The sequence below is a fragment of the Camelina sativa genome, chromosome 17 (genome assembly GCF_030686135.1).
Source record: "Camelina sativa cultivar CO46 ecotype springtype chromosome 17, ASM3068613v1".
NCBI classification, from domain to species: Eukaryota; Viridiplantae; Streptophyta; class Magnoliopsida; order Brassicales; family Brassicaceae; genus Camelina; species Camelina sativa.
This window is the reverse complement of record NC_141896.1, coordinates 34634161-34693629: the sequence shown is the minus strand read 5'-3', so window position 1 is coordinate 34693629 and position 59469 is coordinate 34634161. Positions and strand designations below refer to the sequence as shown.

Below are 59469 nucleotides of genomic sequence, written 5' to 3'. Positions count from 1 at the left end.
TCAACATGAAGGGGTATTTTAAAAAAGGGGTATGGAAAAAGGGGCATTTTTGGGAATGCCCCTTTTTGAAAACAAATAAGTATTTTTTTGGATAATTTCAACTAAATAAATAAAAAGTAAATATTCAACGAGATCTTTTCGGTGAAAGAGATGGTAAAAGTAAGAAAAATTTGCTACTTAAGTTGTTATTAGGGAAATCATTTTATGCAATAGTAAAAGTACAAGAAACATTGCTCTATCTTATACCATCTCTATATTTATAGAACAAAATCTCTACTTTTAATTATCTAAGCTATTTCTAATCAAAAAACAAGATGAGATTATTTAATTTGGATAAATTTAATTTCAACTTTCAAATATAAAAAATAGATACGATACACGAACATGTTGTATGCCGAGATAGTACTTAGAAGACATTAAGAATCTCAGTGGTTAATAGGCCGTCACGTATTATGTTGCTTATACAAAAATATATATTTTAAAAAGGTTGACTATGCGATATGTAATCAGTTACTTTGGAACGGGTACTTTGAAAATTTTTGATATTTTTTTAAACAATTATATAGTTTTTTTAAATAATTTTAACTCTAAATAAAATAAGTATTTAACAAAGACCTCGAATATTCTATCTAAATTTTTTATCCAATCTCTATTAATAAACATTGTCTAACGGATAATCATTTAAAAGACGGAATGGGATGGTATATGGAACAAGATGGAATGGGAGGATACAGATAGAATGGGAAGAGATGTATTTTCCGTTCTAAAGTAGATACGTCCAGATTATATACACAAAATAATCAAAACTAAAACTATACTGAAATCTGATATTTGGATTTAATATAAATATTATACAACTACTTAATTTATGTATTTAAAATAATAAAATTTTAACTTACTTTAATAAATTTAAATTTTATATAAAAAATATTTTATTCATGCTGTAGCACCGATTACTACCTAGTTGTTTGTACGTGTAATTGGCATATATTTTATATAGCGGCAAACATTTTTCCTTATTTCAATACAAAAGCTGAGTCTCTCTCTAGCTAATTATTACAATAGATTAAAATAATATTATAAATTTGTCAAAAAATTTGGCTCTAGGCGAGAGTTTCCTTTTGCCTCACGGAGGCACGGCTATAAGAAGAATAAACAACAAACTATAGTAATAAAACATTACAATATTCGAAGAGAAAGATTATTTTTCTTAATTTGAATAACTTATACAAGTTTTATAATTAGTTTGGTGAATATAATTATATATAATACTTTTTATATATCTCTTAATTATATATATAAGCAAATTGGATCATATCTTTAGATCTTAATATTTATTATTTTTCTCTGATTTTAAGGAAATATTCAAATTTAATAATAAGTATGTTCCATAAATTTAAATTCTAACAACTTTGATCGAATGGAAACGGATTACGAATCAAAGAAAATGAATCGAGCGAATATAATTTTTTCTTTTCAAGTTATATATGTCGGCCGGCCATCACTGTTCCTTGTATCAACTTTTATTATACATCACATGATATTATTAGTTATCATTACAAAGACAAAACATGAGCTTGTGAGTCGTGATTACTCTTTTTCTAGTTACTGTATTAACCATGCAAAAAGTATCATCCCCTGCTTATTCGAATTAAATAAAATTTTGAAAATAAAGATGAGGATACTATGATTTTGGATATATATTTTGTGCAAACCTATTTTTTTGGATATTTCTAAATTCTAATTATTACGACCGAGTTTGACATATTTTTGGCTGTTCTACATACCAACCACGATAGCATATCGATACAAATACTTTTGATTTATCATATTCGTTTAACAAAGAACCGAAATATTATTTTAATAAATTTTTGAGTAATGAGAGCAATAAATTTTTTCCAACAGTATTACAGCAATGATGAAAGCAATATTTTTACCATAAAGCAACATTGTTAAGAAGATCCAACATTATTAAGAAGGAATCATATAATATCAAGTTCTCTATTTCTCTATAATATCCCAAAAATTTGATTATCACATGCTAACCTTATTCGGGTCATGGTTTGTGATGCATACGTGACAGTTTTGGATTATTATTATATACTACTATATTATTAAAATTTAGTGTTCTATATGCATGATATATCTGCCTGCAGGTACGTACATGTGTGTTTTTTTTTTTTTTAATTTGGGCTAAACCAGTTAGTTACGTGTTAAATATGCTAGAGACCATATATATATGCGATAAATATGTATGTATGTAATATATGTTTATATTTAATTATAACAAATTTACTGATTAATAAATAAGTGTTTTGAGTTTTGACATATGAAAACCGTCATGTCATGTGTCATGTGTCATGTGTCATGTGTGTATGTTTTTCTTCTTTCCAAAAAGAAAAAAGTATTACTTTCCAAAACCAAAGTAGTAAGAAAACGAGGCGTATAATATCCACTGCATCTGTACAATAATACGTTATTATATCTTAAAATGGTAGTTTTGAAACGTAGCAAGATTCCGTTGACTTGAATGTATGTGGCGTTATTTATCCAATTTACTATAATCTTGATATGGTAGGTTTTGTAACGTAGCAAGATTACGTTGACTTTGATGCATGTGGCATGGTGATCCATTATTTGCATTGCAGTTTCACAAGCAAACTGGTTGTGCCTTGAAAATAATATCCTAAGAGATATTTTAATCCAAGTATCTAAAAATGGCTTTAAAATATCTTAAAGATATTATAGCATGAATTGAAAGGTTGTTAAAGAAATTAAAAAGTTTTATGAAGACATATCAGGTCATCTAACATGTACACGTGCCCACTTCGTCTATACAACAAAATATATACAATCTACGCGATTAGTTTAATTAAGAAATCTAAGTACGTAAGCGTATCAATAGAGCGTATCTACAAATACTATAAATAAGAGTTAAATAATTCTGTCTCGTGTGGACTGTTACACTTGTATATCACTCGTTTTAGCTTAGTTATTACTATAAACGTAAATTACATACTCTAAAGTTGCTTATTAGCATTGTATTGAGATCACCCAACACATGCATGATCTGGCCTTGTTTGACGGACCGAAACATTTCAAGAATCTGGTTTTATTAATTTTTATAATTTGACGAAGGAATCATGTTTAGTTATTTCGTGCATTGCAACCAAAGAAAAAAAAGAAAAAAAGAGATTATTATATGCTACGTGGAGTGATCTCCTGATAATCCGTTTTTTCTTCTCCGTTTTGTGTCAAGACATTGTGCATTGTGCAATAAGTATGTAAATGCGATTAGATTGCTCATTGCTCTAATCATCTGTTTTTCTTTTGACCATGACTTAATCTTTTGGTTTCATCAAATGATATGGACCCCAAACCTAGACACCTGTCGGTTCGTGAAACATAATTTTGGTTACAAACATCGTTTAGCAGATAACATTGTTTTTGGAAAGAAAATAATTAGATCAAGTAAGTAAGAGAAGTATGTTACTTGTTGTGTTGGCATAAGCTTGAAGATAGCTTGAGCAATAAGCTATACCAAGAGACATTAGGAAAAGTGTTATATTTAGGAGTTATCTAAATATGTAAGATTTCCTTTTGAGATTAGAAAACTCTTCTCTATATAAGAAGATGCTAAGTTGTGGCATAACTTAGGAGTTTTTAGAGAGAGAGAATTAAAGGTTTAGAACTACGTGTGTGGCTTGATCCCTTCTAAAGGGTACGTAGGCAATCTTCTTTAGAAGGTGCAGCCATTCAATAATTGGTATCAGAGCGTAACAAACCTGGAGATCTCGGAGAGGAGAAACAATCGGCGGTCAACACGATTCAATCTCGGCGTTGAGATCCGGATCTCTTGGTGAACACGAAGAATCAAGAGAAGTTGATTCAAAACCCTAAAGAGAATCACGTCTAGGAGGAGCTTGTCGTGACGTAGAAAGAAAAAAATAACTGGTATGAAGCTGATCGTGACCTTGTAGAAGCAGAGGAAGGAGCTGCTCGTGGTAACTTGAAAAACAAGCAACGATGGCTTAAGAAGAAAAAAAAAAAAAAAAAAAACTGATCCTTAAAGATGAAGGAGACCAAGCTGATCGTGATCTAGTGGAGGACTGCTTGGACTGGAAGAAAGCGATCACTTGGGTTAGAAGCCGATCGTGAAGTCCTCTGAAGCTTTTTTTTTTTTTAAAAAAAAAAAAAAAAAAAAAAAAAAAAAAAGATCAAGGAGAAGGATGACAGAGCTGTGGTTAAAAGATCAAGAAGAGTTTGATCATTAAACCTAATCACGACAAGGAGCAAGCTTGGCGTGAGAAAGAAGAAAAGGTGTTCTTCTTAGAACGAAGAGGAAACGATCACAAGTGAGTTGTGATCACAAATATAATAAATTAAAAAAAAAATTAAAAAGGTGCACGATTCTTTGAAGGCAAAGGAAACTTGGCAAAGGAAAGGCTCAAGCTTATCAGATTCTTTGAAGGTTTTACGGTAAAGGAGCAAACTTTACAGAGAAAGTTTCAAGCTTTGTGAAGAAAGTCAACGATCATGTATAACCCAGATCTGATGAAAGCACAAAAGAGAAGAAGTATGCTCAGGTAATGGGTTCTAAGTTTCTGAATCTAGTGAGCAAAGTAAAGCGAGAGGATGAGTTAAGGTTTGAGACAGACGTGGTTTTTTAACGAAGGAAGCTCGTTGGAACTTTAAGGTTCGAGACGCAGAGATCCAGAGGAATAAGGATTCGATAGAGACCTTGTTCTTCTCAAAAAAAAAAGTTTGAGAGCTTGGTCTTCTCAGAAACGGAGATGACAAGAGATTAGAAGTTGAGAGCTTTATTCAAAGTAGAAGCATGTGTGGGTTCTCGAGAACAAGGGAAAAGCAAGAAACGGAGAAAGTGATAAGTACTGAAGTATCTTACCAAGGAGATAACGGAATTGAGATGAGAAGTAGAAGAAAGAGTTGAGGAATCAGAAGAAATAGAGATTGGGGTGAAGAAATCAGAGAGTAGAAGGAAGAAGAAAGAGAGAGACGACGAAGGAAGAAGATGACATTGTTTTGATTAATTTCGATAATCGTTCACAAAGATCAGGTGTTACTCTAAATACATAAACGTAAAAGGCCTCACTAGCCAAAGCCCACTAAAGCCTAGTATTTATCTTGAGATCGTATCAGAAAGCTTCTGCAGGGGCTTTGGTGTTTCTCTGTGCTTGTAACTTCGGTGATTAAGTAGATTCCGGGAGACGTCGTGGAAACGGAGACGGCGCCGGAAGAAGATCTTCTCGGTGACAGAAGAGACTTTAGAAACAACGACAGCAGAGTCACCGGAAATCTGCACAGATGGTGATTTGAGTTTGCAATCGGGAAGAGTCGTGGTGGGAGAAGCTCACCGGTCAGGGTCGTGATGGTTTGAGCGTGAGTTCCAGCAATTAACAGCGAAATCGCCGGAAATGGAGTCACCACAGTAAGTGTCACCGAAAATCGCAGATGATGTTGAAATCAATGTCAAAGTGTGGAGGAAGAAGCTCCAAGGCCGACGACGGAAGCTTCACCGACGGCAGTAGAGACTCGCCGGCACCGGAGGTTGCTCTAGTAAAAATCGTTTGGTCGATTTCGAAGTCGGAGGAGTCGTATCTTGGTGTCACCGTCGTGAAGATAAAGGAGAAAGAAAAGCTCGTGATGTATCTTCTTTGTCTAATGGGCCTATATAGGCCTGGTTTTCTTAAAAGAAATTTTGCAGCCCATCTGGAGAAGGTCTTGGTTGAGATTGTAAAATCTTAATCAAAGAAACTGAACAGAGGAAATTCGCGACAAAGCTATGTCAGAACCTGTATAAGTTAGTCGGCAGGAGTAATTGGAGACAGGCGAAGCTCTCTTAAAGAAACCGACGGTACTTAGCCGCAATCTTCCATGGTAGAACACCAAGATTCTTTGGAGGAGAAACTCCAGAACTTGAAGTCTCTCAACGCGATTCTTCTAAAGCAGACTATAGAGACGAGACATCAGACTGAGTCGCTTGTTCAGGCTAAGGGTGAGTTAGAGACCGAGTTGGCTCGCTATAGCTCGGAGGGAACTGAGTTACGAGACGAGTTGGAAAAGGAAAATGAGTGAAGAGTTGATTGATGGGGTTAAGAAGGAGAAGATTGTTCTGGAGAAGACGATTGAAGAGAAGAAGACGGAAATCGATGGATTGAAGCGAGAAACCGAAGATCTATTTTTTTTTTTTGTGATGAGAATGAGATGGATCAAAAGGATGATGAGTTAACGCGTTTCATCTCTGTGCTGCAAAACGATTGTGATGGTCAGGGTAAGACTAACGAGAAACTTAGCTGCGAAGTTGGAAAGCTAAGCAATGCGCTTGAGCAGATGGCGCTCGAGAGAGAAAAGGATGGTAAGGTGCTTGATGTAGAGAAGAGACATGGAGAGGAACTTAATACTTGCGTTTTAAAATCCGAAAGATGATTGAAGCAATTGTGAAAGAGCTTGAGAAAGTTAAGTTTGAGCGCGAGAGTATTGTGATTGAAGACGACAAAACTCGTAGATTAATGACGGAGACTGCAACAAAGTCCTGTCAAGAGAAGCTAGTGGAGTTACAGCGAAGCAAGGTGAAAAAAAAAATCGAAGTCGGAAACCGAAAGCGATGGTTCCGATTCTGATTCGAAGGCAACATTGAAGAGGAAGTGTGATTCTGTCTCGATTTTAGGTATTGGTAAATGGGAAACGGATTACGAGGCGATCAGGAGAAGAGTATAAGAAGCTTGCTGTAATTGATGATGATAGATCCCATGGGAGATAGAAGAATATGGGCATAATTGATTTTAGGGATTTAAAATCAAAAGTGGAGTAAAGACGAGAAATGGAACAGTTTTGAGTGATTCAAGTTGGGATTAAGTGAAGTTTGCACATCGCAAGGCATATAACACAATAAAAAAAGGGAGAATCTATGTTGAGTTATGACATAGATGAAGAGAATCTCGGAGAACCGTTGTTGGGCGTGACATAGGTTAAGAGAGATTGTGTGAGCTTTAGTTTTTGAGTAAGTTTTCTAAAGCAATAAAAGAGTGAGTCTTTTATAATCTCGTGTTCTTAAATGAGAAGAGAGCGATGGTGCAGAACACACTTGGAAAGGATCAAGTTCAAGAAGATGAGAGATTTTATGGGAGTTCAAGATATATCAAAAGAAGAATTCAAGCTTAAGGGGGAGAATGTTGGCATAAGCTTGAAGATAGCTTGAGCAATAAGCTATACCAAGAGACATTAGGAAAAGTGTTATATTTAGGAGTTATCTAAATATGTAAGATTTCCTTTTGAGATTAGGAAACTCTTCTCTATATAAGAAGATGCTAAGTTGTGGCATAACTTAGGAGTTTTTAGAGAGAGAATTAAAGGTTTAGAACTACGTGTGTGACTTGATCCCTTCTAAAGGGTACGTAGGCAATCTTCTTTAGAAGGTGCAGCCATTCAATATGTTGCTCATTTAAATTTATTTAGTTTATGATCAATCTACAAAATCCAATGCTAATATTAAGAAAGAGAAATACGTGATATGTATTCGTTTCACTTTTAACGACTAATATATTTATGTAACTTTTATGATTATGATCAATCAATCGTATGAGAATGATACAGTTCAGTTGATTTATACATTATTTTCAGGTAAATGAGAAATCACCCACAAAGAGAAAGAGATACTTTTACCTCCGTTTTACTATCTTTTGCGCTGGCATCATATGGATCACTTAAAAGTTAATAATTCATAATTGTGTTTCAACTCAAATAGATAACTTTGTTTTGATTAAAAATTGACTTCAAATCTAAAGGATAATACTTATCAAGGAAAAAAAAATCAATAAGTAAAATTTGCTTAATATAAAATATATAGATTTTCCAAGCTATGTATTGATGAGTGTATATAGAGAGTATCCGAACACAATTTTAACATATCATACAACCAAAATAGCAGCCGAAAATGAATAGCCCGGTCGGTGTCTATGCCATGGACCTCTTTGCTTCTGAATAAAGTTGATCAACTATGCCCTGAAATAAACAACAAAATTAGTTATTCAATCTTAAAACTGGATTCGTAGAAAAAAGTAATATTATATGCATGAGTAAGGACAAGTCCATGATCATAGAGATTCGTAGTACATTTGCGACACATCACGAATGTGATTTTGGTAATCCGTTATATGTAATTACGGTTAATCAAGAAAAGAAGAAAGTAAGTAGAAGATTACCTTGTAATGTTGGAGGAGCTGTGGCCTTTTCAACTTGAAAGTTGGGGTTATAAGATCTCTTTCAATATCAAAAGGGTTTGGTTCCAAATGAATAGCTTTTAACATTTCAAATCCTTTAAGCTACAAATACAGACAATATAATTTATTATCAACATTCATAAAAATCAATTTATTTTGAAAAAATTGAGATTAATCAAAAGTGTGTACGTACTTGGTATTGCTTTGCAGTAGAGTTGAGCTCATCCAAGAAGTATTTTTGAGCTTTGAGATTTTGACATAGAGATTCAAAATCATTGGGAAATTGGTTATTGAGTTTAGCCCAATCTTCAATAGCTTTTCTATCAGGTACAACCACACCTACCAAAAACGACTCAAAGCTGTTTCCATAGATCCATATCTGTCAAAATTATTGGTAGATATAGTACTATTGTTAGACAACATTTAGCTAATTACACTGTGATTATGGTTATTGAAACAAAAATACCATTTTAAAAAACATTTTGGATAAATAAATACCTGAGCGATGAGGGGACATCTTGAGTAAGTGTTTTCGAGGTTTTCGACAGCAACATATTCACCTTGAGACAACTTGAAGATGTTCTTCTTCCTATCTATGATCTTCATTGAACCATCTTCTTGCCATTCTCCAATATCTCCTACACATATCAATATAATCAAATTTTACAATTATATTCACTATGTAGATGTCAAAATAACCATTCAAAACGTACGTGTGGATATACTAGTCACTTAATAAATACTCTGGCCATACATTAGAAAATTCGTAGTTAAAAAAATTACAAGACCAAGATCAACTAAATACCTGTGTGAAACCATCCATCGATAAGCACTTGATCAGTTAGATCTTGTCTTTTATGGTAACCAGAAAACATTGAATTCCCTCTAAGACAAATCTCTCCTCTTGGCACATCAGCGGAAAAAGCGTCGTAACCCATCTCCGGTACGGACACTAGCCTTGCCTCTACCGTAGGCATTGGCACACCCACTGTCCCCACCATAGAAAATACTCCGGCTAAGGTCGTGAAGCTTCCTCCACAACTCTCAGTCAATCCTATCACATTTCATTGGAGTCGGTTATCCCTGAACCAAAAGATCGGTTTTCTATATTAAAAGTCGGTTCAGGTAGACTTACCATAACCTTGAGAGAGGTAAGAGGCAGGAATGACTCTCAAGAACTCCTCAACATGACGTGGTAGAGGCGCTGCACCTGATAACAACATATGAGCTCTTCCTCCAAATGCTTCTTTTATCTGTCACAAATTCAATTTCTGACTATGTAAGTCTATATTATGTTATTTCCGTCTTATCTTCAATTTAAGAAGTTAAAAGAGAAGAGTAAAAAAAAAAAAAAAGTTGATTCCAAATTATGCCATACAGACAACTATATTATATAGATTAATTTATATTATGTTGTAATATGAAATTTAATAATCTTCAATTTCTACATTATAAATAACACACTAACCTTATCAAACATAAGTCTGTCTAGACGAGGAGAAGCTTCCTCTTGAGAGAATCCTTTTTTCATATTCCCCAATTTGCTGTATTGACAAGATGATTTCAAACATTCAGTCATCCTGATCTGTAGGTTATATAACAGCTTAATTTGGAGAAACAAAGGAAACACTCACTAGTTATAAGCAAAATCGAAGATTTTCTTGCGTATCAAGCCACTAGCTGAAATTTTTTGCATTACACCTACAGCCATACAATATATTTAATACGCAACAATAAAAACTAGACGAAACTCGATTTTCGACTTGATCAAAAGTATTGCCGGCATAAACTTTGTCGTAAACTCGTGGAACACCGCAAAACACAGTAGGTTTCAGAGCTTGAACGTCATCCATCAAGTACCGTATGTCCTGTCACAGAAAAAAAGATAATGGACAAAATTAAGTAAAAAAAAAGTAGAAGATCAAAAAGGATTAAAAAAAAAAAAAATTAAAAGCAACAGTTTTACTTACGCCACGCCAGTATCCAACAGAGGAGCCTCTAGATAAAAAGTAAATCTCCATGACTTGATCATACACATGTGCTAATGGCAAGTACGAGAAGAACACATCGCTCGTGTCGCACTACAAAATTTCCAAAGAAATAAACCAGATTGTATTTGTAAGCTTTGGTCCCATAACAGTCCGGTTCGTTTTGAAATCACCAACGACCAGAGACAGCGACAACAACTAAATCATAAATGTTTTGAAGTAACTAGCTTAGCAGCAAGTTTCGGGGGATCAAAATCTTGTTTATTTAAGAATAGATGGATTAAAAGCACATTTGAGTGACAAATCATTACTCAAAAGGATTGACAGCGCGGAAATAGTAAGCATTTCAAATATGTAATTCCTAGTCGATCGCCAAAATTTGCCGTCAAAATGTGTTATTTAACCATCGATTCCTAAATAAACATGATTCGGTCACTGTTGCTAATCTAATTAGTCGTCATTGCCTTTAAGCGTTGATATTAAAGACATCAACACGTAACTAATAGATATCAATCGTAACAAGAAGATTACCGATCGATCGGTGACTTCAAGCATTTTGTCAATGGATAAAACTTGGACCGACATGGCTGCATTGTTTAATATTACACCTTTGGGTTCTCCAGTGGTCCCGCTTGTGTACATTATTGTGCAGATGTCTGTCTTTCGCTTAGGTGGTAGCTTAGTCTCATCAGAGTTTCCCTGATAATATTTTCAGATAATTAATTAAAACCCCACTACAAAGAAAAAAAGATTGAAGCTTGATGAAGTAAATCCTATGTAAGTCAAAATGTTTTCAAAAGAAGTTGTCTTTTTCATTTAGTTATAAACACTGACCATTAGTGAGAACTCGTTCCATGAAAATAAAGAAACACATTGGTTCTTAGCTTCTTCCTTTTGTGTACTCGATACTTCCCCGAAGCTCACAATAGCTAAACCAAAAACCGAGGCAAAAGAAATATCTCAGATTCAAAACTCATATTGATTCGATATATAAATATATATATATATATATATAATTTTTAACCTACTCTTCAAATTTGAAGAACATCCTTTTTGGCACGATAAGATCTACACAAAAGCTTTCAAGAGTTAATCAACGGAAAAAAATAAATTCTTGTCGGACAAGAAACGTAAAATGGAAGTTAGGGTTGACTGATTTTAATCAAAAAATGGACTTACGGATGAAACTGTCTTCTCTTGAACAAATACTAGCGAAACCTCGGCATGGTTGATGATGAATTCAACTGCGTTTACGCCTGTTTCATCAAGGTTTAACCTCGGATTAATCAGGTTTCCATAAGTCAAGAAAAAAATATGTTGTTAAAATATTGCTTGATCGTATATATCCGCGTAGAGTACCTAAAGTATCGTATAGAGGCACATATGTCACCCCTTGGCTCATACAGGCCTGTAATATAAACCACTTAGAGAACTCTATAATAAAATGGGAAAAATTTTGAACCCAAAATTTTAGATCGGTTAGTTTACCTCCATTGCAATAATCCATTCTGGACAGTTAGATCCGTAGATTCCACAACAATGTCCCTAAGACAAAAAAAAAGAAGAATTATTTTTTTAAGTTTTCGACTATTAATTAATTTTACACTTGGTTGATTGGATCAAATTATTAACGGAATGTACCGGATCAACGCCTCGGCTTCTGATGGCTGATCCAATCCGAATTGCAGCATCGTGGGCTTCCTTATATGTGATCCATGTATATGGACCAACCTACATACACACACACACACATTATTTGAGATGCCAGGAGAAGAAAAAATGAAATGAAATTAGTTAATTATCTACAGAAGTTTAGTAATATTTATACCTTAGAATCAGTCGTTAAGCGTCGGCCTAACATTTGCTCATTCGGATATTTCTTCACAGCCTCACTGATACATAAAGTGTGAGACATATCTTATAGGATGATTGTTATATTAATTAGCTCATTAAACAATATTGAACCAACAGGTTTAAAATAAAATAAAATAATGATTATGAAGGGTCTCAAGATCCATACCTAAAGAACTGCCAAGGAGAATTAATATCAGCAGGGAGATCGAGGAGTCCATCTTTAGCGTACTTACATCGATAAACCGGTCCAGCCGATGGATTATCCGCCGTGGCCGGCCGTCCATCTTCCACCACCAACACATGATCCGCCGCTGAAGCCATTTTGTGTTGATATAATGAGGTATCTACCTTTAATTGAAGAGGAAAGTGGGATGGAGGATGAGGAAGATAAGGAGTGTGAGTGTCTCTATTTGAAGATTGGAAAAATAAATAAATGTTTTGAAGGTTAATAAAAGTCTCTGTGAATCGGTGGTGAAGTTTGGAGATTGTGGTTATGAGTTAGAGGAAGTAGTTGAGCAATAACTCCTTTCACAATTGGTGTATTTTCCGACCGGTTTTTAATTGCGCCTTTATTAGGAGCCTCTCTTTCTTTTGTTTGCTATCTAAATGTTTTAAAATTTTAATAGTACTAAAGTTTTGTGTAAGTAGATTTGGTGGGTTTGAATATTGTAGAGAACCTAAAGAGTAAAGACTAAAGAGTAATTACACCAACCGTATACTATTTGAAAACTGATTGTGTGCATGTGATTTGTATATGGATAAGGGATTTTTAGAGATAAAAAGATATTTTAAAATTGTATTGTTTAATAATTTATTTCTCATTTCTTATTGTTGTCTTAGACTTCATTAGCTCGCAATCACTGTTATAATCAGGATTTTTATGACTAAAGTCACGCATCTATGTCATGACATGAGACCACAAATTAGTCATGCTCTTTATCACTAAAATAAATATTGTGAAATATGATCACATGATGCACAATAAATTATATTCTTCAAGATGCTAGTGTTTCTGTTTGCATTAACACGTTATATATGATGTTTACGTTGAATAATATTCAGTTTGTTTATGTTAGTTAAACATCCTTTAAAATATGTGGTTGCTAGGCTAATCTCTTTTTTAATTACATTTCACGCTTCTGTTTACAATTAGCATTATATCGTTTGATTTGTGTGTACGAGCCAAATTACTATGTGTTGGGGATTAAACCTTAAACATAGCTAGATTTTGGTATTTATTATCAAACCAATTAAGTAGCTACTAGTATAGTAGTATATGTCAACTCTACAGATTTCCCATTAATGAATTTAAATGGACGAGCGAGAAAAGGTCATTCTCTGTGAGTCTCCGACCTGCTCCAGTAATCAATATGATATCAGAAGGTCAGCCCATTTAATTTCGAATTTTATCATTTCAATACTTATAATATCATACCAATCAAAAAATTTATTTTGTTTCCATAGAACTTAGGAAAACCTTTTTACTGTAATCTCCCATTTCAAGTTTTCAGATTTTAAATTCTCCTATAGTCTATGGGATTTAATTTTGGAATTTTTAAAACAAAAATCTAATACCAAAACCAACTAAATTCTAAAATCCATAAATTGAAAACCAAATCCTAAAAGTATACATATTTTAGAATTTGAAAAAAAAAGTTATGTTTGCACAACACCTAAAAAAAATTTCGTTATTTTATAATTAAAATAGTTTTTTCATTAGAAAATATAGTTATTTTTCTTCACGGGGATCTCCACACTTGACCGGTCGGACACACTACTCTTTCATTCAAGTGCTGCAAATACAATAACTCGGATTACACTCCCATCCGGACGTGTTACAAACTTATGGAAAAGAATAAGTTTGAGTCATCACATTCACAGCCGTAGGATCTCCTCTTCTTAGGTCACCTCACTCCGGAATTTCCATGTTTTTTTATAATTATTTTCCTTTCCTTTTATTATTTCATTCTTATAATACTAAACTTACAAAAAAAAAAGTATACATATTTTAGAATTTGAAAAAAAAAGTTATGTTTGCACAACACCTAAAAAAAATTTCGTTATTTTATAATTAAAATAGTTTTTTCATTAGAAAATATAGTTATTTTTCTTCACGGGGATCTCCACACTTGACCGGTCGGACACACTACTCTTTCATTCAAGTGCTGCAAATACAATAACTCGGATTACACTCCCATCCGGACGTGTTACAAACTTATGGAAAAGAATAAGTTTGAGTCATCACATTCACAGCCGTAGGATCTCCTCTTCTTAGGTCACCTCACTCCGGAATTTCCATGTTTTTTTATAATTATTTTCCTTTCCTTTTATTATTTCATTCTTATAATACTAAACTTACAAATTTGATTCTACCCAAAAAAAAAAACTTACAAATTTGATATATTTTTTTAATTGTATAGAAAGTTAAAAGAAAAAGAAAAATTACATTGTTTATGACTACGTAATATACGTAAATAACAGCTATGAATATCACACATTCTAAGAGAAAAGTAAATTGTACAATATTCAACTTATATTTCCTTGCATGCCTCAATGAGACTCCATATATATAGCATAGTTACACCTTAACATGTTTTTCAATTTGCTAACTAACTTCAACTCTAGGTTTTCTCTCTTTGCAAAGCCATGGCCGATCAGAAGGGTATTGAGAAGGTACTGCTCTCATCTCCCTTATTCTCTATTCTCTAGCCTCTTTTCTTCGATCGTCTTTTTGAAAAACCTTTAGCACTTATTTAAAAAAATGAGAAAATCGTATGAGAATAAAACAGGTAACTTGGATGAAATTGAAGACGGAGCCTCTCAGTTCCCCAAAGAATTTCGCACAAGTCAGGAAAACTCTTTGCAGCATACCTCGTATGTTCCTTTTTTGACCTCATTACATATTTTGGTTCGGAATGTTTCATAGTAATAATAACTTGTGTCTGTGTTTTTTCTTTTTGATTGCGAACACAAAAGAGGTAAGAGACCAAAAGTTCGATGAAGGAAGCAACACAGTCACAATCAAAGTGGTTTGCTGTAGTCCTGAGAAAGTCATGGACAAGCTCTGTTCCAAAGGACGTGGGTCTATTAAGCTCATCGAGACCATCGATCCACCCAAACCTCCCGCCGAGAAGCCGAAAGAGCCTGCGAAGCCCAAAGAAGCTGAAAAGCCTAAAGAACCAGAGAAGCCCAAACCAGCACTACCAGCACCAGCTTCAAGTTCTAAAGCGGTTATGGTGGCGCAACCTTATTATTCGCCGGTGATGGGCCAGCCGGCGCCTTATTATAATGAGCCTAACTACGGATGGTCCCGACCCAATGGGTATGATGAAAGGGTCATTCACGATAGCTACGGTGGCCAACCTCCTCCATACGGTGGCAGATCAGATTACTACGGTGGCGGATCAGATTACTCTAGCGAGTGCATTATCATGTGAAATTTCTTAACCATTATTTACATATTTATCTCTCTTTTAGTTTTAATTGATATCTCTCCTAGACTTAATTAACTATCTATTCTACACAATTTTAATTAGTTTACTTTTATTAGCTTTGAACACTTTCTAATTAAAAGTGTGAGGTTATTTTGTTTGACAATCCATAATAATATATGCTTCATGGTGTTTTTTCGTTACTCGTATGAACAATATTGGCTCATCTAATCAAATTCATAATTCAGGACTCTTACATGTGTATAGCCCGATGCTAATGTATTACATTTAGTGATGATGCTTCTTTAATTATCTACATCCAAGTATATATATCAAACTGTCATAACTTATACATATCAAATAGCCACCATCCATATGACCAGTTTAAACTTTCTGAATCGAATTAAAATTTCATATCGGAAAAAAAACAAAAAAAAAAACATACCCGAATTCAAAAAATAAAGAGAAATAAAAATATTCCAAAATACCAACACTAGGTTTTTGTTCTTCCAAAAAATATTACTACACTACAAAACTTTGTAGTCTAAAAATGAATTTTAAGGGTTTATAAATTATAAATTGCTTTTTTTAGTATTTTAGGTTTAGGGTTTAGAGTTAATTATTTAATATTTAAATATTTTTTTTGAAGGTTTAAAGTTTACTTTTGAAGGTTTAAAAGTTTTTTTTTTTTTTTTTTTTTTTTTTTGGCAAAGAAAGGTTTAAAAGTTTAGTTTGAGTTTTGTGGTATTTGCAGAATAAAATATGTTTTACTGAAAATCACATTTTCTAACAGTTTAATTATATTCTTGGGGAATTAAATTTTAATATTAATTTAATTTAATTAAGATACATATTTTAATGTTAATGATGAAGTGATTATCAACAAAATAAATAAACCGTCCTCAATTGGGCTAAAAGGCTTTTTGGTTACAGTTCAGATCCAAAATTCGGCCCACATCTTACTGTAAAAAAGGAGAAGGGCAAATCAATCGAGGGTTAGGGTTTTAGAATCTTAGAAAAGCTCCACCACAATCAGAGAGGAAGACGAAGAAGAAGAAGATCGCAGCCATGTTTCCAGGAATGTTCATGCGAAAGCCCGATAAGGCTGTGGCCTTGAAGCAGCTCCGTACTCATGTTGCTCTTTTCGGCGGCTGGGTTGTCATCGTCCGTGCTGTTCCTTACGTCCTCTCTTATTTCTCCGATTCCAAGGATGAGCTCAAGATCGAGTTCTAAGACACGGATTCACTTAAAAAATTTCAGGTTAGGATACTAAAATTCTCGAATTATATTAGATTTGACTCCCTTTGATATGATTTTGTTAGTTTAGTAAGATTTGATTGAGTTGATTATGTTTAGGCCTAATTCTCTAGGATCGAGTTGTGGTACTTACTTGAGTTTGATTAGATGTAGAAACTGAAAATTTCAGGTCATATTGATGTTTTCATCATTCACTTCTTAACTAGGTTTTGAGGCGTGTTTCATTCTAATGAGTTGATACTTATAAAATCGTGAGATGTTACAGCTTAGCTTATGTATTAGGCTCACTTGTTGATATGAGAATGTATATTTTGTGTATGTATCCCATGAGAATATAAGATTGTTGAGTATTGGGCTATGCTTGGGCAAAGGGTAATTTGCTTCTTTTGTGCTGGCATGAAAAAGAGTCTTCTTGAAGGAACCTTGATGTTAATTTTCAATATTTTTTACACTTGTTAGAACAAGATTGTGCGTAGTTTAGAATGTGGTTTTAGAGGTTTGTCAAGAATGTGTGTGATTTACACAGATTCCTTATTCCTCTGCCATATTAAGATCTCTTTTAAGGCTTGTTAGTGAGAAGGAGTTCACAATAATATATGTTTCAGCTTATGACTTAATAAGTTATCTTGTATATCGAAATAAAGCTTGTTTGCTCCTTTTGTTCTGGCATAAGAGAGTCTTCTTGAAGGAACATTAATGTTAAGTTTTCTATATGTTCTGAACATGTTAGGACAAGATTGTGTATAGTTTTAGAATGTGTTTTAGAAGGTTTTTTCGAATAATCCAAGTCATAAAATTAATGTGTGTGATCTCTACGCTATGGATTCCCCGTTTCTTATCTCAAATATCTTGACTTTGCTAAGCCGCTATCTTCTTTCATCATGTGCAGTGTTGAAGCGGTGAGATAGATGCAGCATGAAGCAATGGAAGACATTGTTTTTTTTTGGTTTTTGCAATCTTCTTACTCTTTAGGATCTGAAATAACCTAATCATGAGTTGAGACATACATTTATTATATAGTGGTTTACTTTTGGTATTTGACTATATGTTCTTTGTCTTCTGTTCTTCTCATTCCTCCAAATTCCAACAAATTACCTTTAAACACTATCTACCAACGATATGCAGATCAAATTCTGCCATTCTTTAGAATTTGCAAAATTTACTTCGTTGTACAAGTGAAGCTAGAAAATTCTGAGGTGTTGTCTTGTAAATTTCTAAAAAGCAGCGACTTATTGTACAATAAAATAAAGAAAAAAAGTAGAGAGATTTAAGAGATGAAGAAGGAAGGAATCAAAAGTGTTGCATAACAGTTTTCTCCGACATTTGCTCTGCTTTGTCTGATGAATACAGACCACAACTCTTTTAACATGAACAGTCTTCTGTTTTCCACCATTCGTAACTCTCACAAACAACGTGCGAACCAGAAACACTAGCAACTTGCCTTACTTTTTTATTCCTCCCTTCTTCTTCTTCTTCTTCTCCGTCATGATCATGATCGTCATCTCTTTGTCCTCACCAGTAAACGAAAACCCAGGTGATTTAATTAAAACCTCCACAAGATCTTTCAGACCCATGTCAAAAGTTTCAATCTTTATCGAGGTTTAGATTCAAGCGCTAACTTACATCTGACACAAGCAAAAATAGGCTGGTGATGGTTGAGGTTCCTGGCTCTGTGGGCACAACTGCAAGCCTTTCCTTAAGATTAGGACAAACGATATTAGCATTTGGCGCTCTTCTGTTCATGACCATTGGTGTTCGGTTCTACCAATTCACTGCTTTCTGGTAATTTAACCCCTAATTCCACAGCCTATATTCTCTCTTATATGAGCCCTAACAATCCTAAAAACAAATCTGCAGCTTCCTAGTGACGATCATGTCTGTAGCTATACCATGGAATCTGACATTAGCAATGGTCGATATCTATTGTGTTTTTCTCAATCAACAAATTCAAAAGCCACGGATCCTTCTAGCTATCTCTATTGGTGATTGGGTAAACGCTATTATATATCTAGTGCTTACTAAGGAAGAAAAAACAGAGAATTCGATCTGAGTTTCACCATTTTTGTTTTGCAGGTGGTGTCTGTTCTAGTGTTGGCTTCAGCTTCATCAGCAGCTAGTGTTGTTGATATTCTGCGATCAGATGGGTCCTCTTGCCCTCCAACAGTCTGCAACAGATATCAATTTGCAGCAACATTAGCTTTCTTGACTTGGTTCTTGTCTCTTTCGTCTTCTCTCTTCAATCTCTGGTTACTTCCCTCTCTGGTCTAAAACAAAAATTAAAATAGATAGGTAGCAAACACAAAATTGTCTATAGAAAAACTCAAGTCTTTGTAACTTGATAGATATCAAGACTCATTATCAAAAAAAACAAATTATAAGAGATATTTAACTAAAAAGACAGGTTCCCATAATCTCAAATGTTGAAGAGCAAAAGAAATGACTGATCTTTTAGGAGGTATTGATCTTTTAGTTTGTCATATTAGTTAGTGTAGCCACTTGTAGAACCAAAGAGGCATTTAACCAGCTTTAACTAATTGTTCCATGCCCGAAACGACGAATTCCATAACAACTCATCACTATATCACACTTTTGCTGATTCAGCAATGCACTAAATTTGCCAAAATGACATAAAAGAAGACAAGAGTTTCGTAACAGTGTTATTCATCAACCTTCACCAGATTATCTATTACCATCAATATAACTCAAAATTATCTCAGGAAACCTAATATAACAGACATGATCCAAAAGCATCAACTATGATGGAATATATCAATCGGTACAAGTGCCTATGTTGTCTCATAGACATCTCTCCCTTCTCCATGCATGTTGCTCCTAACAAATCTGCAAGAAGAGGAAAAAAAAGAGATGATAAGGCAAAACCATAACGAATAATGAAGTGCTGAAGTGTTTCAAGTATCTAATAACACTATGCATATTGTCACACAGCAATACTTCCAACTAGAATCCGTAAGATGTTAAGTTAATTCTCATCAAAGCAGCTCAAATAAGATACATCTCCGTAAGCAAAACTCAGTAGCAGAGGACTAAAGCAATCACCTTAAGAAGTGGATGATGGAGGAATCTGCTGAGACTGAGCAGAAGAGTCAGCAACGGAGGCTGAGGAAGCAGAAGCAGAAGCAGCAACGGCAGCAGCAGCAGCCTGAGGTGAATAGATTCGAGCTTTCTTGATGATTTCTGCAACAACCCAATGCTTGTTCTTGCTCAGTGGCCTTGACGGATCCAATTTCACCTGCAACATTATCCCAAATCTTTCAATTTTTTTTCCAAAAAAGCTGAGAGATCAAAGATTCAAAATTGAGTGAATTACTCGATCGCCGATGTTGCAGGCGTCTTTGTCGTCGTGAGCCATGAATTTGGAAGTACGCTTGACGTAGCGGTTGTAGAGCTTGTTGTGGAAGAGTCTATCGACGGCGACGACCACCGATTTCTGCATCTTGTTCGATACCACTGTGCCTATTACTGGCTTCATTTTTTATCTCCGATCAACCAAGTCTTCTCAGAAGAAAGTAATAGAAATTGGACGGACAAGAGAGAATCACCGGAAAAAAAGAGTGATACAAAATCTTCGCCTGAGAAACTCAGATCGGAAGGGAAGCGAAAGAAGAGTGAAATGTTTGGTTTAGTCTAGGGTTTTTCACTGGGCTCTTTCAATTTTGTCAAATGGGCTTTATAAGAAACCCTCACAAAGCCCAACTTAATTTATTTTTGGTAATCCAAAATGTTTTTTATTTTATTTTTGGTCAAACCTTTAAATAAATAAAAAAACATAGCTTTTACATAAGTTATGTATATGGAATGGAGGGGTTGTCAGAATATTGTAAATGAGGTTAGAACCGAATTAAATCCTAAATAATTTTCGTATCAGCTTAATGTTCTTCAAATAGTGATTTACTATAAGGAAATTTGATGTAGAGTTTAGACTCTCTTTATTGCCTCAGATTCCAAGTTGAAACAAAGAAAAACAAATCCATTTGTGACACGAACTGATCACGGACTGGTCACGGGTTTGAACAACCGCCGAGCTTCGAACGTTCTAAAAGGAGAGTAGTTTATTAGATCAATGCAGCTTCAATAGTTCTTCGACCCTGATGATAGTACTTGTGGTAGAGCTCCCCAAAATTGGTAACTGTTTTATACAATCTTGGTCTTGCCTCAGTCACAAGCCCATCGGCTGGCTGAATCTCACTGCCTAGATCCGGTACACAAAATGTTACCACAGATATCCTTTCCTTTCCTCCGTTTGTCACCACTCTATGAAACGGGCTCTTGAATATCCCATTGCTCATTATCTGACCACACACAAAAGATCATTATGTCAAACCTACACTAATTAATATTTGACAATCATATACAATATCTACATGATTATTAAGTTACCTCCATCTGATCTCCTAAATTGATCAGAATTGAATTAGGGGGGACCATTGGAGCTTTGTACCACTTGCCATCTTTGAAAAACTGAAGCCCTTCGACATCTCTGTCGGGTAAGAGAAGAGTGATAGCCGAGCCATCACCATGAGCTTTAATCCCAATAACCTTGTCTGGCCTCGGACATGGAGGAAAGAAATTGAATCTTGCATTCATGATAGCATTTTCTCCATACATCTTTAGAAAGCAGTTCTCTTCCAGTTCCAATGATCTAGCCATAGCCTTAAAGAACTTCTCGATCAATACCCGTTGCTTCATTGTGTACTCATGTAAAGTTTCACTGAAGGAAGTAACTATTGTCAAAATCAACAGAGATGGTGTTGAAACTTGAAATTGCAAAGTATGGATTTTTTACCTAAACCCGGTTGGGACTTGAGGCCAGAACTTAAGCTGACGCTTATCTTCAGGGTAAGTAGTGAGAACCAAACGGTCGAGCCAATCAAGAACTTGATCATTACACGGAATCACATCGTTTCCATATCCTTGGATGTTACCTGCCTCTCTCGCGTACTTGTGTTTCTCTTCTGCCGGAAGCGCAAAGAACTGCTTGGTTAAATTGTACATCCTTTCAAGAAACGCTTCAGTGATTCCATGATTCACCACCTGCTCACTTCAATAAGAACTTGTACATAATTTGATTCATATGACTCTGATGTCTGATCATCACTAAATTAGGAGAGCCAAACCTGAACAACGCCCCATGTAGAGAGCGCCGAGTGAAGTCTACTTAACTCCTCTTGACCGTCTTCACAAGAAGAGAAGAGAAGACTGAGATCGATGGCCGGAATATCCATCTCCGGCAAGGGACAGTTAAGAGGTTCATCCGTGGGTGCGAGGAGATATCTCTCCGATAGTCTTTCGCCGGCTGCAACCACTTCTTGGACAGTCTTGAACTTTGGTTTCTCCATGGTTGCTACTGATTTTAGACGATCTTGCATTTGATGAGCAATTTGGGCTAAAAAGACAAGAACACGATCTTAACTTTGTTGTCAGTCTATCCCCAAAGATAAAACTATACTATTACTTTTTGTCGGCAGTTGAACAAAGATCTTGAGCAGTTATCCAAGATCTTCAATTTTTTCGAACAATATTATTAAATTATTTTACAGAGAAAAAGATTTATACAGTGGAAGAGAGGATTATATAATAGAGCTAGTAGACTAGTACAAGTATGTATTAAGAAACAAATCATAGTACGATTAAAAGATGAGGGAATTGTTGTTAGAGTGATACCTACAGATCATATAACTTGCGAAACAAGAAAACCTCACCTACCCATTAAAATCTATTTTCTAACTTCACGGTGTAGACTCTTTTGTCTTATAAGTTGACAACAACATGTATCACATGTTTCTGCGTCCCGCGATCCGAATTCACGGATATTTCACACTCTACGAAAAAAACATTTGTTTATTGTATTCATTCCTTAATTAGTTTACGGGTTTAAGAACAAATGTGTTTTGGTCATTGAGTCAGGGCTTCACACATCATTTAGTCTCTACCTTGTTTGCTACACAACACATCCTGTTTTTTCAACAATTTACTTATTTACCATGGAATTGTATGGAGCATTTTTTAGTTGAAAAAAGATTTATTTAATAAAAACTTCTTCTATATATCATTGTTAACCGTTTTTTTTTTCTCTTTGGGTATTTGTAGATCATCTTCATAAACTTTTTCTTATTATCAATGAACTATGGAGAAAAAGTGAAATCACAAACCACTTTAAACCTTCCAACTCAAAAGGTAAACCACAATTGTGAGTTCACTAACCAAACTAGTGACAATCCTCATAAATATTACTAAAATGGTTATAAAAAAATATTCTTAGTTTTATTTTCCAAAAATACTACTACTGTATAATTGTTTTTCTAGAAGTACCACAAAATTAAAACTATTTTTTAATATTAATAATTAAACCCTAATTCCTAAACACTAAATCACTAATTACTAACCCATGGTAGATCGTGGACTGAACATTTACTTAAAGTAAATTTGAAATAATTTTATCTGTTATTTAGTTATTCATAATTTTTAAAAATATCTGATTTTTTCTTTTTGCATTATTTTTTGTTGTCACCCCAAAAAATTGTCTAAAATCATATTATATTTATGGTACTATTTTTTTTTTTTTTTTATCAACCATTGGGCCACAACAGGCCAGCCCATTAGCCTAATCCCTATATTCGTAGGGAGCGGGACTCGATCCCTAGTGTGATGGTGCCTACTTACTTTTGGCCACTGCTATTAGGATTGATAACCATACCGGTTTAATTGACTGGTTTAGTGTAGTATAGTTTATGTAGGATTAAGCCTCCTTTCACTTAATCCTACTCTTGTATATAAGCTAATGTAATCACACATTTTACACTTAATGAGAAATTTAGTTTTATCCAAACTTTGCTTAATTCTTGTTAACTGGACTAAGATCACTTCACTATATTAAAAAAAAATCTTAGTTGTTTAACTGAAACCTCTGTAAAGTTCTTATTGGAGAAAACCGGTTTAGCCGGGTCAATAGTCCTGGTGCTGACTGCTGAGCCTCGCAACATTTTGAATTTGAGGTTTGGAAATCGGAACTAATAATCCGGTTTAGTTTAGTTAAGCAAGCATTTAATAGCTTCTCTTCTTGTCCGTAGTTTTAGTGATGCCGAAGTTAGTATGCAGCTTACTTAAAAATCATTCATAACTCATAAGTTATAAGGCTTAAAACTACTTGTTCCAACGTGTTTTGTTAAATAAAGAAAAAATCTATCACGAAGGGGAAGAAATATAAGCTATCACCGTTGCTTGGTCGTATAAAACGGAGAGCTGCTACGTTATCTAATCAGTAATCATAGGAATAGAAAACACACGTGGCTTTTCCGGACGCATGTGGTTTTGTAATTTAGCTTTGTAGAGAGTTGTCGAGTTTGGGTTTAGGATTTTATAGATTGGTGTAATCGATCTTTATGTTGGACTGATCTAGGGTTTTAACAGAACTTGGAGGATGCTTAATTTAGCGTGACATGTATCCAGCTTGTGTGATATAATTGAAGCTAATAAATGCCTTAGAGCATGTTTATCGGTGGGTTTGAGTAAGGGGAGTTCATAAATTTTTTATGAATTAATTGTGTACTGTTTGGAATATAAGAACCTATGATCTCTTACATAAAATTTTCTCATTTATTGGTAGGTTCTTATTTTGGGTCTCTTATTTTTGAAAATATTGTTTTTTAAAATTTAAAATTTTTAAATAGAATAGAAGTGGTATAAATGTGTAAACATTTAAGATTTTCTAAAATTAGAAAATATTCCATTTTAATTAATTTTCAAACATACAAAACATAATAAAAACATTAATACATATTACAACAGAAGTGCAATTTATAAATGGAGAGAATGATTAATTTATAAATGGAGAGAATGATTAATTTTAATACAACAGAAGTGCAAAAATATTTGGAATCTTGTTTTGGTAAATAAATAGGCGTTGACAAATAAACCAGCTTGTTTGAATCTGTGTAAAGAGGATCAAGTGTGTTTGTTGAACAATGAATCTGCTTCTTTGAATCTTGTATGTAACCTAAAGCCATTGTATTGCATTTGGATCGCACTGAATGCAAATGTTTTCATTTGTGAGGCTTTTTATGTTTCTGGTTGAGGGCTAAATAGATTCAAGAGTCAGTCAAAATACTTACATAAAGAGAGAGAGAGAGGAAGCAAATAAACCAGCTTCGTTAGAATTCTTCCTAAAATATAAAGAAAACTTACATTAATAAAAGATCTGAAATATATATACAAAAAGATCTGCAGCCGGAACTTTGGTCTTTTCATTGGCTCCCGCAGCCGGAACTTTGTGTACAACGGTTCCCTGTTGAACTCGGCTTTCTTAAGATACAAGTCTCCTATGGATCGTGATACCTGCAAATTGCAAACACACACAAGAAAGGAACAAAGGCTTTCAAGATCAATTCACATCAAATAATAAATATCAGATCAGGACTTGGTAGAGAAAGGCACCTGACCTGAATAAGGCCCTTAACACGCCAGACATTGTGCTTTAAGACGACAATACGGGAGTCATCAGGATGCAAGGAGTGCATTTCTTGCCTCACAGACTCTATGCTCACATTATGCTCAGCTGAGAGCTGAAGCGCAATAACCTCCCATCATCCCGACCACCGATTCTGATATAAATTAACTCTGCTGGAAAAAAACAAGAAAAGACGAAGACGAGAGACAGAGCAACAGCAGCAGAGTCGGAAACTTCCATTCATTCACACCATACATATAAAAAAGAAAAATGAATAACAAAGCAAGCAAGAGTCGGAAACTTCCATTCATTTCTTGCCTCACAGACTCTACTCTCTCTCCCTTTTTTGTATATATATTTCAGATCTTTTAAAAAAAACTTACAAGAAAGAAATATAAAGAAAACTTACATCATCGGATTCTTCCTTTTCTTCCTTCTTCTCTTCTTTCTTGGACTCAGCTGCAGGGGCACCACCGCCTCCTCCTCCAGCGGATGGAGCAGAAGCCATAGCAACACCACGACCACCAGACGGCACTGAAGCAAGCTTCTCCCTTCCACCAGCAATTAGCTCAGTTAAGTCTTTTCCTTTCACTTCCTTCAACAAAAGCTCAATCTGAGAGTCCTCTGTAATCAGCACCAACTGCAAAAAATCAAACACAACAACAAAACCACATTCAATCAATCAATTAAAACCACCCCCAATTACAATCATCCCTAACTAAATCCCTCTCTGATCCTTTGAAAGCATACATGAACTAACTAAACCACACAACAACAAATGCCTCTTATTCAATTACCTTGCAAGTTTTCACTTAAACAACTTCCACATTTGTAGCAAACATATGCGATTGGTAGTTAAACCAACAACTCTCATTAACTAGAGTAACCATGTATAAACTCGAATTTTCCTCCTACAATTTAGAAAAAAAAATCGAATGCTTAAAAATTCGAAGTGACTACAAAAGAAACGAACCTGATCCAAGAATATCCTCGGATTGAGAGGTTCGCGACAGAGAGCGAGAGAGAGAGGAAGAGAAAGAACACGATTAGGCCAAAAAAAATTTTTGTTCTCAATCTTCACCTTCTCTATTTTACTTTCGTCCAACCAAACATCAACACGTGGCGTCTCTTACACCCGAAGAGAGTCTATTATATAAGAGGATCTCTTCAGTTTTTTATTTCTTTCTGATTTATTTTTTCTCCAAAAAATACTTAAAACCCCACTAACAACCCCTTGTATACCACCGATAAACAAGCTTAGTAACGTGACATGTATCCGTTCCTTGAATAATTTATCTCTGTATTTAGTAAATTAGAATACGCGTTGTTTAAGTTTGACATAAATGGGCCGTATTGGGCCTATCTTTAAACCGCCTACAACGGAAGATGCAGGAGCGTCCGATTAGAGTATCTAACGGTTCAACGGTCGATACAGCATTAATAATATAAACGCGTTTACTCGGGACGCAACGGATTAATATTTTCACAATTCATCAGAAAAAAAAAAAAAAAAAAGTTTGTTCTCTCTCAAAATCTCTCTCTTTTTCTTCGGGAAGAATGAAGAATCCACTCGATTAATCGAAGATCTGTAAAAATTTGTCAATTAGTAAGTTTCTTTCGATTTCTATAGATCGCGAGTTTGGTTTTAGGATTTATAGATTGGTGTAATCGATCTTTATGTTGGACCGATCTAGGGTTTTAACGGAACTTGGAGGATGCTTAATTTAGCGTGAATCTGCTACAATCTTCTAGGTTTTTGATGGTGATTATGGTTAGATTCCTTACTAATCTTTCGCGATTTGTTTTTTTTGTTTGATATCCAAGTTTTCTAATAGTTCGTATTATACGTTTTCTTGTTTAGGGATTTCGAAGATGCATGTCTCCGCTTGAAATCCGGCATCGAGGTACTGCTCTAGGGTTTTGATTGTAATTGGAGTATGCTTGATTTGGTTTGAATCTGCTACCATCATCGTTTGGGTTTTTATGATAACTTTGGTTAGATCCCTAATAGTCGTGATTTTGTTTTGGATTTCAAGTTCCTAATAGTCGTGATTTTGTTTAGGGATTCGAAGAAGCTTGTCTCCGCTTGAAACATGTGGTTGAGGTATGTATACCGCTTGTCTTCCTGATTTTAATTTTGCGTTTCGTGATTTTGTTTGAACATGATCTAGCTGGACTAGCCTCTCATCCTGCTATTAAATTTTCTGAATCACAGGTACTTTTTTATGTTTCTGTTCAACATCTTCTTGGCCTTGTTCACCGCTTTCATTACAATTCTCTGAGGTTTTGGACTTATAGCTAGCTGTCTGTGAGGAAAGATCTCTGATGCAGTAGTTTTTTACTTGCTTTATGCAGATTGGTCAGAGTACTTGTAGTAATTTATATATGTTGTTCATCAAGGTACTTGTTCACCGCTTTCATTGCAATTCTCTGAGGATGGGATTTCTTTTTTATTGGTTCTTGTACAGGTCAAATGCTACCTGCAGCAACTATTACACGGTCTAGACTATTGTCACAGTCGTGGTGTACTTCATCGAGACATAAAAGGCTCAAACCTAATAGTGGTGTTCTAAAGATTGCTGACTTTGGATTAGCTAGTTTCTTTGATCCTCGTCAAACTCAGCCTTTGACCAGTCGTGTGGTAACTCTTTGGTACCGTCCACCCGAGCTTTTGCGTGGAGCAACTTGATATGGAGCAGCAGTTGATTTGTGGAGTGCAGGTTGCATTCTTGCTGAACTATATGCAGGCAAGCCTATTATGCCTGGTAGAACTGAGGTGTAGATTGCATTTTTAGTTTTAATCTCTTTTAGTGTTTGCTCTGCTTGCTGTGAGACTAGTTTGAGTTCTTATGGTGACTCTGGTAACGCCTATGGTGTTACAGGTGCAACAGTTGCACAAGATTTTCAAGCTATGCGGCTCACCTTCCGAGGACTATTGGGTGAAATCGAGGTTGCCTCATGCAACAATTTTCAAGCCTACACAGCCACATAAACGCTTAGTGGGTGAAACATTCAAGGAGTTTCCTCAGCCAGCTTTAGCCCTTCTTGAAACTTTGCTTTCATTCAATCCTGATGATCGTGGAACAGCCGCCGCAGCTCTCAAGAGTGAGGTACTGGCAATTCTCAGTCTGTAAATGCTGCGTGTTCTTGGGATTTGCTATATTTAACTCATGGTCAATGCTTTTGTAACCTCAATTATCATTCTTTTATTTCCAGTTCTTTTCCACTAGACCTCTTCCATGTGATCCTTCAAGCTTGCCTAAATATCCTCCCAGCAAAGAGCTCGATGCAAGAATGCGGGATGAGGAAAGTAGAAGGTATTACATCCCGACTTTTCTAGTCTGATGTTACTTTTACTCTGCAGTGCTCTTACAATTGCTTGAATAGTTAAGGCAAAAAGAAAACATATATTAACTTCAGTCTTGCTCTTTGTCTGTAGACAAGTTGGAGGAAACAGGGACCAAAGACACCAAGAAAGAAGAGGAACTAAGGAATCTCGAGCTATTCCAGCCCCTGACGCAAATGCAGAGCTGGTTACATCAATGCAGGTTAATATTTTTAGTAAAAGCTTATTATATCTTTCGATGTTAAAGCTTCTTGCTTTTTATTCATTGTTTTTGACCCTATCTCGCATTAACATCCTATGCAGAAAAGGCAGAGCCAGTCTACTAATAGAAGCCGAAGCAAGAAGTTTAATCCTCATCCTGAAGAAGTTGCATCTGGTTTCCCAATTGATCCACCGAGGCCATCATCACAAGCATTTGAACCAAACAGATAGTCTCAGGGTATCATTATTCCTCACAAGAGAGCTTCACATTCCGGTCCTTTATCACGTAGATCTGCTTCCGCAAAGGGTAGGAGGAACTACCAAGATTCTCAAAAGTTTTCGTCCATAGCTGAACTCAACAATGCCTGGTTTTACTCAACAATGCCTGGTTAGATTTCTTCCATATCTTTTGTGATTCTGTTTTTTTTTTTGGATTTCAAGTTTCCTAATAATCGTGATTTTGTTTAAAGATTTGAAGAAGCTTGTCTCCGCTTGAAACATGTGGTCGAGGTATGTATATCGCTTGTCTTCCTGATTTTAATTTTGGTTTGGTTTTGTTTTTCAGTTTTTGAGGATCGAAATTGAACAAGAGAACAACAAACCTTTACTGGATCAGTTCTCGTCTATGGTTTTGTTTTGCAATTGATGACATCATCAGTCTTGGTATTTATATATCCAAGTCATCTGTTTTTCAAAGCCTTTTTAAAATTGTTCTACAGAACTTGTTGGTTTTTTGTTTTTGGAAGGTTTTTGTTTTGTTTTTTTAAAACCCAAAGAGATTCATGGGCAGACACTAATCTAATGGTGCTCTGTCTGATTCTTTTTGGGGACATTGTCCCGAACGGAATCGGATATATTGGATGGGTAGTGCATGCATGTTGGGAGGGAATGACCGAGACGGGAAAAAGGAATAAAAAGAGTTCACAATTTGACTCTCCCCGACTTAAGACATTGAAAGAAGTCACAGACTTTGGGTTGGATGGTAAAAACGACCAACCCTTTGTTTGATGGGGGAATGACCAACGGCTTAAGAAGTCTATAAGACAGAGACTGTGTATAAAGGGGAAAAAATAAAAGAAAGAGTTCATAATTTGACTACCCCTGACTTAAGACATAGAAAGAAGTCACAGACTTTAGGTTGGATGGTATGAACGACCAACCTTTTGTTTGATGGAATCAGACCACCGGCTTAATGAAGTCTATAAGACTGAGACTGTATAAAGGGGGAAAAAGAAAAGAAAGAGTTCACAATTTGACTACCCCTGACTTAAGACATAGAAAGAAGTCACAGACTTTGGGTTGGAGGATTAAAACGACCAACCTTTTGTTTGATGGAATCAGACCAGCGGCTTAACAATATGAGGCATAAAGACAACAGTAGACAAAGAAATAAGACATCAAAGGAAACTAATAGACCAACGGCTTAAAGAATAGCAGATACCACGGGCTTAAAGAAATAAGACAAAGATCTTTGACAAAGACAATGGAGTGATTAAGACTTGTTGGATGGTAACAACGACCAACACTTGAGGAAAGACTTGTTGGATGGTAAAAACGACCAACACATTAAGAGAAACAGGTTGAATAAAGGCTGAACCTGAAAACTAATAGACCAACGGCTTAAAGAAGTTATAAGACTATAGAGCGGTTACCAACGGCTTAAAAACGATAAAGACAAAGATATTTGACAAAGACTTGTTGGATGGTAAAAACGACCAACACATTAAGAGGAAGAGGTAAAGATAAAGGCTGAACCTAGTACTAATAGACCAACGGCTTAAAGAAGTTATAAGGCAATGGAGTGGACCAACGGCTTAATAAAGATTTGACAAGGATATGTGACAAAGACTTGTTGGATGGTAAAAACGACCAACACTTGAGTAAGACTTGTTGGATGGTAAAAACGACCAACACTTGAGGAAAGACTTGTTGGATGGTAAAAACGACCAGCACATTAAGAGAAAGAGGTTAAGATAAAGGCTGAACCTAAAAACTATTAGACCAACGGCTTAAAGAAGTTACCAACGGCTTAAAGAAATAAGACAAAGATATCTGACAAAGACAACAATGGAGTGGTTAAGACTTGTTGGATGGTAAAAACGACCAGCTCCTTAAGAGAAAGAGGTTAAGATAAAGGCTAAAACTAATAGACCAATGACTTAAAGAAGTCTTCAAAAAAAAAAAAAGCTGAGCCTAAAACATAGAGAGAAAAGACGATCAATAGCTTCGAAAAATGAGGTAAGTATCAACCATTCTCATTAAATGAAGACTAACCAATTTTATTTTCCGCAGGTTATGTGCTTCGGAAGGCATTGAGGAGATTCCAAGCGTAGCAGACTTCTTAAACAGGTATATGCTTTTTCAAACTTGTTTGTAATTATGATACAATTTTGATTTGTTAAGGTATATGCTTATCTCTCTTTTGGTGCTTGTAAGTATCATAGGTTCTCTCTTTTAGTCGCCTGTGTTTTGCTTAAAAGTTATAACCCTTGGTGATTATTCTACTGGTGTGAATCATTTGTGTATAATGCTAGTATTTTCTGTTGTCTAGGATAAAAAGGTAGATTTTATTTTGGAACATTACATTGTGTATAAAATACTTATTATCTCTGTTTTGGTGCTTCTATGTAACAGAAGGTTTTCATTCTATGAAATGTATGCATCTTGTTACTTGTAGTAGTTTTCTTTGATCTCAAATGTATATGTTTTGCGCTATCCTCTAAACCCTTGTTGATTAATATTTTGGTATTCTGCATCATTAACTGATGATTAACAGATTGTACACGTTGCTTGAGTTTAACTAGAGTCTAATCTTAGTCTTATTGAGTTGTTCGAGCTATATGAATGATTGAAAATATCTCTCTTATGGTTACTAGTGTCTAATCTTAGTCTTACTGAGTTGCTGGAGCTTGGAATCTATTGAATTACTAGAATGTGCAATTGATCTTTCTTGATTTTCCTACCATGCTTTTTGTTTCAATAATACTTTTCTATGACTGATGTCAAATCAGAATTTAGTACACTAATTGTGTTCTATGTCTAATATTTTGTATCGGTTCTAGGAACCATAGTTTGCTATATTAGTTGTTAGACTTGAAATTTCTTCTAGTACACATATAGATATGTTCAAAGTCGAGTTTTTAGTTTGTCATACGGCAAAGTAATGCAATGAGTTAGTAGTATAGAACATTGTATAAGACTATAAGAGTCATTTTCTGTACGTTTCTAAGAAACGAAGCTACTATTCATGTGTATGTTCTTGTCTATTTCATTTTTTTATTCCATCTGTAATCTCTTAAGAAAGGAAATATTGTTTGTTTGAAATAGACACTTCTATTTTCAATTTTGGTTTTGTCAATTACCAGTGTCCTCTGTAATTGTTTTTGCTTTGTGTTACATTATAAGATGTCTGGTGATCATAGTTCTTGCATTTTGGTTAGTTGTCAGATTGTCTTTGGATAATGCATTTGTGACTTTTGCGTTTTGATTCTCAGATTATTTACTGTGGTAGATTGACTTAACTTTATACTTATTATCTCTGCTTTTGTGCATGTATGTATCATAAGATCTCTTGCTTGTATATGTCACGCTCTAAACTCTTGGTGATTGGCTTAAACATACAAAATGACATTCTCGAAGTGTGCATCATACACTGATTATTATTGTCCTACATTCTACAAGTATACTCATTGCCTTGATTTGTTTACGATACATTGATTGTAAATATATGTGTTATGACACTAGTGTTAGTCACTTAATCTTTACCACTTGATGGAGCTTTGGGCTCCATTGAATCACTACTGTATCCATTTAGACTTTTCTCTGTTAGTTATGTTTTTTTTTTAATAATACAGTTCTGTAATTGACATACAGTTTTATCATCCCCACTATAGGCATGTGGCTAATGAGTCTCTGCTCTTTGTGTCTACTAAATGTGTAATGCTTTATTAATCACTTCTCTGTTTCTTACTATTCTAGAACATTAAGAGATTGCTACATTTCGGTTGGTTGTCTAATTTTCTTTCGATCATTCTTTTCTTTGGATGACACCATCTTGAATGCTGCTTCATGGTTTTTGCATAGTTAAGGGTGGTAAAGTCTTTCTTAGGAATATTTATTCTTCTGTGTTTATCCTAGATTATACTAGTTTAAGGGTCCATGAATGTGTATGATCTGGTTATGCGTATGGAGGATAAAACATGCCTTGAATCGTGTTTTTAAAGAATAATACTTTTTCATGATCGAACCCATAACTTGAATGCTACTCAACTAACTAAACCAAATCAAATTATTTTCTCAAATATAAATAGAGGTGTATTCGTATTAGGAGATTGACTAGGAGTGGTGGCAAATACCTGGTTTTGAAAAGTTTCATCTTCTATTAAAAGGTCGCACCAAAACATGAAGAGTTAATACACTATATTTAAAGGGAAAAAAATCATAATATAGCATAGTTTTTTTTTTTTTTTTTAAAAAGTCTATCATAGACCGTCTATGTCTTTTATGTTAATTTATTAAATAGTTAGTATACTAGATATCAATCAATCTAAGATTCATTGCACCTAATTATAATATACATTTTTTTTCCAGCAATTATAATATAAATATCCTACTGTAATTATAGAGAATTAGAGCATCTATAATGGCAATATAATTTATTTGATTTTAATTTTCATATTTATTTAGTGATGAATAATATTGAATGATGTTAAGATATATATCATATTTAAAGGGATAAATCATAATCTCCCCTCACTCTCATTCCTTTTTCATGATTAATTTATTATTATTTTAATGTTAATAAGCTTCCTACTTTTAGAAATATTGAAAATATAAATTAATTGTGAGCATTAACAAATACAAAATTCAATTAGTAATACAAAAATCTCGTTGGAGAGATAAATGGGCGATTCTAGGGTTTCTTACGGAGGTGATCAGGACGCCACTATGGTGGATTTTGGGGATGGGGGGGGGGCCGCCTGGAGATCTCCTGGATAAGTCTTAGTCGTGGGTGCAGAGGGTTGTAGGATGTAACGGTGGGGGGTTACCTATCCAGGAGGAAATTTTGGCGGATGATTTTGTTTCGGAAAGATTGGTGTTGGAGTTCCCGAACGGAGTAAACCGTGAACCAGTGGTTACTATTGGAGAGGAAGTCTTGGCGGTGATGAAGGGATTATGGAAAAACTGTATGGTTGTCAAGGTCCTTGAATGTCATGTCTCGATAGTGGTGTTGAGTCGAAAGCTACGGGAGTTGTGGAAACCATATGGTGCAATGTTCGTGATGGACTTTTCTCGCCAAACATTTATGGTATGTTTTGAGAGGGAGGAGGAATACTTGGCTGTACTATTTGGGGGGCCATGGAGAGTTTTTGGGAGCTATCTCATGGTGTAGGCTTGGGTACTGGAGTTTAATCCGCTGACTGATGAGATTGTCACCACCCCTGATTGGGTCCGGATCACAAACATCCCGGTGCATTACTACCACAGATCCATTTTGGTGGGTATTGCGAAGGGTCTCGGGAAACCGGTTCGAGTGGATCTGACAACTTTGAGCTGTGATGCGTACCGCGTACCCCCACTAACAGAATCCGGTACCGTGTACCGTCACTCTTGGTGATGCATACCGCGTATCACCACTCTCGGTGATGCGTACCGCGTACCACATCCTACAGAGTCCGGTACTGCGTACCACCACTCTCGGTGATGTGAACCGCTTACCACACTAACAGAGTTCGGTACCGCATACCATAACTCTCGGTGATGTGTACCGCGTACCACTGAAACTTCAAAATCCGTGACAGATCACTCGCCCACGTATACAGATCTGTCAGATATCGTTCAGTTCTCCGGTAACTGCCGGATACACTCGAACCATCAGATGCTCATACACCACGTACTCCCGATCACATCGACACCGACTCGCTCAACCAGCGTACCATCACTGACTCGGGCTCGATCTCCATTCCCGCACGCCGATCCCACACATTGATCATGCATCTCGATATCCGGTGGACATACTGAATTGTAAGACATACATAATCCGATCATCGAACAGACTATCGATAACCGCTCCCCAGAACCGCCTGGAGATCCCCTGGATAAGTCTTAGTCGTGGGTCCAGAGGGTTGTAGGATGTAACGGTGGGGGGTTACCTATCCAGGAAGAAGTTTTGGCGGATGATTTTGTTTCGGAAAGATTGGTGTTGGAGTTCCCGAAAGGAGTAAACCGTGAACCAGTTACTATTGGAGAGGAAGTCTTGGCGGTGATGAAGGGATTATGGAAAAACTGTATGGTTGTCAAGGTCCTTGAATGTCATGTCTCGATAGTGGTGTTGAGTCGAAAGCTACGGGAGTTGTGGAAACCATATGGTGCAATGTTCGTGATGGACTTTTCTTGCCAAAAATTTAGGGTATGTTTTGAGAGGGAGGAGGAATACTTGGCTGTACTATTTGGGGGGCCATGGAGAGTTTTTGGGAGCTATCTCATGGTGTAGGCTTGGGTACTGGAGTTTAATCCGCTGACTGATGAGATTGTCACCACCCCTGATTGGGTCCGGATCACAAACATCCGGGTGCATTACTACCACAGATCCATTTTGATGGGTATTGCGAAGGTTTTCGGGAAACCGGTTCGAGTGGATCTGACAACTTTGAGCTGTGATGCGTACCGCGTACCCCCACTAACAGAATCCGGTACCGCGTACCGTCACTCTCGGTGATGCATACCGCGTATCACCACTCTCGGTGATGCGTACCGCGTACCACCACCTACAGAGTCCAGTACTGCGTACCACCACTCTCGGTGATGTTTACCGCGTACCACACTAACAGAGTTCGGTACCAACACTCTCGGTGATGTGTACCGCGTACCACTGAAACTTCAAAATCCGTGACAGATCACTCGCCCACGTATACAGATCTGTCAGATATCGTTCAGTCCTCCGGTAACTGCCGGATACACTCGAACCATCAGATGCTCATACACCACGTACTCCCGATCACATCGACACCGACTCGCTCAACCAGCGTACCATCACTGACTCGTGCTCGATCTCCATTCCCGCACGCCGATCCCACACATCGATCGTGCATCTCGATATCCGGTGGACATACTGAATTGTAAGACATACATAATCCGATCATCGAACAGACTATTGATAACCGCTCCCCAGAACCGCCAGGAGATCCCCTGGATAAGTCTTAGTCGCGGGTGCAGAGGGTTGTAGGATGTAATGGTGGGGGGTTACCTATCCAGGAGGAAGTTTTGGCGGATGATTTTGTTTCGGAAAGATTGGTGTTGGAGTTCCCGAACGGAGTAAACCGTGAACCAGTGGTTACTATTGGAGAGGAAGTCTTGGCGGTGATGAAGGGATTATGGAAAAACTGTATGGTTGTCAAGGTCCTTGAATGTCATGTCTCGATAGTGGTGTTGAGTCGAAAGCTACGGGAGTTGTGGAAACCATATGGTGCAATGTTCGTGATGGACTTTTCTCGCCAAAAATTTATGGTATGTTTTGAGAGGGAGGAGGAATACCTTGCTGTACTATTTGGGGGGCCATGGAGAGTTTTTGGGAGCTATCTCATGGTGTAGGCTTGGGTACTGGAGTTTAATCCGCTGACTGATGATATTGTCACCACCCCTGATTGGGTCCGGATCACAAACATCCCGGTGCATTACTACCACAGATCCATTTTGATGGGTATTGCGAAGGGTCTCGGGGAACAGGTTCGAGTGGATCTGACAACTTTGAGCTGTGATGCGTACCGCGTACCCCCACTAACAGAATCCGGTACCGCGTACCGTCACTCTCGGTGATGCATACCGCGTATGACCACTCTCGGTGATGCGTACCGCGTACCACCACCTATAGAGTCCGGTACGGCGTACCACCACTCTCGGTGATGTGTACCGCGTACCACACTAACAGAGTTTGGTACCGCATACCAACACTCTCGGTGATGTGTACCGCGTACTACTGAAACTTCAAAATCCGTGACAGATCACTCGCCCACGCATACAGTTCTGTCAGATATCGTTCAGTCCTCCGGTAACTGCCGGATACACTCGAACCATCAGATGCTCATACACCACGTACTCCCGATCACATCGACACCGACTCGCTCAACCAGCGTACCATCACTGACTCGGGCTCGATCTCCATTCCCGCACGCCGATCCCACACATCGATCGTGCATCTCGATATCCGGTGGACATACTGAATTGTAAGACATACATAATCCGATCATCGAACAGACTATCGATAACCGCTCCCCAGAACCCGGCCATCCTCTCTAAATCTTGGATTTCACACGGTGTTTCTCTTTCTCTTGCGAACAGAACTGTCGTCTCCCGTCTGTGTCCAAGAAAGACGCGCATAATTTCTTAAATACGCATTCCTCCCAGTAACCACCACTTATGTCATAGCCGCGTGTTTTCTTACGCCAATAACTGTTCCCGCCAATTATCGCGTATGCTAGCACGAACATTATTAATATATGTCGCTAACCATTCCCGCCAAAACAGTTAACGTGGACTCCCCAACACACTCGACCAGTTATTGAACCACGGCCTATCCCATCATTAATAGTGGGATAGGGGTGTTATAGAGATCCTCGACGAGTGCAGTGTCAAATAGTGGTGGTATTGACCGCCGGGTTCCTTTGGTGGTGAAGGACTCCGCATTGATTACGGTATCCAATACTTTTGGTAATTTGGGGGAAAATATTGATGGAGAGGAGATAAGGCAAGTAGTTGATCCTCTAGGAGTGAATAAAGAAAATATGCATACTCAAAATCAATTGATAATGGAAAGAGTGGTGTTCAAGGAAAGGGGCTGATTTTTGGGGCTATGGAGTGTGGAATTTAGGCGCGAGAAGTGGCAAAAGACTAAAGGCATGTGAAGAAGCAATCTGAGGCTAATGGGCCAAAGCCCACTTATTCGAAATCTGCAAGATCTACAAAAGGGCTTGTCTATGGTCCACTAAGGGGTCAGAGTGAACTATCTGCCTCGGGAAAACGGATGAGAGTGGAGTCGGGGAATGTTTGAAAACCGAAGGTTTGTAATCACCGGCGGTTGAATAGTATCATGATGGTGAGGAGCCGGGACGACGGGTTGTGGGGGCGGATGAGTTGGTCTCGAACTCCCTGCCCATGGATGTGGAGATTATTGCCCAGAATGCGTCGACAGAGAGCGGAGGGATTGTTCGGTCGGATTAATGGGTTTCCTCGGTAGTTCTGTTCTTTTATTGCAGAGTAAGGATGAATTGCATTTTGTGGAATTGCCGGGGGGAAAATAAACCCCAGTTTAGACGATCAGTTCAATATTTATTGATGAAGTTTCCTGTGGATATGCTGGCGGTGTTTGAAACTCACGCCGGTGGTGATCAAGCAGGACGCATTTGTCACGGCTTAGGGTTCGAGAACTCTTTCTGGGTGGATGCGGTGGGACATAGTGGGGGGTTTTGGCTCCTGTGGCGGACTGGGATTGGGAATGTGAGTATTGTCAAATCTACAGACCAGTTCATTCACGCAAAGGTTGTTAATGGATTGGATTCTGTTAATTGGATTGTGGTCTATGCTGCCCTTACGGCGAGCAGGAGGAGTGGATTGTGGGGTAGACTGGGAGATGCGGTGAAAGGGGCAGAGGGTCCTGTGGTGATAGGAGGAGATTTTAACACAATTCTCCGGTTGGAAGAGCGGTCGGGTGGTAATGGCCGCCTGTCATCGAATTCTTTAGCTTCTGGAGAGTGGAGTAATGATCTCTCTCTGATCGACATGGGGTTCAAGGGGAACAAATTCACTTGGAGAAGAGGACAAGAGGAGCGGTTTGCTGTGGCTAAGAGACTCGATCGTGTTATGTGTTGTGCACATGCTCGGTTGAAATAGCAGGAGGCAACGGTGCAACACCTGCCTTTTTTAGCCTCCGATCATGCGCCTTTGCTTGTGAAGTTCTCATCGGAGGTGATGTTGGATCCAACAAAACGTCCCTTCAGATTCGAAGCAGCATGATTGTTGCACTCGAGTTTGAAGGAGCTGCTAGCCAACTCTTGGAATAGCGCATTGTTACTCCAGTAGCTCTCAAGCGGTTGCAGGAGACGCTGATGGACTGGAACAAAGAAGTTTTTGGTAATGTTCAGCAGAAGAAGGATAAATTGCTTGGGGAGATTAACACTGTCCACTTTGTACAATTGTTTGTTTGGAGGATACATAATGGTACTAATTCACGGCGTTCTTCATACTACCAAGAAGATGTGATCCATCATTCAGTTTCAGTATATGTTCAGTCCATACCTGTCAAGTCCGTCACTCAACCATCCTGCACCATCCTAGCGGTAGAGCACCACTCATCTCTCAGTCTACCAATTTTATTTGCCAAAACCTTTTTTCAGTCATTCATATTCCATATGTCATCTGAATTCTACTTTTGTTTTGTTATAAAACTTGTCTTTTGATATGATTGAAACTACTAAATAAATATATAGTGCTAAACTGAAAAATAAAATAATGAGTCTTTTCATGTGTCCGAGGTTGCGTTATCTAAATTGACCACTTTATATGTTTGAAAAATCAATGTGGATGACTCTTGCCACCCTATATATATATAATACACACAACCTTCCCTTACCATAATATACCAAAATCAAACACAACACAAGTACACAAAACTCATAATGCAAATCCAAAAATTATGTTTCATTGCTCTGTTCATAGCTTTATCAAGCTCTGAAACCATTTCCGCCTTCAAATTCAACTTCAACAACTTCGACGGAACAAATCTATTCTTCATCGGATACGCCGAGCTCGGACCAGCAGCCGATGGCATGAGACGGTCCGGAGCTCTCTCCATGACCCGTGACAATATTCCATTCTCACACGGTCAAGGCCTTTACACGGATCCAATCCCATTCAAAGCATCCAACAACACTTCTTCTTATTCTTCTTCTTCTTCTTCTGTTTACTCTTTCAAAACATCTTTCACTTTCTCCATCACTCCTCGCCGGTCAAACCCTAACAACCCCGGTCATGGTCTCGCCTTCATCGTGGTCCCAACCGTAAACTACGACAAAGACTCAATCCGTGGCTTCCTCGGTCTAGTTAACCGCACAACCAATGGCAATCCTAATAACTATCTCTTTGCGGTCGTGTTTGATGTCTTCCAAGACAAACGTTTTGGCGATATTAATGATAATCATGTTGGTATTAATATTAACTCTGTTAACTCAAAGGTCTCTGAGAAAGCTGGGTATTGGGTTCAAACAAGAACCGGAGGGAAGAATCAATAGTCATTTAAGGAAGTGAAGCTTAGTAGTGGGGATAACTACAAGACTTCGATTGAATACAAGAACAGTAAAGTCACTGTTATGCTTGCACCTGCGCATTTAAAGAAACAAGAGGGCATTGATCGAAACACAAGTTAATCTCTCGGAGGTTGTTCTTGAGACAATGTATACCGGTTTTGCCGGTTCGATGGGTTGTGGCATCGAGCGTCACGACATTTGGAGCTAGAGTTTTGAGAATAGCGCCAAAATCAATTAATTTTGGTTTGGTTTTTGATTTTATTTTAATTTGGTATTGTTTGGTTTGATTTGTGTTTTGCCTTTTGTTATCTTTGTCACCAGTTTAATAATTATATTATTTCCTGAATTTATTCAAACGTGGTTTAATGGTATATACAAAAATCAAACTGAAATTTATGATTAAAATTTAATTTAATTATTTTTCATTTAACTCAATATAAAATTAAAAAATTGACCGGTCGAACCAGTTTGATCTAGTCTAACAGCAAATTATGTTGATTTTGTATATTGATCGGCCGCCACATTTGCTCATCAAAAACAAAATGCAAATCCTAAACACCCTCCCTGGCCACGGTCTCGTTTTTGTCTTCCTTCCTTCTCATAACTACGAAAAAAACAAAACCAGTCGCCGGTAAGATGTTTCCATAATTCCATCAGTTTTCTTAACGAAACCAACAAAGGTGATAGAATTGATTGTTTCAAACGCTTTCCGCGTTTTCGTTTGCATGTACTGTACCTTTTTTTTTTTCATTTTTGTCATAAAATATTTTTGCATAATGCAAAGAAACTTATAAAAGTACTTATTTCGTTAGTTGTTGCCTTGTTGGTTTATCGTGATTTTTTTTTTTTTTTTTAACAAACCTTTTTCCATTTCATATATCTCTTGAAAGAGAGTACCGGTTACAACTTCAAGCTAAGGGGTGCCTCCAAAACGAGTAACACCTGAACCAAACCACAAACAAAGGCCTTACAAAAACCAACGATGAGCTCATTAGTTTTGAAACCTAGCAAACCAAGTAGTTTATCGTGATTTATCTCAAACAACATTAACAAAAGGTTGCAATTATTTATCGTGCTACATAAACATTCTTTCATCTTTATTTTATCGTTTCCCTTAATAGGTAACCCGAACAAAAGACGAACAACCATCTCATTCTCCTCGCTGTCGAGTTCTTCCACAACTTGGAAGACAAGTTTGTTGATGTGTGATCCAGTGGTTTTTGAGAAAGCCGGTTATATATTGGATTAAAGACTATATAACTGGGAAAGTAAACCGGTGATTATTTAAGAAAATGAATTTGAGTAGTGGTGCGTGGGAGATAAATACAAAGCTTGGATTGAGTACAAGGGCTAAGGCTATTGTCACGGTCCAATAGGAAACGTCAAATATCATACTAAGAGGCATTTCTATTGAAATTACCAAACTGGGCTATACGGTATAGCCGATATTTTTAAATATCCTTTTTTTAGCAACAAATTTAATAACCTAATATTTCGTCTACCTTAACTAAATGGTTTTAATCAATAAAAAAAATGCCAAAAAAAAACTCAAAGTTATTTTTATTTGAACGTTTAATATCCAATGGTTTTGCATTGGAATAAAAATACATCAAATAATAAAAATGTGTTATTGAAAACCCAAAATAATAAGTGTTGTTATTTTCATACTCACGATATTTCAACAAAATCAAAATTTCAATTTTATCCCTGATTTCCAATTAATTATTAAGATTTAACTGAAAATTTTTCGGTTTTCTGTTAACCATATCAAACCGAGAATTAATCCCAGTTATCTATTTTTTTTCTCTCTTCTTCCTCCTCTTTCTCTCTTCTTAATCGTCCTCTTGTTTCTGGAAATTTTCTGCTTTCTAAAGCAAAAAAAACTTAATCTTTTTTTGACTGTGTGTGCCCGCGTAGGGGAGAAGATTAGGTGTTTTAGAGAAGTGATAACGTTTGCAGAATGTGACAACAATTATGATATTCAAAGGTATCAATCAGATTTTGCTCTGATTTTTTTTGTTATAGCGTCTCTCTTTTTTTTTTTAATTTCGTTTTCTTATTCTCTGTAGCAGAAATTACTTGATGGTGTCTATGTTTTCGTGTTGGTGCTTGGTCTGAATTTGACGGAAACCCAAAAAATAATATGAAATTCAAACAATCTTAGAACAAACAATGAATCGAATTTGTCGTAGGGTGTTTGGGATCCAAAGCAGACGTAACCCAAAAAGGAATCGAACTCCAATATCAGATTCCGATTCTTCGTCCGAGTATCTATCCCAGACGAGCCAACATTGTCGTCAAGTTCCAGGATCTGTACGCATCGTCAGAAGGAGATGAAACGACGACGATTAGAGAGAGGAGGAGGAAGAAAAAAAGAAAGAAGTAGAATTCCCGGTTTAAAAAGGAATCGATTAAGTTTCTTTTGCTTTAAAAAGCAGAAAATTTCCAGAAACAAGAGGACGATGAAGAAGAGAGAAAGAGGAGGAAGAAGAGAGAGAAAAAAAGATAACCGGGATTAATTCTCGGTTTGATATGGTTAACAGAAAACCGAAAATTTTTCAGTTACATCTTAATAATTAATTGGAAATCAGGGATAAAAATGGAATTTTGATTTTGTTGAAATATCGTGGGTATGAAAATAACAACACTTATTATTTTGGGTTTTAAATGACACATTTTTATTATTTGGTGTATTTTTATTCCAATGCAAAATCATTGGGTATTAAACGTCTAAATAAAAATAACTTCGGGTTTTTTTTGGCATTTTTCCCTTTAATCAATACAATAAAAGTAGTATGTTTCTATCCAGAACTTGACACATCATATTTTAAATTCAAGCATGTACTGACACCTTATTTAAAATGAATAGCAAATCAAAATATAACAATCAATACACCTAAGCAAAAATGCCAACGTGTAAATATCAAACCAAAAAAAACCAAAATATCTATTATGTTCCAAATTGGCCGAAGAAGAGGTAAGATCTCGAAACTCTAAGACAGAGACAGAGACATAGGATCATTGAGGAAACAGAGAGGAACACATAGGAACCAAAATGGATCTCAAGAGAATCAATGATTTCAAAGATCCCAGCTGAAACCACAATCACTCTATCCCAAATCGGTCGATTCTTGAGAAGGTTTTTATCGTCTACAGGGATATCACTGTCTGGATCGTTATCAGGGAATCCAACAAAACCACCTAAAGGAAAAGCCCTAAGAGAGTATTCGACATTCTTGGAATTGAACTTAGCTAGAATCGGACCAAACCCTATTGGACATTCTCAAAGATCCGTTACAAGGTAGGAGGAGCGGCCATTAACTCTCCACGAAGCCTTGTGGTGCCATCTCTCCTCCCGTGCGTCGGGCGATCAACTTCTCTCCCGGAGCTTCACAAAATAAGGGTTTATCTAAATGTCCTCTTAACCGTACCAGTTCAAAGATTTTATGAAACAAATTGGTCAGGTGGGAAATCAAATGTCTCATGGTACTGAGTTTTCTTGTAATATGAACTAGCTAAATTGGGCTAGCAGTTATTCATGGTGTATAGGGGTTCTCTGTTTCCTATGCTTTGGGATTGTGATTGTTTTTTGCAGGAAGACATAGCTGATATATTCAAGAAAGCAGTTAAGGACAATTCAGGAACAATGAAAGTGAATAATTTTCAAGAAGTAATGGGTGACATATGTGATAGATACCCTCAAGTAGAGCTCTACTTGAAGAGCAAAGGTATGTGTGGGATCACCGATCCTCTAAAACAAGCACAAGCTGAGAATGGTTCAAATAAGTCCACTGAACTCAATATAGAAGAACTTAAATCGGTTCTTTGTCAATCTACACTTTAGAGGAACTCACTAAAAACGAAATCCAATCCAATATTGAATGCAAAGAGCCGCGACTGCAATCCAATAGAAAAACAACGATTAAGTGTACGAAGATACCTGACACAAGAAGAATGGGCTATCCCTGAAGCAAAGGGTAAACCATGGAGACTCCATTTCTACTGTTTTTTTAGCACAAACACAAGCTTATATCACTTGCTCTTTTTTAAAAATGAGTGACTGAGCTAATCTCTGTTTCAGTGTTTTGAGTGGGTTTGTCGAAGTGGGGCTTTGGTTTTTTTAGTGCGCTGTTAGGAAGTTGATTTTGATCTTGAAGTTATTAAGTTAGACTTGGGATTAGTTATTGAATCGTATTCATGAGATCGTAAACGGATTTTTTTTTAAGTTAAAAACTGGAGTTGTTATTATTAAATTGTTAGTTCGGTTTAGTTTAATTATTGAAATGAGCAACGCTATTTTCCAAAACTTAGTTAAAAATATAAAATATGAATTTGATGTGTCTACATTATATGTGTTTTAAATAATGTGTTCACAAAAAAAAATTATATTAAAAATAGAGTTGTTATTATTAAATTATTAGTTCGGTTTAGTTTAATGATTGAAATGAGCAACGCTATTTCCAAAACATAGTTTAAAGTATAAAATATGAATTTGATTTGTCTACATTATATGTGTTTTAAAAAATGTGTTTACAAAAAAATTATACTAAAAATGGAGTTGTTATTAATTATTAAATTGTTATGGTTTAGTTTAATTATTAAGCTGAGCAGAGCTATTTTCCAAAACTTAGTTAAAAATAGAAAATATGAATTTGATGTGTTCATAGAATGTGTGTTCTTTTAAAAATATGTTTACAAAAAAATATATATATTAAAACATAATATGGTGCATTGTTATGCTCATATATGTGGTTGGTGTTCTTCAAAAATTATCTTATAAGAGCATTAGCAAGTGTGAGTTATTTTTAATAGTGATTGACACTCTTTAGCTTTATGAGAAAGAGCTGCTTAAATGTCTGCCTATACATGTTGATCTATTTGAAAAATATTAAATTTATAATGATCGTATAGGTTGATGAGCTGTGATGAGAAAGTTAACAGAGTAAAATTACAAACAACATAAAAAAATAAACATAAAAATGTATATAATAAAAAAATATAAAAAACAATCCGCAGCGTAGCGCGGGTACTATCCTAGTAATCCTTAATGATCAGACCCTTTTTGTAGTATTTCTAATGGCATTCTAATATATTTTTTTACACTTTTAATGTTATTTTTATAAATGTACTTCTCAGTTAATAGAGTAGGATACCCCTAAAAACTATACCCTATATAAAATTTATAATCCAAACATAAAATAATTTTTACGCCCTAAATAATCAAATTTTTGTGTTTACTATATTTTTTGAAATTAATTAATAGTATTATTCCTTAGAAAAAAACTTAAATTGTGGTATTTTGAGGGATTTCCCAATAAATATCCCAAGATTTCTAGTAAATTATTTTTTATTATTTTATATTTTCAAAAATAGTGAGTATAATCTTTTTAGTTTTAGGATTTGTAATTTATTGTATAATTTCTTTTTTATTAATATATGTTCATATATCTTTTCGAAAAAAGTGTAATCTTTTTACTTTTAAGATTTGTAGTTTATTAGATAACTTTTTTATTACATTTGTCAAAATAACAAGATAAAGAGATGGCTCAATGGCTTTGTTTTTACGCAATTAGCTCTTATAAAAAGAAAGACTCTACAATTGTCAAAAAAAAAAAAAAAAAAAAAGACTCTACATATACCTTCTTCCTTAAGCAGCTGTCTAGGGTTTGCGCTTTCTCTCTTTTTATAACCTAGAGACGTTCTTCTCATCTTTTTCATGGACAATAAATCCGCCACCACTGCTGAAGCAGCTCCTTGTGTGATTAAGGACACGACGTCGACGCTTAAAGATAATTTGGAGAACCAGAAGAAAGACATGACGGTTGAGAAGAAAATATCTGATGCGATGGAGATACTGGAAGGGTTTGGTGTTCGTCTTAATAAGATGGAAGAAAAGATGGATCTGTTGATCTCATTGATTAGGTCAAATAATGAAGTTAAAACTGGATTTGTAAAGGCTGAGGCAGAGAGCGTGCCTATGGATGAATCATCTTATGATGAGGAATATATATATAACGATTTTGGTCGTTTTGTAGGTGGTTATGGTCGTGGTCGTGGTCCTTATTTCGGTGGTCGTGGTCCTTATTTCGGTGGTCGTGGACCTCCTAATCTTTTTACCGGTGGTCGTTTTGGTGGTGGTCGTTGTGGCGGTCAAGGATTTTGTGGCATCTGTTGAGGTTTTTGGTGGTGGTCGTTGTTTATTTTATTTTGGAACTAGAGGAAGCTCTTAGTCGTTTTTAACTTGTGATATATAACAAACCTTTATCAATAAATCAGTTTTTTCTTATTATGTTCAGTAGTTACGGTTTTGTATCAATGGTTAAAGTAGCCTCAATTGTAAAGCGATTAGCAAAGCATCACCGAACTATCCAATCCTTTAATTTGACGAGTCCATATCAAAGAAGGCAATTTCATTCCAGGAGCTTTGCTCACCACCATTGATCATTAGCTTTGATATATAACGTCAAACGATATGTTCTTAAAGTTCAAGTGTTCCAAGTAACAACAAGCAAACAGACCCATTTATGAAAGTACTTTATTAGATCAATGCAGCTTCAATAGTTCTTCGACCCTGTTGATAGTACTTGTAGTGGAGCTCCGCATACTTGGTAACTGTTTTATACAATCTTGGTCTTGCCTCAGACACAAGCCCATCCGCTGGCTGAATCTCTTTGTCTGGACCCGGTACACAAAACATTGCCAAAGATATCCTTTCCTTTTCTCTGTTTGTAACCACTCTATGAACCGGACTCTTGTATATCCCATTGCTCATTATCTGACCACACACACATTAGATCATTATGTCAAACCTACACCAATCAATCTTACAAAAACATATCTATATGATTTAAGTTACCTCCATCTGGTCTCCTAAATTGATCAGAATTGTATCAGGGACTATTGGAGCTTTATACCACTTCCCATCTTTGAGAAACTGAAGCCCTTCGACATCTTTGTCTGGTAAGAGAAGTGTGATAGCCGAGCCATCAGCGTGCGGTTTAATCCCTATAACCTTGTCTGGCCTCGGACATGGAGGAAAGAAATTGAATCTTGCATTCATGATAGCATTTTCTCCATACATCTCTACAAAGCAGTTCTCTTCTAATCCCAACGATCTAGCCATAGCCTTAAAGAATTTCTGAATCACTACTCGTTGCTTCATTGTATATTCATGTAAAGTTTCACTGAAGAAAGTAACTATTGTCAAAATCAACAGAGTCAAATGAACCAAGATGGTGTCTGCAAAGTATTTTTACCTAAACTCGGTTGGGACTTGAGGCCAGAACTTAAGTTGACGCTTATCTTCAGGGTAAGTAGTGAGAAACAAACGGTCGATCCAATCAAGAACTTGGTCATCCGACAGAATCATATCGTTTCCATATCCTTGGATACTACCTGTCTCTCTCGCGCACTTTTGTTTCTCTTCGGTCGGAAGCGCAAAGAACTGCTTGGTTAGCTTGTAAATCTTGTCAAGAAACGCTTCACTGATTCCATGATTCATCACCTGCTTTGTTTACTTCAATCAAGAACTTGTACAGAAATTGATTCATGACTCTGATCTTCACTAAATTAAGAGAGTTAAACCTGAACAACGCCCCATGTAGAGAGTGCCGAGTATAGTTTCTTCAATTCTTGTTGACCCTCTTCAGAAGAACAGAGGAGAAGATTTAGATCGATGGCCGGTATATCCATCTCCGGCACGGGACTATTAAGCGGTTGACTTTCTCCGTCGCCGGTGGGTGCATGGAGATATCTCTCCGGTAGTCCTTCGCCGGCTGCAATCACTTCTTGGACAGTCTTGAACTTTGGTTTCTCCATGGTTGCTACTGATTTTAGACGATCTTGAGTTTGATGAGCAATTTGTGACAAAAGACAAGAAGACGATCTTGACTTTGTTGTCAGTTTGGCCCCAAAAAACACTATTTTATTTACTTTCTGTCGGCATAATATTATTGTTTACAGGGTAAAATATTTATACAGAGGATAATATAACAGAGCTAGTAAAAAACAATTGTAGTATCGATGAATTGTAGTTAACAGAGATACATACAGATCATATAACTTGACAAACAAGAAAACCTACCCACAAAAAATAGTATTCACCATCTATCTCTAACTTCACGGTCTAGAAGCTAAGACTCTGACTCTTCAGACAAAACCTCAAGGCAAATCAATTCTGAAGTTTCAGTTTCTAACTTTCTATAGCTCCTCTCTCTCTCTCTCTTCCCATATGATCAGCAACCTGTAGAATGTGTATGTGTTCTTGAAAACTATACCTTTTTCATAATTCTGTACAACTATATTGGTTTTGTCTTGAAATGTACCAGAGTTCCAAGAGCTAATCAAGATTGCTCAGAGACAACTGAAGGGTTCTTATTGATTAGCTCAGGAACTTGATCGAGCAATCGATTCATGTCATCAGGGAATTCGTTCTTGGCTCTGTTGGTTCTTCCTCCGACCACCAATGTTGTTCCGTTTTGTAGTGCCCATATCTTCATATAATGTTTCAAACAAACATAAGAGAAAAAGGGAAAACAGAGTTAGATGATGAAGAGGTTGCTAGAGGTGGAAGACCAAAATCTAGTAGACCCAAGTGCCAGAACACATCGGTATAAAACAAGACTTTGATTGATAACGATTTTAGTGTTACTTTTTACCTGTGAATGAGATAAGTAACTAATGCAGGTTGTGAGCATTAAAGCACCAAAACCAGCATAGACCACTGGTACTCCTGGGTCAGTCTGAGAAACAAGACAAAAAAGATGTTATATTATATTGAAAGAAACTAGGATCTCATTTTTTGTATGTGCCAGTGCCATTTCAAGAAGTGTTTCTTACCTTTAACTCAAGACCAGTGCTTCCAATTGCATCTTCAATGACGATCTTCATACCATTAACCTCAATGGGAAGCTTCGAGTTTGGTCTCCTTATTCCAGCGAATTTTCCTTCCAGATCATATACAACAATAGATTGTAGATCCCGAGCTAGCATAGATCTGAAAAAAACTCAACAGGAGCAAAGTTTAAGGCCTATACAAGGCACATCAAAATATAATATGTAAAGAATCCAAGAATAAGTTCCATCTCTTATACTCTCGTTGGCTTAGCTATAAAGAAAAGTTCATCAAAGGTAAAGAGGTTCTTACATTCCTTTGACATTGGGAGCATTAGTATCACCAACTGGTAAGAAGGTCCCATATAACTTCTTGTCTCCATTGATCTTAATAGGTGCCATAGCCAAGTTGAATGGTCCTTCACCATCCTTTGTCACCTGCAAGGCTGAGAAACTCCAATCTGTCTGGTATATAGTGACCCCACCATATCTCAAGGGATCATTAACGCTAATTGTTTTTCCCAGAACCTCTTTCCCATTAAGGTCACGGAGTGAAAGATCAGAGTGATACTGTGAGATCTACATAACATGGGAAAAGAAAATATCAAACAAAGAGTTCTATTTAATTGTGAATGGTCACAAGATATTTCAATCATGAAGAGAAAGCAGAGAAAGCAAAACAAAAGACTCACCTCTCCACTATCATAATAATCCATGGTGAATCGATTAACATGAACTTCAGTGTTAAAAGCATCTGCTGGAACTGAGAAAAACCCAATTGGGGCTAAGACATCTCCCATAACAAAATTTAACCCTTGAGGAACTGTGACCGAGCCTCTAAAGCTCCCAGTCGCACTGAGGGTTCCACCCACCATAATCAGAAGCATTGATATATGTACTCCAATAGGCGCAAATCGACCAGCCAAACCTTTAAAAGCATACAATGAAGGACCCTTCATAAATACCTACAGAACACACAAACTGAAAAATCACTACAACTTACACCAAGACAATCAAACAAAAACCTCACAGACACCTCTAGAAGAAGTTGAGAAGGAGAAAAGTAATCCTAACCTCAAATCCATCACCCATCAAAATCATTCCCAAGTCTTGAATAGATGCTCTTGGCAAAGTATCTGCAAACTCCTGCTTTTTAATTGCCTCATCTGACTTCAGAAAACTCCATCTGCAATTTACTAAACTCATGAGCTCTTCTTCTTTAGAAAACAAGGAGTTACAAAACGGGCACAAAGGAAGAAAAGAAAAACACAAACCTCCTAGCAACCTTAACCAAAGGTATCTGAGTAGTATAAGTACAAGCCATAAGTGAAGCAGCTAAAAGAACCAACATCCCAAGAAAGATAGGAGCAGAGTACATATGATCAAACCCAAGTGTAAAAATCCATCTCCAAGTGAAGAACCCAAACACAGGATTATCCTCTGGATACTTTTGGAAATAGAAATCAGGGGTTTCACCTTGTTCAATCACAGTCCCTTTAAAAAGATGAAAACTTTTTATCAGTTTCTCAAATACCTAATGCAACAAAACCAACATCCAAAACAAGGAATTAGGACTTACCAAGAGCCATAAGAGCAGCAATGGTGGCCATTTCTGTAATCGCAAGAGGCAAATTAGACAAGACTGACAAAACCTTTCTCGGTAACTTCTTCAAAAACCCTAACCCTCTTCCGTCTCCTCCTCCTCCACCACCATTACCACCTCCCTTTACAACCCGATCGCCGGAAACTTCCACGTCGGTCTCTTCCACAACCGGCGGCGCCGAATCGGAAAGCGAAATGGTCTTAGTGAGATTTCCGCTGCTTCTCTGATTCCCATTCTCAGGCTTCTGAAGCTTACAATTTGTGGTCAGAGACACATTTCGAGTTCTGTATATATACGAAGAAGAACGAGAAAGAGGATGGAGCTTGGAGAAATGGAGAATCCTAGGGTTTAGTGTTACAATCATATTCGAAAATTTTGAGCTCTCTCTATCTTCTTCTCATTCCTCAAAGCTTCTTCTTCTGCTGTGTGGTGGGGATAAAAATGGGAGCTTTGGTGGCAACTCTGTTATCTTGTGTTTTCTTTCTGACGAAGAAGAAGATAAAACTCCGAACCGTTTCACATTTAACCGGTTTCATATTTAACCGATTTCACATTCAACCGGTTCAATAACCAATTTTCGGTTTAGTATTTTGGTTTACTATAAATAAACATAAGCACACTGGCAAAACACAAAGCATGTGTTACTCCACACACACATCATTACTCAATAATTGACATGTTTACAAGCTTTTTAGTTTTTTTTTTTTTGGTTAAAGAACACTTGAGTTGAGTCTTAATTGCTTTAATAGAACAATTAAAAACGTATAAACCCCCCGGAGATGGAATATTCCGACGACAATAACGGCGACGTTGGCGTTTCCTCCGTCCATGCTTGTTTCAACACTTTGAACTCTTTGTCAGGTATCAAATTATAATAGTGCTACTTCTTTTTTTATAGAACTATATATAATCCACTCTTAGGCTTTATACATATGTGTTAGGTGTTGGAATCTTGGCTATTCCTTATGCACTTTCCTCTGGTGGATGGATTAGCATTCTATTCTTTTTTTCTAATTGGAGCTACAACTTGGTACACTGGTTTACTCCTCCAACGTTGCCTTAAACTCGAGCCTACGACTCGTAGCTACCCTGATATAGCGTACAAAGCGTTTGGGAAGAAAGGTCGGTTATTAGTCTCTTTCTTCATATACACCGAACTGTACCTAGTCGCCACGGCAATCTTGATCTTAGAAGCTGACAATATGTCTCACATGTTTCCACATGCGGCAATCCGATTTCGTGGATGTTTCATACTCGACAAAAAGTACTTGTTTATCGTTGTCGCTTCTTTAATCGTTGTTCCAACAGTTTGGTTGGAAACACATGTTTTTCTCTCGTATATATCAGCCGGTGGGATCCTAGTTTCTTGTATACTAATACTAGTAATGTCTATTTTTTGGATCGGCGCTGTTGAAGGTGTCGGATTTAAAAACAAAGGTGTTTTGGTCAGCTGGCCAGGAATCCCCACTGCAGTTAGTTTGTATCTTGTTTGCTACACAGCACATCCTGTCTTCCCAACCATCTACAATTCTATGAAGAAGAAAAACCATTTCCCTAAGGTACTCATATTTGTCATGGAAAACATTCTTAGTTACGTACCAAGATTGTTTTTTATTTAATTTGTTTTATTTTTGTGTATTTAAAGATTCTTTTCATAAGCTTTGCCTTATCATCAATGATATATGGAGTGATGGCAATCTTTGGATATCTAATGTATGGAGAAGAGGTGCAATCACAAATCACTTTAAACCTTCCAACACATAAGGTCAGCGCGATAATAGCAATCTCTACCACAATCGTGAGCGCCCTAACCAAATATGCGTTAATCCTTTCCCCCATCATGGAAGCAATCAATACGCGGTTGATGAAAGCAAACTATAAAAGGAGAAGCATTCGTATGTTGACTGGAACCGGGCTGGTTTTAGGAACAATATTGGTTGCACTTGTTGTGCCATTGTTTGGGTATGTAATGTCACTTATAGGCGCACTTTTGACTAGTTTTACTTCGATAGTATTTCCATGTGCAATTTATCTAAAGATCAGTAACGGATATAGGAGATGTATGGAGTTTGAGAGTGTGGTTTTGGTGGTGATTATTGTGATGGGTTTAGTTCTTATGGTCACGGGGACTTACTCGGCGATTGTTGGGATCATTGTTCACTTGTGAGTTGATAAAGATTGTTGATGTTCAATGTTTTGTTTTCCCTCAAGTTTCTAGACTCTACTACTCCATGATTTTGCCTATGAAACTTTTCAAAAAATTGGAGTGGTGAAATTGTAATAATATATGTAACTGTAATAAAAAACCAGTGTTCAAGAAAGCGGTCTAGGCGGCCGCCTAGGCGCCGTCTAGGCGCTAGGCGCTCAGCAGACGTCTAGACGACCGCTTAGACCGCATAAAAATTACATAATATTATTTTATATATTTTTTTTATTTTTAACTAAATATAATTAAATTTTTAAGTTTTATATTCATATACATATTTATAAATGGTCATATGTCATTAATCTAAATTAAATAAATGTAGTTTTACTAATTATAATTTATAAATTATTATTATTTATTTATTCTAACATATTTTTTACATAATTTTATATATATATAATATTTTTTAATGTAAACGCCTAAACCACCTTAAAACGCCTAAACCCCGACTAGTCGTTCTAGGCGCTAGGCGCTGGGTCACCGCCCACATACCGCCTAGCACTTTCTTGAACACTGATAAAAACAAAGTTAATGATATTTAACGAGTTAATTTTTTTTATCTAGTGTAAGAAAATCTTTATTTAATTATTTTTTACGTAATCTTTCTATATTTTTATGTAATGTTTCATACTTAATAATAATGATAATAATATTTATTTTGCTTAAAATCCTACTATATTAATTGAGAAGTACAAATATGAAACTAACCTTAAAATGTGTTAAAAATTACATTCAATTGCCATTAGAAAAAATTAATTAAGCATAATTAATTAATTTAAATAAATATAATTAAATTAAAAATAAAAAACACTCACATATCAAATATTAAAAAATCTAAAAAAAATCTAAAAAAATATTTTCTCTCTCTAATAAATTATAGACGAAATTACTAATTTTTTTTAAAATATATAAACCAATCAGAATTTTAAAAACTAAGATTTTATATCTAAGTATACAATACAATTATTTTTAATAACTAAATTCGAAGATTTTGTTAAGATTTCAAATTATGATTCTCATATCATCCTTATTTTATTTTATTTACAAATTGTTTAGAACTTTCATATAATACTTATAATTAATAAAATGCATATTTTTCTGCATATGTTGTGATGTGAATTTTTTAAAAGAAGATATATTACTCAATGTATGAAAATGCGTATTTTAATTTCCACATTGGTGGGTTAGTAAAACTAAATTTATATAGATGATAAATTAATAATTTTTATTTACTCACAATTATAATATTAAAATTACTATTTTATATTTCACAAAATATGATGCAAATAAAACAAATAAACAATATAAAACTGTAATAATACGTCAAAAATAAAATACTATAATATTCTAAAATAATTAGTATTTAAATAGACTAATAGATTTACATAACAGTTAAAAATAAATATTATCTCAAACAAAATAATTTTAAAAAAAAAATAAAACAATAATTTTTATTATTATATTATAAATTTTTTAAAAAATGTTGACCCGTGCTTTATGCACGGGATATATCCTAGTATACAGTATATACTTTGACTTTGTTGTAACAGGAATAGGCTAATAACCATTCGAAAAACGTGTCATTTGTTGGACAAAATTTATTTTTTCAACAACGTAATAGTCTAATAAACTTTATGTCACGAATCAACGTGTCATATTAAATATAACTAGACTATGACCCTTGCTAGAGCAAGGATTGAAATTTTTTTATTTTGTTTATTTAGTAATTTTTTATTTAAAATATCGCATATGTGATTATTTTATTTATTTTAAAAGGTTTTTTTTGGATGGAATATTATGACATGAAATCATATACTGAATATAACTTATTAAAATAACATTTATTCTGTAAGATATATTCTAGTATATCTAGATTTTGACCAGCGGTATAACGCATAAGTTGTGTGATAAAAAAATTAATTTTTTTTGTTAATTTTATTTGATTTTTTAAGTGTTTAAAATTATGTATTGTATTTTGACTGTTAATTCTATGAGTTAACCTATAGTATAACGCATACTAATTTTATGACTAAATATACAACGTATGTGTGTCAAAATCATCGTGACAGAGAAAGTCTACCAAAAAACATTATTCCAAACTTAAATTTAAACCGAGAAATCATATTTTTGAAATTTTAACCCGTGCTCTAGCAAGAAATCTTATTTCTTGAATTTTTTTTATATTATAGTGACATATTATTGACCCGTGCTATAACAAATCTAATTAGACTGTTTATAATTTTTCACTTTTTGATCTATCATATATTTATGATATTTTTAAAAAATATAAAATTAAACTCTTTTTAAAGATTCCAAATTAAATTATTTAAATTTTTTAAATAATATATACAAATTAATTTAAATTATTCCAAATCAAATTAAATTTTTTATTATAGTATATAAAACTATACAATTCAACAAAAAATATATGAAATGAATTTAAATATTCAAATTTTGACCCGTTATTCAGTCTAAATTTTATGATAAAGTTAGGTAAGATTTTTTTTTTAGTATAATCGGAAATGACTTGTAATCTACAGAAGAGTGATTAATTCCTATTAATTTCTGAGATCTTTTGTCTATGTATGGTTACTTAAATATTCTTTGAGATTTTATTTTATTATTTGGAATATCCTTTTTAAGAGGATCATAATCCTAAATCTATATAACTATCGGATAATTAATATATATACCCTATCAAATAATTAATCTTAGTTATAACCTATATTAATATTATATAGTTTACCAATTTAAAGTCGTGTATTTCCGTTTTATTAAAAAGGGGATTATTCATTTTATCAAGAGCTTCATTATTAAGGAAAACATAACAGCCTCACATGAAATATTACAATTTACAACAAATAGAAAATCAACAAACTTGTTTCTATAATGAGTGAATTCATTGGCAGAGGCTGGCCAATCCAATTAATGTTGTAGCATCTTCAAGGAGTTCGGAGCCATGAATGTCATTTCGTTATGATTTCTAAAACGATTATATGAGATCCCACCATTGTTTATTTTTTTGTAAGTTAGGCGACTGCAGGAATCGTCTATATAATAAAACGGAAGTACCTAACTTTTTTTTTGTAGATTATATAATTTTTATAAGTTGGTTACAAAATAGGTTATAGATTAAATATATGTTGGTTACAAAAAATGTCATACATTAATTGGTCAATCTGTGGGCTATATGAATACACTTAAAAATATCCCAAAGAATCATCTTAATGAGAATATTCCAATGATTTACACAATTTCCAAAGTTAAATTTTTAGTATTCCATGTATTGTGACAAAATATATACTTTTAGGCATAAAAATATACTGTTAGACGTTTAAAAGAATAAAATCTTGGCAATTTATCACACTTAATCGTGATTTCTGAGATCTTATTGTGCAATTGAAAATAAAATATTACCTAAGCATGGACCATATTAAAAAACTTTCACCAAACATGTTCAAAAAATAAAATAAAAACAAACAACTAAGATAACCATTTCTCATACATAAAATTGCTAAATTTACAATATAAAACTTACAAAATATGTGTTTTTTTAAACCATCATATATAGCATATGATTTTATTGCATAATGTTTTATCCAAAAATTTTTTTTTTAAACAATCATATAAATTATATTTTATTCTAAAATTATAATATAAATAAAAAGAATTTCAACCCGTATTCTAGCACGGATCCTAATCTAGTTTGTACATATATTTTGGGTTACTTGGGTAACTAAATTGTTATTCAACCTTACACAAAAAAAAAAAAAAAAAAAAAAAATTAGAAAGCTCATAACAACTTTATTTTTAATAATATTCGAGAAAGTCCTTATAATACGGCTCTTCAAGCTAAAGCGCGATACAAAGGAATGTGTAGAAGCAAATAATACTGATTGTTTTGTTCCCCTAGTGTTGTTCATAATAATTGTGCTGGTGTATATTGGACCCTCTACCCATTCTTTTGTTAAATGGAATTATATATGGCGACGCAAAGTGTTGGGATTAAGCTAGACTTTGATCAGTTTGTTCCACTCTTGAGGCTGAAGGAGAAGCTCTGCTATTTTCACTACAACAAACATGGTTCAGAATTTTTACTGCGATTATTCAGTTGGAAGGAGATGGTGAAGTTTTGATTATTATCATTATAACTGGCGTTTGCACAGACATTATCATCTCTGTGAAACCCTCGTAGCTATAAAGAGAAAGATATCACAGATTTAGCATTTCGTCTAAAACCTCAAGTCTTAGGCCCCACTTCACTAATGGTTTGCGTAGACGACGGCAACATTAAAAACATGCATGGCCATGCCAATTGCCTTATAAAAGTATATGGAAACTATCATACGTATACAGAAAATAGGCAAAAAGAAAATCTAACGTTATTTGCAACATTGATTAGCATTATTTTTTTGGTAGGGTTAGCCGGATAGGTCCGTATTGGTTTATATGCTCAGCTCCCACGAGAAGGTTCATCGTGTTTATAAATATGCATATCCAACAACACTTGAATCACACTACATTCTAATCCTTTTGATATTTGGTAGTGACATGCAATTAAGATTACTGCACTGTAGTGCAATCAGGATCACTGCACTGTTTCCAAATCGCATTGCCATTTAATGATTGAACTTACGTCTAAAAGTTTAACTCCTTCATTTTTTGAATCCTACATTTTTTGTTACTTTTCTACTAGTTTTGCTTGACCAATAATTTGGAGAAAATATAAAACTGCACTAAATTCACTATCTAATGTTCCAATTTGGCCATCTCATGTTTTGAACTAACAATAAGTTGACCTGATACTAGCTGGATCAGATTTTATGTATTAAACTTATTTTAATCTTTGTGTAATCCAATGTAACTTTTATAGTTCCGAATAAGATACCCACATATTTGCAAAGATGGAGTCTAAAAAACAGTTTGGTATAGCGAGACAGGAGAAGAAATACTGCCCAAGGGTACATGTGCCAGACTGTAAGGTCCTCCTAATTGAAGAAAATCCAGTTTCCTCAGATTCTCAGGCTAATCAGGGTAATACCTTGGTTAGTCATGAGTCTCATTGAAAGAGCTTAGCTTTACCTTCATTTTTGGGTTATAGATGACGAAGGTTTTTTGTTGGAATATAAGGGAATTAAATAGTCAGTCTAGACAGAGGTTTTTGAGGAGTTGGATGTCTAGCAATAAGCCTTTACTTGGGGCTGTTTTGGAGACCCATGTCTCGGATGAGAATGCGGCTCTTGTTTTGCGGTATACCTTTCCCGGTTGGAGAGGAGAATATAATTATGATTTTGATGACTTGGGTAGGATCTGGGTGGTGTGGGATCCTTCCATATCAGTGATCTGTTTTTACAAGTCTGCTCAGATAATGGTTTGTGGAGTTTTTGTACCGGCGACCAAAGAGAGTTTCTCAGTGGCTTTTATATATGCGTATAACACTCCTATTCAGCGAAGGGAGCTTTGGGATCAGATTTCAATGGTTTCTTAGAACTCACCATCTAAGGATGTACCCTTCATTCTCTTAGGGGATTTTAATCAGATTCTAGCAGCGGATGAGCATTACTCTCTTATTCCACATCAGTTGCCTCTTTCAGGAATGCAAGAGTTTCAAACTTGCTTGGAAGAAAAGTCCTTATCAGATATGCGAGTAGAGGTGCCTTCTTCACTTGTTTAATGAACGTCCTCAGGACCCAATTCTCAGAAAATTGGACAGGGTCTTGATTAATGATAAATGGAGAGATACATTCACATAGTCTATCACAGTATTTGATCCTCCTGGTGACTCTGATCATTCACCGAGCCTTGTTTTCACTTCATCATTCATAGAGAGAAGCAATAAATCCTTCAAGTATTTCTCCTTCCTGTCCACTCATTCCAGGTTTAAGCAAGTCATACGTGATGCCTGGCAGCTTGAAGTCGCAATGGGTTCTACTCTCTTTACTTTTGGCCAGAGATTGAAGAGGGTAAAAATCGCTTGCAAACAGTTGAACAGAGAAGGCTTTAGCAATATTCAACAAAGGACTAAGGATGCTCTTGAAGCCTTGGAATTGATTCAGTCTCAGTTGTTAACCTCCCCCTCGGACACTTTGTTTAGAGAGGAGTTTGTTGCACGAAGAAAATGGGAATTCTTCGCTAAAGCCTAGGAGACCTTTTATAGACAAAAATCAAGGCTTAGATGGACTAAGGATGGAGATGCAAATACTGCGTTCTTCCACAAATCAGTAATTGCCACCCAGGGTAATAATGCAATAAAGTGTCTCAGAGGGGAGAATGACAAGAGAATTCATAATGTGCTTCAGATCAAGGACATGCATATTGCTTATTATCAGAACCTTCTAGGCACTGAGTCGGTTGCAGTTCTTCCCATGCCAGTTGAGGAGATCAAGGGTCTGGTGAATTTCAAATGCTCTCAAGCACTAGCTCGGACGCTCATACAAGTTCCTACTGATGAGGAAATTAGGAGCACGGTGGCGTCAATGCCAAAGAACAAGGCTCCTGGTCCTGATGGTTTCCTGGTGGAGTTTATGTGGGAAGCGTGGGAGGTTGTTGGCCCTGACACAATAGCCGCGGTGAAGGATTTCTTTGTTTCAGGACATCTTCCAAAAAACTTCAATGCGACAGCTCTCACCCTCATCCCAAAGGTACCGGGTACAGATCAGATCACTCAATTTTGACCTATATCCTGATGTACGACAGTGTATAAGATCATCGCAAGACTGCTCAAACAGAAACTTAAGCTCTTCATATCAG

General features: G+C 35.8%; 12 protein-coding genes, 1 long non-coding RNA gene and 3 pseudogenes across 15 annotated transcripts; 10 read left to right on the top strand and 6 right to left on the bottom strand.

Moving 5' to 3' along the window:
- Window positions 1-4233: 4233 nt before the first annotated feature.
- Window positions 4234-7496, top strand: LOC147924726 (uncharacterized). Its single transcript, XR_015586300.1, has 2 exons — window positions 4234-7021; window positions 7099-7496. It is a non-coding gene; the product is annotated as an uncharacterized LOC147924726 (long non-coding RNA).
- A 339-nt stretch (window positions 7497-7835) lies between these two features.
- LOC104758249 (long chain acyl-CoA synthetase 2) lies at window positions 7836-12728 on the bottom strand. Its single transcript, XM_010481075.3, has 19 exons — window positions 12249-12728; window positions 12057-12120; window positions 11870-11959; window positions 11717-11773; window positions 11588-11636; window positions 11408-11484; window positions 11257-11296; window positions 11063-11157; window positions 10760-10927; window positions 10211-10321; window positions 10021-10108; window positions 9875-9941; window positions 9709-9784; window positions 9376-9493; window positions 9046-9294; window positions 8739-8878; window positions 8434-8619; window positions 8223-8342; window positions 7836-8022 (listed from the first exon to the last, which is right to left on the bottom strand). The coding sequence occupies exons 1-19, from the start codon at window positions 12401-12403 to the stop codon at window positions 7975-7977; spliced, it is 1998 nt and encodes a 665-aa protein (XP_010479377.1). The 5' UTR covers window positions 12404-12728; the 3' UTR covers window positions 7836-7974.
- A 1953-nt stretch (window positions 12729-14681) lies between these two features.
- Window positions 14682-15591, top strand: LOC104758247 (uncharacterized). Its single transcript, XM_010481074.3, has 3 exons — window positions 14682-14755; window positions 14872-14956; window positions 15059-15591. The coding sequence occupies exons 1-3, from the start codon at window positions 14729-14731 to the stop codon at window positions 15517-15519; spliced, it is 573 nt and encodes a 190-aa protein (XP_010479376.1). The 5' UTR covers window positions 14682-14728; the 3' UTR covers window positions 15520-15591.
- A 910-nt stretch (window positions 15592-16501) lies between these two features.
- Window positions 16502-17814, top strand: LOC109130202 (mitochondrial import receptor subunit TOM6 homolog). The gene is made up of 2 exons (XM_019239469.2): window positions 16502-16773; window positions 17660-17814. Exon 1 carries the CDS (start codon window positions 16582-16584, stop codon window positions 16744-16746), a length of 165 nt encoding a protein of 54 aa, XP_019095014.1. The 5' UTR covers window positions 16502-16581; the 3' UTR covers window positions 16747-16773; window positions 17660-17814.
- Window positions 17815-18068: 254 nt separating this feature from the next.
- On the top strand, window positions 18069-19166 carry LOC104758246 (CASP-like protein 5C3). The gene is made up of 3 exons (XM_087494374.1): window positions 18069-18552; window positions 18628-18760; window positions 18844-19166. Exons 1-3 carry the CDS (start codon window positions 18422-18424, stop codon window positions 19036-19038), a joined length of 459 nt encoding a protein of 152 aa, XP_087350500.1. The 5' UTR covers window positions 18069-18421; the 3' UTR covers window positions 19039-19166.
- A 185-nt stretch (window positions 19167-19351) lies between these two features.
- Window positions 19352-20434, bottom strand: LOC104758244 (uncharacterized). The gene is made up of 3 exons (XM_010481072.3): window positions 20099-20434; window positions 19828-20020; window positions 19352-19611 (listed from the first exon to the last, which is right to left on the bottom strand). Exons 1-2 carry the CDS (start codon window positions 20258-20260, stop codon window positions 19829-19831), a joined length of 354 nt encoding a protein of 117 aa, XP_010479374.1. The 5' UTR covers window positions 20261-20434; the 3' UTR covers window positions 19352-19611; window position 19828.
- Window positions 20435-20661: 227 nt separating this feature from the next.
- Window positions 20662-22392, bottom strand: LOC104758243 (protein LATERAL BRANCHING OXIDOREDUCTASE 1). The gene is made up of 4 exons (XM_010481070.3): window positions 21906-22392; window positions 21575-21822; window positions 21169-21499; window positions 20662-21080 (listed from the first exon to the last, which is right to left on the bottom strand). Exons 1-4 carry the CDS (start codon window positions 22155-22157, stop codon window positions 20844-20846), a joined length of 1068 nt encoding a protein of 355 aa, XP_010479372.1. The 5' UTR covers window positions 22158-22392; the 3' UTR covers window positions 20662-20843.
- A 2451-nt stretch (window positions 22393-24843) lies between these two features.
- LOC109130201 (uncharacterized) lies at window positions 24844-26506 on the bottom strand. The gene is made up of 5 exons (XM_087496921.1): window positions 26500-26506; window positions 26208-26362; window positions 25644-25874; window positions 25227-25407; window positions 24844-25122 (listed from the first exon to the last, which is right to left on the bottom strand). The coding sequence occupies exons 1-4, from the start codon at window positions 26504-26506 to the stop codon at window positions 25399-25401; spliced, it is 402 nt and encodes a 133-aa protein (XP_087353047.1). The 3' UTR covers window positions 24844-25122; window positions 25227-25398.
- Window positions 26507-26577: 71 nt separating this feature from the next.
- Window positions 26578-29501, top strand: LOC104759867 (putative serine/threonine-protein kinase At1g09600; annotated as a pseudogene). Its single transcript, XR_015587512.1, has 9 exons — window positions 26578-26630; window positions 27096-27138; window positions 27297-27449; window positions 27703-28010; window positions 28117-28344; window positions 28451-28551; window positions 28674-28782; window positions 28884-29169; window positions 29252-29501. The product of XR_015587512.1 is annotated as a putative serine/threonine-protein kinase At1g09600 (transcript).
- Window positions 29502-38111: 8610 nt separating this feature from the next.
- Window positions 38112-38666, top strand: LOC147924725 (uncharacterized). Its single transcript, XM_087496920.1, has one exon. It carries the CDS (start codon window positions 38112-38114, stop codon window positions 38664-38666), a length of 555 nt encoding a protein of 184 aa, XP_087353046.1.
- A 637-nt stretch (window positions 38667-39303) lies between these two features.
- LOC147924724 (lectin-like protein At1g53080 pseudogene) lies at window positions 39304-40483 on the top strand (annotated as a pseudogene).
- A 5225-nt stretch (window positions 40484-45708) lies between these two features.
- On the top strand, window positions 45709-46367 carry LOC104758240 (uncharacterized). The gene has a single exon (XM_087494373.1). The coding sequence runs from the start codon at window positions 45795-45797 to the stop codon at window positions 46251-46253; it is 459 nt and encodes a 152-aa protein (XP_087350499.1). The 5' UTR covers window positions 45709-45794; the 3' UTR covers window positions 46254-46367.
- A 106-nt stretch (window positions 46368-46473) lies between these two features.
- Window positions 46474-47896, bottom strand: LOC104758237 (protein LATERAL BRANCHING OXIDOREDUCTASE 1). The gene is made up of 4 exons (XM_010481067.3): window positions 47663-47896; window positions 47335-47582; window positions 46935-47262; window positions 46474-46853 (listed from the first exon to the last, which is right to left on the bottom strand). Exons 1-4 carry the CDS (start codon window positions 47894-47896, stop codon window positions 46617-46619), a joined length of 1047 nt encoding a protein of 348 aa, XP_010479369.2. The 3' UTR covers window positions 46474-46616.
- An 84-nt stretch (window positions 47897-47980) lies between these two features.
- Window positions 47981-51026, bottom strand: LOC104758238 (cytochrome c biogenesis protein CCS1, chloroplastic). Of its 2 annotated transcripts, XM_010481069.3 has the most exons (9): window positions 50490-51001; window positions 50185-50404; window positions 49985-50096; window positions 49603-49875; window positions 49224-49489; window positions 48917-49073; window positions 48736-48819; window positions 48403-48570; window positions 47981-48320 (listed from the first exon to the last, which is right to left on the bottom strand). In XM_010481069.3, the coding sequence occupies exons 1-8, from the start codon at window positions 50875-50877 to the stop codon at window positions 48421-48423; spliced, it is 1650 nt and encodes a 549-aa protein (XP_010479371.1). In that variant the 5' UTR covers window positions 50878-51001; the 3' UTR covers window positions 47981-48320; window positions 48403-48420. The 2 variants fall into 2 exon arrangements, with proteins under 2 accessions (XP_010479371.1, XP_010479370.1); XM_010481068.3 differs by having other exon boundaries at window positions 47981-48570; window positions 50490-51026.
- A 266-nt stretch (window positions 51027-51292) lies between these two features.
- Window positions 51293-52680, top strand: LOC104759866 (amino acid transporter AVT1J pseudogene; annotated as a pseudogene).
- A 4943-nt stretch (window positions 52681-57623) lies between these two features.
- LOC147924723 (uncharacterized) lies at window positions 57624-58862 on the top strand. The gene is made up of 4 exons (XM_087496918.1): window positions 57624-57764; window positions 57821-58090; window positions 58259-58372; window positions 58473-58862. The coding sequence occupies exons 1-4, from the start codon at window positions 57624-57626 to the stop codon at window positions 58860-58862; spliced, it is 915 nt and encodes a 304-aa protein (XP_087353044.1).
- The last annotated feature ends 607 nt before the right edge of the window (window positions 58863-59469 follow it).

What these genes read in the sequence shown, in the direction of transcription:
- LOC104758237 (XM_010481067.3), bottom strand. Translation starts at nt 47,896, where the DNA reads ATGGAGAAACCAAAGTTCAAGACTGTCCAAGAAGTGATTGCAGCCGGC. An exon ending in CTACATGGGGCGTTGTTCAG is followed by an intron (nt 47,583 to 47,662) that starts GTTTAACTCTCT and finishes TAAACAAAGCAG; the next exon opens with GTGATGAATCATGGAATCAG. An exon ending in CAAGTCCCAACCGAGTTTAG is followed by an intron (nt 47,263 to 47,334) that starts GTAAAAATACTT and finishes TACTTTCTTCAG; the next exon opens with TGAAACTTTACATGAATATA.
- LOC104758246 (XM_087494374.1), top strand. Translation starts at nt 18,422, where the DNA reads ATGGTTGAGGTTCCTGGCTCTGTGGGCACAACTGCAAGCCTTTCCTTA. An exon ending in TACCAATTCACTGCTTTCTG is followed by an intron (nt 18,553 to 18,627) that starts GTAATTTAACCC and finishes ACAAATCTGCAG; the next exon opens with CTTCCTAGTGACGATCATGT. An exon ending in CTATCTCTATTGGTGATTGG is followed by an intron (nt 18,761 to 18,843) that starts GTAAACGCTATT and finishes TTTGTTTTGCAG; the next exon opens with GTGGTGTCTGTTCTAGTGTT.
- LOC109130202 (XM_019239469.2), top strand. Translation starts at nt 16,582, where the DNA reads ATGTTTCCAGGAATGTTCATGCGAAAGCCCGATAAGGCTGTGGCCTTG.
- LOC104758240 (XM_087494373.1), top strand. Translation starts at nt 45,795, where the DNA reads ATGGACAATAAATCCGCCACCACTGCTGAAGCAGCTCCTTGTGTGATT.
- LOC109130201 (XM_087496921.1), bottom strand. An exon ending in CGAGGATATTCTTGGATCAG is followed by an intron (nt 25,875 to 26,207) that starts GTTCGTTTCTTT and finishes GATTTTTTGCAG; the next exon opens with TTGGTGCTGATTACAGAGGA.
- LOC147924723 (XM_087496918.1), top strand. Translation starts at nt 57,624, where the DNA reads ATGGAGTCTAAAAAACAGTTTGGTATAGCGAGACAGGAGAAGAAATAC. An exon ending in CTAATCAGGGTAATACCTTG is followed by an intron (nt 57,765 to 57,820) that starts GTTAGTCATGAG and finishes TTTGGGTTATAG; the next exon opens with ATGACGAAGGTTTTTTGTTG. An exon ending in ACAAGTCTGCTCAGATAATG is followed by an intron (nt 58,091 to 58,258) that starts GTTTGTGGAGTT and finishes GATTTTAATCAG; the next exon opens with ATTCTAGCAGCGGATGAGCA.
- LOC104758238 (XM_010481068.3), bottom strand. Translation starts at nt 50,877, where the DNA reads ATGATTGTAACACTAAACCCTAGGATTCTCCATTTCTCCAAGCTCCAT. An exon ending in ATTATTATGATAGTGGAGAG is followed by an intron (nt 49,490 to 49,602) that starts GTGAGTCTTTTG and finishes CATGTTATGTAG; the next exon opens with ATCTCACAGTATCACTCTGA. An exon ending in GCTCCCAATGTCAAAGGAAT is followed by an intron (nt 49,074 to 49,223) that starts GTAAGAACCTCT and finishes AGTTTTTTTCAG; the next exon opens with ATCTATGCTAGCTCGGGATC.
- LOC104758243 (XM_010481070.3), bottom strand. Translation starts at nt 22,157, where the DNA reads ATGCAAGATCGTCTAAAATCAGTAGCAACCATGGAGAAACCAAAGTTC. An exon ending in CTACATGGGGCGTTGTTCAG is followed by an intron (nt 21,823 to 21,905) that starts GTTTGGCTCTCC and finishes TGAAGTGAGCAG; the next exon opens with GTGGTGAATCATGGAATCAC. An exon ending in ATTTAGGAGATCAGATGGAG is followed by an intron (nt 21,081 to 21,168) that starts GTAACTTAATAA and finishes GTGTGTGGTCAG; the next exon opens with ATAATGAGCAATGGGATATT.
- LOC104758247 (XM_010481074.3), top strand. Translation starts at nt 14,729, where the DNA reads ATGGCCGATCAGAAGGGTATTGAGAAG. An exon ending in ATCAGAAGGGTATTGAGAAG is followed by an intron (nt 14,756 to 14,871) that starts GTACTGCTCTCA and finishes AGAATAAAACAG; the next exon opens with GTAACTTGGATGAAATTGAA. An exon ending in AACTCTTTGCAGCATACCTC is followed by an intron (nt 14,957 to 15,058) that starts GTATGTTCCTTT and finishes CGAACACAAAAG; the next exon opens with AGGTAAGAGACCAAAAGTTC.
- LOC147924725 (XM_087496920.1), top strand. Translation starts at nt 38,112, where the DNA reads ATGAAGTTTCCTGTGGATATGCTGGCGGTGTTTGAAACTCACGCCGGT.
- LOC104758249 (XM_010481075.3), bottom strand. Translation starts at nt 12,403, where the DNA reads ATGGCTTCAGCGGCGGATCATGTGTTGGTGGTGGAAGATGGACGGCCG. An exon ending in TCTCCTTGGCAGTTCTTTAG is followed by an intron (nt 12,121 to 12,248) that starts GTATGGATCTTG and finishes TTTATGTATCAG; the next exon opens with TGAGGCTGTGAAGAAATATC. An exon ending in AGCTCCTCCAACATTACAAG is followed by an intron (nt 8,023 to 8,222) that starts GTAATCTTCTAC and finishes TGTTTATTTCAG; the next exon opens with GGCATAGTTGATCAACTTTA.
- LOC104758244 (XM_010481072.3), bottom strand. Translation starts at nt 20,260, where the DNA reads ATGAAGCCAGTAATAGGCACAGTGGTATCGAACAAGATGCAGAAATCG. An exon ending in CCTGCAACATCGGCGATCGA is followed by an intron (nt 20,021 to 20,098) that starts GTAATTCACTCA and finishes ATAATGTTGCAG; the next exon opens with GTGAAATTGGATCCGTCAAG.